This window comes from Lathyrus oleraceus, chromosome 3, assembly GCF_024323335.1.
Source record: "Lathyrus oleraceus cultivar Zhongwan6 chromosome 3, CAAS_Psat_ZW6_1.0, whole genome shotgun sequence".
NCBI lineage: Eukaryota > Viridiplantae > Streptophyta > Magnoliopsida > Fabales > Fabaceae > Lathyrus > Lathyrus oleraceus.
In genome coordinates, this window is record NC_066581.1 from 80,445,967 (window position 1) to 80,518,055 (window position 72,089).

Genomic DNA, 72,089 nt, shown 5'->3' on the forward strand with positions numbered 1-72,089 from the left:
TATATTATAATAATAATTCTATTCTTCTTTCGGCATTTGGCCAAATCCTGACTTAAACTCATGTTTTCTTTTCTCTAGTTAACACTAACCAGATGGGACATTTTGACCGTATGGGTATCAAGTTCAGAGGAATGGCTCAGAAACGAAGGTTTGAAGAACTAGCCACTAGAGAGATGCTACCTAGTTTATATGCTGATGATTGGGCTATGACTGCCCTTGGACTGAGACAGAGTGTCCTGTTTTTGCTGAATCAGATAGGATGGGAGACCTCCCCTATTCTGAGACCTTTCACCACCTACCGGAGACTCACATTAGAATTCCTTAGTTCATTAATCTATCTACCTAGCCATGGAAAAGGAATTACCAGAGGTTTTATCCAGTTCAGAATGTTCAATATGGAGTACCAATTTAATACTAGAGACTTCACCAACCTTTTGGGTTTTCCTACCTCCTTTGATACATTCACTATAAGCCAGGAAGAACTTCTTGAATATAGAGAGCTTGAACACTTTTGGGGTAAGCTGACTGGAAATGATGAGCCCGAAGAACATGAGTTTCTCTCTGGAAACATACATAACCCGGCTTTTCGCTATTTCCATAAGATCCTGACCCACACTTTATTTGGGAAGAAGCCAAATAGTACTTCAGTTTCACGTGATGAACTCTTCATCATATTTTGTGCTTCCCAGAACCGTCCAGTAAACGGTGCTACTTTTATGTTAGCTAATTTGGACCACCTTATCCAGGATGAGAGAGCACCCATTAGAATAGGCGGCCTGATAACTATGATAGGTAATGCTATTGGACTACGTCAGCCTATGCTCGACCCGAACCCTTTTTGTGGCATTACCACTATGAGTATACCTTTCCTCTTCAACACTATGTTTATAGCAAACATAGGGTCTGATGAGTTTGAGCTCGTTATTGATAACCAGGTTCTCTGCCTATTCACCCTGCCCGATCCTAGGACTAGTGTTCATAACCAAAGGAACTGGCTCTATAACCTGAATGAAACCCCAACTCCTGCTGGATCCACTGAATCCATCCAGGATTATGAGATTTGTGATGACTATGAGCATTATGTTGACCATATCTCTCTTGCTGAATCTGACCCTCAGACTCCATCCGGCTACCATGATATTGATCCTCCTCCTCAGCCTGTCCTGACCGAAGAATCAGCCATGCCTGATCTCCGACATCATATGCCAGGAACAGATATTAAAACCGTCATTGAAGCCTTGATGTCAGAACAAAACGCCCTCAGGGAAGATTTCCACAGCTTGAGACTTGCAGTCCTAGAACACATGAGCAGCACGGCAAGTCAGTTACGTAGGTTACGGCATCATGTTAACTCTTTTACTCCTCCGGCCAGAGATCCGAAGATAGATGGAATTTAGTTATTTTTCTTTCTAAGTTATTTAGTTTTAGGCTAGATTTTTTCATTAATGTTATTTGAATTCATGTTTATTTCTATTTCATTTTATTATTTGCCCTTCCTGTAATACATTATGATCAATTTTTATTTGAATCTGTTTAGTTAATTTATTTTGCAATGCCTATTATGCTCTACTGTTATTACTTATTATTATTATTATACAAAGCAATTAAGCATGCATACTAAATTAAGCTACAGACTAAAACGTTCCTAAGCAGAATAAAATATTAAATTACGCTACCAAGTGATTCTGTGAAGCGCTACTAAGCCTTTCCAAAAAGGAAGTGTGACGAGCGTCACACCACCCATGACGGGCGGCACACTTAGTACTTGTTACGAGCGTCACAGCTTTGTGACGAGCGTAACGCCTCTCAGATATGTGAACGTTAGGGAGCCGTTGGAGACGAACGTTACACCCCCCACCTTTTTACATTCCCCATTCATTTTTCATTTACCACAATTAATTACTTTTCAACCACTCTTTCTTTTCACCTCCCACATTTTACCTATAAATAACCTCCAAACTTCCTTCTTTCACCACAAACAACTCTCTCATATCAAATATACAATTCTTTTCTCTTCCAAATCACTCATTCAAAAATTCATCACAATGGCGGGAAATCAAAACTTCGGAAATATCATCTTCCGATCCGGAGATGACAACTATCAGCAAGAGCAATTCGAGCGCTTCCAACAGCGAGGCGTCGCTCCCACCAGGTACCCCGATTTAACTTGTTTACAACAATTGGGCTTACACCAAGGTATCGAGTGGATGCTCCGTAGAGCCGATTTAACCTTCCTTTGCACCCATAACCAACCCACCTATCCTTCCCTAACCTTAGAATTCCTAAGTTCTTACGACTACACCACTCCCGCCGGTGAAGGTGAATTTCTAACCGGTACAGCAACCTTCCGTATGTTTAACACCGAGTATTCTCTAACCCAACGCCAATTGAGTGCCATGCTGCAATTTCCCACAGAAGGTCTGCTCCATGCCAGAATTCCCCCAACCTCAAACTGGAACACAGTTCTAGTTTTCGACCTATTTAAGAAAATTTCCGGTATCAATACCTACAACTGGGAAGAACTCCTTCTCTCCCACATCCATAACCCCACCATCCGCTATTTTCTCCGTATCCTACAAAACACACTCTTTGGAAGACCAAACAACAGTAAGGTCAACTCAAAAGAACTCTTTTTCCTCCAGTGCGTTTTCGAATCGGATACTACGGTAAACGCCGCCTCTTTTCTCCTTCATCATATCCGCACCTTATGTGCTAGAGGCCGGCAACCATTCATAATTGGTGGATTAATAACCTCCATAGCACTTGGCCTGAACCTAGGGGATAAACTCCAAACTTTAGAATCCCTACCACCCCTGTCTATGGATATCAGCTATTGTCGCTCCAGCCGCCTGATTAAAAACAGAGTAGGCGGAGGCTATTATCTGATGGTGAACAACCAAGCAGTCCCAAGTGTTGTGCTACCCAATACCACCCTAACCGATGTCACAAACCCGAACCGCCACCTCTACGATCTTAGCGCTCCTGAAACCACCGAGCCTTCACAAACAAACCAGCAAACAGACGAGTTTGAAGAAATGGAACAAGGTGATCATCCGCCAACACAACCGTCAGTCCCGCTCAACCCTTCCAGTAATGCAGCCGGCCCATCCTCCCAACGTCGTCGACGACGAAGGCCTGCGACCAACGATGACATTATGGATGCTATCGATGGAATGCAGGCACAGAATACAGAGATGATGCAGATGATGCGTCAAATGCAACAGCAACAGGATGCTCGGAATGCCATAACCGACCAGCGGCTTACTGAGTTGTTTAGCAGATTCGACAGCTTAGACATACGTCAAAGATCACCAGGACCAAGAACCAGAGGTGGAAGGCAGCCTTAGTTGTATTTTTCTTTTTCCTTTCCATTTTGTATTCCTTTCCCTTCAAACATCGAGGACAATGTTTAGTTCAAGTATGGGGGGGAAATTATTCTTTCCATTCCCATCTTTGTTTCAAGTTTGTACTCTCCCTTTTCATTGTTATTTCCTTATAAAAACAAAATATTTTTTTTAAGTTAAGTCCTGAATGTGAAAGTTTCTATTATCTATTTCCCTCAACTTTCTTGAGCCATAACAAAAATTTTAACACACCCAATAAGTATAAAGGTCGCCTACTTTATAAAATTTGAGCGAAATCAAAACAAAATCATTACCATAACAACGCTCTGAGAACCTCAATATGTTAGATCAGGATAAGTACCTATTATACCGATTCCTTGAACTTTTAGTTCTATGGCAACCCCAAGTAGTTTATACAGAAGTCAGCACCATCTTAATAGCAAACTACGTGGAGAACCGATGAATATAAGTGAATGATCCCCAAAGTAACCTAAGAAAATTAAACTAGGTGATCCTTACCAGATCATTTAACCGAAAGGTTGCAGATCATGCAAAAGCACAATACGAAAGATCCATTATGAATTGGTTCAGTAGGAATCTGGTACTGAACTTGGTAGGGCGGACTACGGTTCGATCCCCCGCAATTTGCAATGGACTGAATAATGAAGTTATCCGACTTATGTACCAGAACTTCTAGCTAAAAGCGGATCATAGTCACTAACCGGTTACTCCACTATGTGCGCGAAAGGATAAAGGGCTTAATGTGATTTCGCTAGAATGAAAACGGGCAAAATAAGACTAAAGGAACCAGGATAGCTATCATAGGGTACTTGAACCGATCGGCATAAGGTAGGGTTATCTAAGTTGTAACGGTAGTTGTTGATGTCAAGATTAAACTCAAGTCCTCCTAAACAAAAATCCATTGGCAACCTAGTACGAATTGATGTGTGCTTTAAAATTTCATCCGGCTAAAACTTTTAACAAGTTCTATACTGAATTTTGCTTGAGGACAAGCAAAGATTTAAGTATGGGGGAGTTTGATAACACGAAATTATATCGCTTTTTAAGACTTAATTCAATTAAATTATTTTATCATTTACGCTAATTTATCCCATTTTATCAGATATTATGCAGTATTTCTCTTCTGTTTATATCAGGTACCCATTTTGAAGCAAAAGTGAAAAAGGGAAGAAAAGGAGGGGTAAAAAGCAACAAAAAGGAGAGAAAAGGAACCAAAGGCCAAAGCCCAGCCCAAAGCGCACAAGTCACCAATGCTGTGCCTGTGACGGACGTCACAGGACGCGTGACGAGCGTCACGCGAAGCAGCCTTGTGACGGACGTCACACATGGTGTGACGAACGTCACACCAGTCCTCTATATTTTTGGCGCAAGGAACTCAACTGACCACGTTGAAGCCCACTTCCACTCACGCTTAACCCTCGGAAGCCTACTACCATGCACGCGGAAACCCTTGAAAAGTGGTTACACCAGCAGCTTATAAATAGCAGCAAATTGGGAACTTCCAGAGACACAGTTTTTGCACGCTCAGTTTTGCGGAAGCTCTGCCAAATTTATTTTTCACGCCTTTGCCTATTTTTCTTCCTTTCCAGCATCGTTCACTTTATTTATTTTATTTTGCAAGCTTTGTTTTCTTTTTCCCTTGCAATTTATTTTCCCCGTTCTTAGCTTTTAGATATTTTTCGCGTAGTAGTTTCTACACCGGAAACTACTGGGCAACTTTATACCGGATTTAACCTTACGTTATTTTCGAGTTTTTTTTATTTCCTTGATTTAAATTACTGTTTAATTGAAGAATCGAAGAACAAATCCTACCGGCTTGTGGTGGAGTGTTCAAGACCATTGTATTACGCATTCAGGTTCTTTAATTGTTATTTAATTTTATGCTTTATTCTATTGTTTATTTGCATTGCCTGCCTGAAATGAGTCTGTGTATGCATGATAATAATTATTATTTAGTAAGCATGTCTGGCTAATTTGCCTAGGTATCGGTATGTAAAGTAAGCAGAAAGAGGGATCAAAACTAAGTCGGTCTATTCAAACTTAAAATTAGAATCAATCTTTTTATGGTCTTAACTTACAGGTTTAATAACAAGATTTTTTACAAAAGTAAAAGACATAAAGAAGTTGAAACCAACAGAGCGAGAGTTTGAGGTTTTAACTGGACAGTGTAAGTTAGTCATTAAATCTATCTCAGGGCGAGAGCAAGTTTTAGAATTAATTAAATTCTGACCTTTTTCCAAAAAGTATTTTTAAAGATTGAATGTGAGGACGAGAGTTAAGCATTTAGATTTAATTGTATAACCTAAGTCAACAGAGCGAAAGTTTGAGATAAGGGTGTTTAAAACGGTCAGTATTTTCTTAAAAAGAGTTTCTGCAACTTTATTGTTTTCAAAATATGATTTTTGACTTAATTATAAGTGACAACAACATTAACATAAGATCATGGTTTCTTCAACAGAGCGAGAGTTTGAGATAAAACCTTTAACCAATAAAGTTAGTCGAAACGATTTATTTTAAAACCGAGAGACCGACAAGGAATTGATTCCCTAGTTTTGACGAACTACATACCGATATCCGTTTTATTGATATTTAATCTAGATATTAGTTTAGCTCTTAGCTCCCTTCCCCAAACAATCAAACATTTTCACCTTAGATTTACGTAGTAACCTTAGATAACGGTACATCGATTCATAAGTCCCTGTGGGATCGATATCTTTTAAAACTACGCGATAGAACTGTGCACTTGCAGTTTGTATCCCATTCTCGACTCACACAGTCGAGCGATCAAGTTTTTGGCGCCGTTGCCGGGGACTAGTGTTAAATTACGCTACCACTGAATCCATCCAGGATTATGAGATTTGTGATGACTATGAGCATTATGTTGACCATATCTCTCTTGCTGAATCTGACCCTCAGACTCCATCCGGCTACCATGATATTGATCCTCCTCCTCAGCCTGTCCTGACCGAAGAATCAGCCATGCCTGATCTCCGACATCATATGCCAGGAACAGATATTAAAACCGTCATTGAAGCCTTGATGTCAGAACAAAACGCCCTCAGGGAAGATTTCCACAGCTTGAGACTTGCAGTCCTAGAACACATGAGCAGCACGGCAAGTCAGTTACGTATGTTACGGCATCATGTTAACTCTTTTACTCCTCCGGCCAGAGATCCGAAGATAGATGGAATTTAGTTATTTTTCTTTCTAAGTTATTTAGTTTTAGGCTAGATTTTTTCATTAATGTTATTTGAATTCATGTTTATTTCTATTTCATTTTATTATTTTCCCTTCCTGTAATACATTATGATCAATTTTTATTTGAATCTGTTTAGTTAATTTATTTTGCAATGCCTATTATGCTCTTCTGTTATTACTTATTATTATTATTATACAAAGCAATTAAGCATGCATACTAAATTAAGCTACAGACTAAAACGTTCATAAGCAGAATAAAATATTAAATTACGCTACCAAGTGATTCTGTGAAGCGCTACTAAGCCTTTCCAAAAGGAAGTGTGACGAGCGTCACACCACCCATGACGGGCGGCACACTTAGTACTTGTTACGAGCGTCACAGCTTTGTGACGAGCGTAACGCCTCTCAGATATGTGAACGTTAGGGAGCCGTTGGAGACGAACGTTACACCCCTCACCTTTTTACATTCCCCATTCATTTTTCATTTACCACAATTAATTACTTTTCAACCACTCTTTCTTTTCACCTCCCACATTTTACCTATAAATAACCTCCAAACTTCCTTCTTTCACCACAAACAACTCTCTCATATCAAATATACAATTCTTTTCTCTTCCAAATCACTCATTCAAAAATTCATCACAATGGCGGGAAATCAAAACTTCGGAAATATCATCTTCCGATCCGGAGATGACAACTATCAGCAAGAGCAATTCGAGCGCTTCCAACAGCGAGGCGTCGCTCCCACCAGGTACCCCGATTTAACTTGTTTACAACAATTGGGCTTACACCAAGGTATCGAGTGGATGCTCCGTAGAGCCGATTTAACCTTCCTTTGCACCCATAACCAACCCACCTATCCTTCCCTAACCTTAGAATTCCTAAGTTCTTACGACTACACCACTCCCGCCGGTGAAGGTGAATTTCTAACCGGTACAGCAACCTTCCGTATGTTTAACACCGAGTACTCTCTAACCCAACGCCAATTGAGTGCCATGCTGCAATTTCCCACAGAAGGTCTGCTCCATGCCAGAATTCCCCCAACCTCAAACTGGAACACAGTTCTGGTTTTCGACCTATTTAAGAAAATTTCCGGTATCAATACCTACAACTGGGAAGAACTCCTTCTCTCCCACATCCATAACCCCACCATCCGCTATTTTCTCCGTATCCTACAAAACACACTCTTTGGAAGACCAAACAACAGTAAGGTCAACTCAAAAGAACTCTTTTTCCTCCAGTGCGTTTTCGAATCGGATACTACGGTAAACGCCGCCTCTTTTCTCCTTCATCATATCCGCACCTTATGTGCTAGAGGCCGGCAACCATTCATAATTGGTGGATTAATAACCTCCATAGCACTTGGCCTGAACCTAGGGGATAAACTCCAAACTTTAGAATCCCTACCACCCCTGTCTATGGATATCAGCTATTGTCGCTCCAGCCGCCTGATTAAAAACAGAGTAGGTGGAGGCTATTATCTGATGGTGAACAACCAAGCAGTCCCAAGTGTTGTGCTACCCAATACCACCCTAACCGATGTCACAAACCCGAACCGCCACCTCTACGATCTTAGCGCTCCTGAAACCACCGAGCCTTCACAAACAAACCAGCAAACAGACGAGTTTGAAGAAATGGAACAAGGTGATCATCCGCCAACACAACCGTCAGTCCCGCTCAACCCTTCCAGTAATGCAGCCGGCCCATCCTCCCAACGTCGTCGACGACGAAGGCCTGCGACCAACGATGACATTATGGATGCTATCGATGGAATGCAGGCACAGAATACAGAGATGATGCAGATGATGCGTCAAATGCAACAGCAACAGGATGCTCGGAATGCCATAACCGACCAGCGGTTTACTGAGTTGTTTAGCAGATTCGACAGCTTAGACATACGTCAAAGATCACCAGGACCAAGAACCAGAGGTGGAAGGCAGCCTTAGTTGTATTTTTCTTTTTCCTTTCCATTTTGTATTCCTTTCCCTTCAAACATCGAGGACAATGTTTAGTTCAAGTATGGGGGGGAAATTATTCTTTCCATTCTCATCTTTGTTTCAAGTTTGTACTCTCCCTTTTCATTGTTATTTCCTTATAAAAACAAAATATTTTTTAAGTTAAGTCCTGAATGTGAAAAAGTTTCTATTATCTATTTCCCTCAACTTTCTTGAGCCATAACAAAAATTTTAACACACCCAATAAGTATAAAGGTCGCCTACTTTATAAAATTTGAGTGAAATCAAAACAAAATCATTACCATAACAACGCTCTGAGAACCTCAATATGTTAGATCAGGATAAGTACCTATTATACCGATTCCTTGAACTTTTAGTTCTATGGCAACCCCAAGTAGTTTATACAGAAGTCAGCACCATCTTAATAGCAAACTACGTGGAGAGCCGATGAATATAAGTGAATGATCCCCAAAGTAACCTAAGGAAATTAAACTAGGTGATCCTTACCAGATCATTTAACCTAAAGGTTGCAGATCATGCAAAAGCACAATACGAAAGATCCATTATGAATTGGTTCAGTAGGAATCTGGTACTGAACTTGGTAGGGCGGACTACGGTTCGATCCCCCGCAATTTGCAATGGACTGAATAATGAAGTTATCCGACTTATGTACCAGAACTTCTAGCTAAAAGCGGATCATAGTCACTAACCGGTTACTCCACTATGTGCGCGAAAGGATAAAGGGCTTAATGTGATTTCGCTAGAATGAAAACGGGCAAAATAAGACTAAAGGAACCAGGATAGCTATCATAGGGTACTTGAACCGATCGGCATAAGGTAGGGTTATCTAAGTTGTAACGGTAGTTGTTGATGTCAAGATTAAACTCAAGTCCTCCTAAACAAAAATCCATTGGCAACCTAGTACGAATTGATGTGTGCTTAAAAATTTCATCCGGCTAAAACTTTTAACAAGTTCTATACTGAATTTTGCTTGAGGACAAGCAAAGATTTAAGTATGGGGGAGTTTGATAACACGAAATTATATCGCTTTTTAAGACTTAATTCAATTAAATTATTTTATCATTTACGCTAATTTATCCCATTTTATCAGATATTATGCAGTATTTCTTTTCTATTTATATCAGGTACCCATTTTGAAGCAAAAGTGAAAAAGGGAAGAAAAGGAGGGGTAAAAAGCAACAAAAAGGAGAGAAAAGGAACCAAAGGCCAAAGCCCAGCCCAAAGCGCACAAGTCACCAATGCTGTGCCTGTGACGGACGTCACAGGACGCGTGACGAGCGTCACGCGAAGCAGCCCTGTGACGGACGTCACACATGGTGTGACGAACGTCACACCAGTCCTCTATATTTTTGGCGCAAGGAACTCAACTGACCACGTTGAAGCCCACTTCCACTCACGCTTAACCCTCGGAAGCCTACTACCATGCACGCGGAAACCCTTGAAAAGTGGTTACACCAGCAGCTTATAAATAGCAGCAAATTGGGAACTTCCAGACACACAGTTTTTGCACGCTCAGTCTTGCGGAAGCTCTGCCAAATTTATTTTTTCACGCCTTTGCCTATTTTTCTTCCTTTCCAGCATCGTTCACTTTATTTATTTTATTTTGCAAGCTTTGTTTTCTTTTTCCCTTGCAATTTATTTTCCCGTTCTTAGCTTTTAGATATTTTTCGCGTAGTAGTTTCTACACCGGAAACTACTGGGCAACTTTATACCGGATTTAACCTTACGTTATTTTCGAGTTTTTTTATTTCCTTGATTTAATTTACTGTTTAATTGAAGAATCGAAGAACAAATCCTACCGGCTTGTGGTGGAGTGTTCAAGACCATTGTATTACACATTCAGGTTCTTTAATTGTTATTTAATTTTTATGCTTTATTCTACTGTTTATTTACATTGCATGCCTGGAATGAGTCTGTTTATGCATGATATAGATTCTTATTTATTTAGCATGTCTGGCTAATTTGCCTAGGTATCGGTATGTAAAGTAAGCAGAAAGAGGGATCAAAACTAAGTCGGTCTATTCAAACTTAAAATTAGAATCAATCTTTTTATGGTCTTAACTTACAGGTTTAATAACAAGATTTTTTACAAAAGTAAAAGACATAAAGAAGTTGAAACCAACAGAGCGAGAGTTTGAGGTTTTAACTGGACAGTGTAAGTTAGTCATTAAATCTATCTCAGGGCGAGAGCAAGTTTTAGAATTAATTAAATTCTAACCTTTTTCCAAAAAGTATTTTTAAAGATTGAATGTGAGGACGAGAGTTAAGCATTTAGATTTAATTGTATAACCTAAGTCAACAGAGCGAAAGTTTGAGATAAGGGTGTTTAAAACGGTCAGTATTTTCTTAAAAAGAGTTTCTGCAACTTTATTGTTTTCAAAATATGATTTTTGACTTAATTATAAGTGACAGCAACATTAACATAAGATCATGGTTTCTTCAACAGAGCGAGAGTTTGAGATAAAACCTTTAACCAATAAAGTTAGTCGAAACGATTTATTTTAAAACCGAGAGACCGACAAGGAGTTGATTCCCTAGTTTTGACGAACTACATACCGATATCCGTTTTATTATATTTAATCTAGATATTAGTTTAGCTCTTAGCTCCCTTCCCCAAACAATCAAACATTTTCACCTTAGATTTACGTAGTAACCTTAGATAACGGTACATCGATTCATAAGTCCCTGTGGGATCGATATCTTTTAAAACTACGCGATAGAACTGTGCACTTGCAGTTTGTATCCCATTCTCGACTCACACAGTCGAGCGATCAAGTTAAAACTTGATCGCTCGACTGTGTGAGTCGAGAATGGGATACAAACTGCAAGTGCACAGTTCTATCGCGTAGTTTTAAAAGATATCGATCCCACAGGGACTTATGAATCGATGTACCGTTATCTAAGGTTACTACGTAAATCTAAGGTGAAAATGTTTGATTGTTTGGGGAAGGGAGCTAAGAGCTAAACTAATATCTAGATTAAATATCAATAAAACGGATATCGGTATGTAGTTCGTCAAAACTAGGGAATCAATTCCTTGTCGGTCTCTCGGTTTTAAAATAAATCGTTTCGACTAACTTTATTGGTTAAAGGTTTTATCTCAAACTCTCGCTCTGTTGAAGAAACCATGATCTTATGTTAATGTTGCTGTCACTTATAATTAAGTCAAAAATCATATTTTGAAAACAATAAAGTTGCAGAAACTCTTTTTAAGAAAATACTGACCGTTTTAAACACCCTTATCTCAAACTTTCGCTCTGTTGACTTAGGTTATACAATTAAATCTAAATGCTTAACTCTCGTCCTCACATTCAATCTTTAAAAATACTTTTTGGAAAAAGGTCAGAATTTAATTAATTCTAAAACTTGCTCTCGCCCTGAGATAGATTTAATGACTAACTTACACTGTCCAGTTAAAACCTCAAACTCTCGCTCTGTTGGTTTCAACTTCTTTATGTCTTTTACTTTTGTAAAAATCTTGTTATTAAACCTGTAAGTTAAGACCATAAAAAGATTGATTCTAATTTTAAGTTTGAATAGACCGACTTAGTTTTGATCCCTCTTTCTGCTTACTTTACATACCGATACCTAGGCAAATTAGCCAGACATGCTTACTAAATAATAATTATTATCATGCATACACAGACTCATTTCAGGCAGGCAATGCAAATAAACAATAGAATAAAGCATAAAATTAAATAACAATTAAAGAACCTGAATGCGTAATACAATGGTCTTGAACACTCCACCACAAGCCGGTAGGATTTGTTCTTCGATTCTTCAATTAAACAGTAATTTAAATCAAGGAAATAAAAAAAACTCGAAAATAACGTAAGGTTAAATCCGGTATAAAGTTGCCCAGTAGTTTCCGGTGTAGAAACTACTACGCGAAAAATATCTAAAAGCTAAGAACGGGGAAAATAAATTGCAAGGGAAAAAGAAAACAAAGCTTGCAAAATAAAATAAATAAAGTGAACGATGCTGGAAAGGAAGAAAAATAGGCAAAGGCGTGAAAAATAAATTTGGCAGAGCTTCCAGGACTCATAGACAATATTTAACAGTTTCTCTGTCGAGCTTGCGACATTTAAACAAAGCGCTTAGTGGGAGACAACCCACAAATTAATTTGTTATTTTATTATTTTATTATTATTATCATTTCTCTATTTTTCTCTTAATTATTCTTTTAATTTCTATTTAGTATTCATTATTGATTTATTCAAAAAAAAAAAAAAAAATATCTATATATTATAATAATAATTCTATTCTTCTTTCGGCATTTGGCCAAATCCTGACTTAAACTCATGTTTTCTTTTCTCTAGTTAACACTAACCAGATGGGACATTTTGACCGTATGGGTATCAAGTTCAGAGGAATGGCTCAGAAACGAAGGTTTGAAGAACTAGCCACTAGAGAGATGCTACCTAGTTTATATGCTGATGATTGGGCTATGACTGCCCTTGGACTGAGACAGAGTGTCCTGTTTTTGCTGAATCAGATAGGATGGGAGACCTCCCCTATTCTGAGACCTTTCACCACCTACCGGAGACTCACATTAGAATTCCTTAGTTCATTAATCTATCTACCTAGCCATGGAAAAGGAATTACCAGAGGTTTTATCCAGTTCAGAATGTTCAATATGGAGTACCAATTTAATACTAGAGACTTCACCAACCTTTTGGGTTTTCCTACCTCCTTTAATACATTCACTATAAGCCAGGAAGAACTTCTTGAATATAGAGAGCTTGAACACTTTTGGGGTAAGCTGACTGGAAATGATGAGCCCGAAGAACATGAGTTTCTCTCTGGAAACATACATAACCCGGCTTTTCGCTATTTCCATAAGATCCTGACCCACACTTTATTTGGGAAGAAGCCAAATAGTACTTCAGTTTCACGTGATGAACTCTTCATCATATTTTGTGCTTCCCAGAACCGTCCAGTAAACGGTGCTACTTTTATGTTAGCTAATTTGGACCACCTTATCCAGGATGAGAGAGCACCCATTAGAATAGGCGGCCTGATAACTATGATAGGTAATGCTATTGGACTACGTCAGCCTATGCTTGACCTGAACCCTTTTTGTGGCATTACCACTATGAGTATACCTTTCCTCTTCAACACTATGTTTATAGCAAACATAGGGTCTGATGAGTTTGAGCTCGTTATTGATAACCAGGTTCTCTGCCTATTCACCCTGCCCGATCCTAGGACTAGTGTTCATAACCAAAGGAACTGGCTCTATAACCTGAATGAAACCCCAACTCCTGCTGGATCCACTGAATCCATCCAGGATTATGAGATTTGTGATGACTATGAGCATTATGTTGACCATATCTCTCTTGCTGTGAGTCGAGAATGGGATACAAACTGCAAGTGCACAGTTCTATCGCGTAGTTTTAAAAGATATCGATCCCACAGGGACTTATGAATCGATGTACCGTTATCTAAGGTTACTACGTAAATCTAAGGTGAAAATGTTTGATTGTTTGGGGAAGGGAGCTAAGAACTAAACTAATATCTAGATTAAATATCAATAAAACGGATATCGGTATGTAGTTCGTCAAAACTAGGGAATCAATTCCTTGTCGGTCTCTCGGTTTTAAAATAAATCGTTTCGACTAACTTTATTGGTTAAAGGTTTTATCTCAAACTCTCGCTCTGTTGAAGAAACCATGATCTTATGTTAATGTTGCTGTCACTTATAATTAAGTCAAAAATCATATTTTGAAAACAATAAAGTTGCAGAAACTCTTTTTAAGAAAATACTGACCGTTTTAAACACCCTTATCTCAAACTTTCGCTCTGTTGACTTAGGTTATACAATTAAATCTAAATGCTTAACTCTCGTCCTCACATTCAATCTTTAAAAATACTTTTTGGAAAAAGGTCAGAATTTAATTAATTCTAAAACTTGCTCTCGCCCTGAGATAGATTTAATGACTAACTTACACTGTCCAGTTAAAACCTCAAACTCTCGCTCTGTTGGTTTCAACTTCTTTATGTCTTTTACTTTTGTAAAAAATCTTGTTATTAAACCTGTAAGTTAAGACCATAAAAAGATTGATTCTAATTTTAAGTTTGAATAGACCGACTTAGTTTTGATCCCTCTTTCTGCTTACTTTACATACCGATACCTAGGCAAATTAGCCAGACATGCTTACTAAATAATAATTATTATCATGCATACACAGACTCATTTCAGGCAGGCAATGCAAATAAACAATAGAATAAAGCATAAAAATTAAATAACAATTAAAGAACCTGAATGCGTAATACAATGGTCTTGAACACTCCACCACAAGCCGGTAGGATTTGTTCTTCGATTCTTCAATTAAACAGTAATTTAAATCAAGGAAATAAAAAAACTCGAAAATAACGTAAGGTTAAATCCGGTATAAAGTTGCCCAGTAGTTTCCGGTGTAGAAACTACTACGCGAAAAATATCTAAAAGCTAAGAACGGGGAAAATAAATTGCAAGGAAAAAAAAAAAAAACAAAACTTGCAAAATAAAATAAATAAAGTGAACGATGCTGGAAAGGAAGAAAAATAGGCAAAGGCGTGAAAAAATAAATTTGGCAGAGCTTCCGCAAGACTGAGCGTGCAAAAACTGTGTGTCTGGAAGTTCCCAATTTGCTGCTATTTATAAGCTGCTGGTGTAACCACTTTTCAAGGGTTTCCGCGTGCATGGTAGTAGGCTTCCGAGGGTTAAGCGTGAGTGGAAGTGGGCTTCAACGTGGTCAGTTGAGTTCCTTGCGCCAAAAATATAGAGGACTGGTGTGACGTTCGTCACACCATGTGTGACGTCCGTCACAGGGCTGCTTCGCGTGACGCTCGTCACGCGTTCTGTGACGTCCGTCACAGGCACAGCATTGGTGACTTGTGCGCTTTGGGCTGGGCTTTGGCCTTTGGTTCCTTTTCTCTCCTTTTTGTTGCTTTTTACCCCTCCTTTTCTTCCCTTTTTCACTTTTGCTTCAAAATGGGTACCTGATATAAATAGAAAAGAAATACTGCATAATATCTGATAAAATGGGATAAATTAGCGTAAATGATAAAATAATTTAATTGAATTAAGTCTTAAAAAGCGATATAATTTCGTGTTATCAAACTCCCCCATACTTAAATCTTTGCTTGTCCTCAAGCAAAATTCAGTATAGAACTTGTTAAAAGTTTTAGCCGGATGAAATTTTAAAGCACACATCAATTCGTACTAGGTTGCCAATGGATTTTTGTTTAGGAGGACTTGAGTTTAATCTTGACATCAACAACTACCGTTACAACTTAGATAACCCTACCTTATGCCGATCAGTTCAAGTACCCTATGATAGCTATCCTGGTTCCTTTAGTCTTATTTTGCCCGTTTTCATTCTAGCGAAATCACATTAAGCCCTTTATCCTTTCGCGCACATAGTGGAGTAACCGGTTAGTGACTATGATCCGCTTTTAGCTAGAAGTTCTGGTACATAAGTCGGATAACTTCATTATTCAGTCCATTGCAAATTGCGGGGGATCGAACCGTAGTCCGCCCTACCAAGTTCAGTACCAGATTCCTACTGAACCAATTCATAATGGATCTTTCGTATTGTGCTTTTGCATGATCTGCAACCTTTCGGTTAAATGATCTGGTAAGGATCACCTAGTTTAATTTTCTTAGGTTACTTTGGGGATCATTCACTTATATTCATCGGTTCTCCACGTAGTTTGCTATTAAGATGGTGCTGACTTCTGTATAAACTACTTGGGGTTGCCATAGAACTAAAAGTTCAAGGAATCGGTATAATAGGTACTTATCCTGATCTAACATATTGAGGTTCTCAGAGCGTTGTTATGGTAATGATTTTGTTTTGATTTCACTCAAATTTTATAAAGTAGGCGACCTTTATACTTATTGGGTGTGTTAAAATTTTTGTTATGGCTCAAGAAAGTTGAGGGAAATAGATAATAGAAACTTTCACATTCAGGACTTAACTTAAAAAATATTTTGTTTTTATAAGGAAATAACAATGAAAAGGGAGAGTACAAACTTGAAACAAAGATGGGAATGGAAAGAATAATTTCCCCCCCATACTTGAACTAAACATTGTCCTCGATGTTTGAAGGGAAAGGAATACAAAATGGAAAGGAAAAAGAAAAATACAACTAAGGCTGCCTTCCACCTCTGGTTCTTGGTCCTGGTGATCTTTGACGCATGTCTAAGCTGTCGAATCTGCTAAACAACTCAGTAAACCGCTGGTCGGTTATGGCATTCCGAGCATCCTGTTGCTGTTGCATTTGACGCATCATCTGCATCATCTCTGTATTCTGTGCCTGCATTCCATCGATAGCATCCATAATGTCATCGTTGGTCGCAGGCCTTCGTCGTCGACGACGTTGGGAGGATGGGCCGGCTGCATTACTGGAAGGGTTGAGCGGGACTGACGGTTGTGTTGGCGGATGATCACCTTGTTCCATTTCTTCAAACTCGTCTGTTTGCTGGTTTGTTTGTGAAGGCTCGGTGGTTTCAGGAGCGCTAAGATCGTAGAGGTGGCGGTTCGGGTTTGTGACATCGGTTAGGGTGGTATTGGGTAGCACAACACTTGGGACAGCTTGGTTGTTCACCATCAGATAATAGCCTCCGCCTACTCTGTTTTTAATCAGGCGGCTGGAGCGACAATAGCTGATATCCATAGACAGGGGTGGTAGGGATTCTAAAGTTTGGAGTTTATCCCCTAGGTTCAGGCCAAGTGCTATGGAGGTTATTAATCCACCAATTATGAATGGTTGCCGGCCTCTAGCACATAAGGTGCGGATATGATGAAGGAGAAAAGAGGCGGCGTTTACCGTAGTATCCGATTCGAAAACGCACTGGAGGAAAAAGAGTTCTTTTGAGTTGACCTTACTGTTGTTTGGTCTTCCAAAGAGTGTGTTTTGTAGGATACGGAGAAAATAGCGGATGGTGGGGTTATGGATGTGGGAGAGAAGGAGTTCTTCCCAGTTGTAGGTATTGATACCGGAAATTTTCTTAAATAGGTCGAAAACCAGAACTGTGTTCCAGTTTGAGGTTGGGGGAATTCTGGCATGGAGCAGACCTTCTGTGGGAAATTGCAGCATGGCACTCAATTGGCGTTGGGTTAGAGAGTACTCGGTGTTAAACATACGGAAGGTTGCTGTACCGGTTAGAAATTCACCTTCACCGGCGGGAGTGGTGTAGTCGTAAGAACTTAGGAATTCTAAGGTTAGGGAAGGATAGGTGGGTTGGTTATGGGTGCAAAGGAAGGTTAAATCGGCTCTACGGAGCATCCACTCGATACCTTGGTGTAAGCCCAATTGTTGTAAACAAGTTAAATCGGGGTACCTGGTGGGAGCGACGCCTCGCTGTTGGAAGCGCTCGAATTGCTCTTGCTGATAGTTGTCATCTCCGGATCGGAAGATGATATTTCCGAAGTTTTGATTTCCCGCCATTGTGATGAATTTTTGAATGAGTGATTTGGAAGAGAAAAGAATTGTATATTTGATATGAGAGAGTTGTTTGTGGTGAAAGAAGGAAGTTTGGAGGTTATTTATAGGTAAAATGTGGGAGGTGAAAAGAAAGAGTGGTTGAAAAGTAATTAATTGTGGTAAATGAAAAATGAATGGGGAATGTAAAAAGGTGAGGGGTGTAACGTTCGTCTCCAACGGCTCCCTAACGTTCACATATCTGAGAGGCGTTACGCTCGTCACAAAGCTGTGACGCTCGTAACAAGTACTAAGTGTGCCGCCCGTCATGGGTGGTGTGACGCTCGTCACACTTCCTTTTTGGAAAGGCTTAGTAGCGCTTCACAGAATCACTTGGTAGCGTAATTTAATATTTTATTCTGCTTATGAACGTTTTAGTCTGTAGCTTAATTTAGTATGCATGCTTAATTGCTTTGTATAATAATAATAATAAGTAATAACAGAAGAGCATAATAGGCATTGCAAAATAAATTAACTAAACAGATTCAAATAAAAATTGATCATAATGTATTACAGGAAGGGAAAATAATAAAATGAAATAGAAATAAACATGAATTCAAATAACATTAATGAAAAAATCTAGCCTAAAACTAAATAACTTAGAAAGAAAAATAACTAAATTCCATCTATCTTCGGATCTCTGGCCGGAGGAGTAAAAGAGTTAACATGATGCCGTAACCTACGTAACTGACTTGCCGTGCTGCTCATGTGTTCTAGGACTGCAAGTCTCAAGCTGTGGAAATCTTCCCTGAGGGCGTTTTGTTCTGACATCAAGGCTTCAATGACGGTTTTAATATCTGTTCCTGGCATATGATGTCGGAGATCAGGCATGGCTGATTCTTCGGTCAGGACAGGCTGAGGAGGAGGATCAATATCATGGTAGCCGGATGGAGTCTGAGGGTCAGATTCAGCAAGAGAGATATGGTCAACATAATGCTCATAGTCATCACAAATCTCATAATCCTGGATGGATTCAGTGGATCCAGCAGGAGTTGGGGTTTCATTCAGGTTATAGAGCCAGTTCCTTTGGTTATGAACACTAGTCCTAGGATCGGGCAGGGTGAATAGGCAGAGAACCTGGTTATCAATAACGAGCTCAAACTCATCAGACCCTATGTTTGCTATAAACATAGTGTTGAAGAGGAAAGGTATACTCATAGTGGTAATGCCACAAAAAGGGTTCGGGTCAAGCATAGGCTGACGTAGTCCAATAGCATTACCTATCATAGTTATCAGGCCGCCTATTCTAATGGGTGCTCTCTCATCCTGGATAAGGTGGTCCAAATTAGCTAACATAAAAGTAGCACCGTTTACTGGACGGTTCTGGGAAGCACAAAATATGATGAAGAGTTCATCACGTGAAACTGAAGTACTATTTGGCTTCTTCCCAAATAAAGTGTGGGTCAGGATCTTATGGAAATAGCGAAAAGCCGGGTTATGTATGTTTCCAGAGAGAAACTCATGTTCTTCGGGCTCATCATTTCCAGTCAGCTTACCCCAAAAGTGTTCAAGCTCTCTATATTCAAGAAGTTCTTCCTGGCTTATAGTGAATGTATCAAAGGAGGTAGGAAAACCCAAAAGGTTGGTGAAGTCTCTAGTATTAAATTGGTACTCCATATTGAACATTCTGAACTGGATAAAACCTCTGGTAATTCCTTTTCCATGGCTAGGTAGATAGATTAATGAACTAAGGAATTCTAATGTGAGTCTCCGGTAGGTGGTGAAAGGTCTCAGAATAGGGGAGGTCTCCCATCCTATCTGATTCAGCAAAAACAGGACACTCTGTCTCAGTCCAAGGGCAGTCATAGCCCAATCATCAGCATATAAACTAGGTAGCATCTCTCTAGTGGCTAGTTCTTCAAACCTTCGTTTCTGAGCCATTCCTCTGAACTTGATACCCATACGGTCAAAATGTCCCATCTGGTTAGTGTTAACTAGAGAAAAGAAAACATGAGTTTAAGTCAGGATTTGGCCAAATGCCGAAAGAAGAATAGAATTATTATTATAATATATAGATATTTTTTTTTTTTTTGAATAAATCAATAATGAATACTAAATAGAAATTAAAAGAATAATTAAGAGAAAAATAGAGAAATGATAATACTAATAAAATAATAAAATAACAAATTAATTTGTGGGTTGTCTCCCACTAAGCGCTTTGTTTAAATGTCGCAAGCTCGACAGAGAAACTGTTAAATATTGTCTATGAGTCCTGGGGGCGTTTCGTCTAAGTGTAGAATTTGCGAATCCTCGTTGGTTTCCGCATAGTGATAATGTTTCAGACGTTGCCCGTTTACGGTGAACGGTTCTGTAGATTGTCCTTTAATTTCTACCGCTCCACTGGGAAAGATTTTAGTGATATGGAAAGGTCCTGACCATCTGGATCGTAGTTTTCCCGGGAATAATTTTAGTCTGGAGTTAAATAAGAGTACTGCGTCGCCTTGCTTGAAGATTTTCCTTGATATACGCTTATCATGCCATTGTTTTGTTCTTTCTTTATAGATTTTGGCATTTTCATAGGCGTCTCTTCTGAGTTCCTCTAATTCGTTTATGTCAAGGATTCTCTTTTCACCGGCGGCTTTATAATTCAAATTTAAATTTCTAATAGCCCAATAGGCTTTGTGTTCTAATTCTACCGGGAGGTGACAGGATTTTCCATAAATGAGCTTAAATGGGGTCGTCCCTATGGGAGTTTTATAAGCAGTTCGGTATGCCCATAAAGCTTCTGGTAATTTCAATGACCAATCTTTCCTTGAAGTGGCGACCGTTTTTTCTAGTATTTGCTTGATTTCTCTGTTAGATACTTCCACTTGTCCACTGGTTTGAGGGTGGTAAGGTGTTGCTATCCTATGTCTCACTCCATATTTAAGTAGTAGTTTTTCGAGTACCTTGGATATAAAGTGCGATCCACCATCACTGACTACTATCCTTGGGATGCCAAATCTCGGAAAAATTATATTTTTAAAGAGTCTAGTTACTACTCGGGTGTCATTAGTTGGAGAAGCTATAGCTTCGATCCACTTTGATACGTAGTCAACCGCCACGAGTATGTACTTGTTACCGAAAGAGGATGGAAACGGTCCCATGAAGTCTATTCCCCACACGTCAAAAATCTCTACTTCCAAAATACCTTTTTGTGGCATCTCGTCACGTCTAGATATGTTTCCCGTGCGTTGACATCTGTCACACTCCTTAATAGCCGCATGTACGTCCTTCCATATAGTTGGCCAATAAAAGCCAGCTTGTAGGATTTTTGAGCAGGTCTTGGATGTACTTGTGTGTCCACCATAAGGCGCGGAGTGACAGTGTTGGATTATATTTTCTACCTCTTCTTCGGGTACACATCGACGGAAAATACCATCGGGACCTCTTTTGAAAAGTAAGGGATCATCCCAGTAATAGTGTTTTATGTCATGGAAGAATCTTTTCTTCTGCTGGTAAGATAAAGTAGGTGGAACTATTCCGGCAGCTAAATAATTTACTAGATCAGCGTACCATGGTATGACAGATATAGCTAAGGTGGTTTCTACTTGCATGTCGGAGTTGTTCTCTTCCAAAGTAGCTATGAGTTTGTCATACGAGAAATCATCATTAATGGATGTTCTTTCTGGTTCAAGGTTCTCAAGTCTAGAGAGGTGGTCTGCTACTACGTTCTCAGTTCCTTTCTTGTCCTTGATTTCTAAGTCGAATTCTTGTAGTAACAAGATCCATCTTAGGAGTCTAGGTTTAGCATCCTTTTTTGTTAGAAGGTACCTGATAGCAGCATGATCAGTGTAAACTATTATTTTGGCTCCTACCAAATAAGAACGAAATTTATCTAGCGCAAATACTACTGCTAGGAGTTCTTTCTCGGTTGTGGCATAATTCATCTGTGCTTCATCCAGGGTTCTGCTAGCGTAATATATAACATGGAGCTTTTTATCCTTTCTTTGTCCTAAAACAGCACCTACAGCATAATCACTGGCATCGCACATTATTTCGAATGGTTCATTCCAGTCTGGTGTCTGCATAATGGGTGCGGAGATCAATGCTTGTTTAAGAGTTTGAAATGCTTTTAAACAGTTATCGTCGAATATGAATTCAGCATCTTTCATTAATAGTCCGGTTAAGGGTTTAGTTATCTTAGAGAAGTCTTTGATGAATCGTCGGTAGAAACCGGCGTGTCCTAAAAAGCTTCGTACTTCTCTCACGGTTCTTGGGGGTTGAAGATTTTCGATTACCTCTATTTTGGCTTTGTCTACTTCAATTCCTCTGTTCGAGATGATGTGTCCTAAAACAATTCCTTCTTGTACCATAAAGTGGCACTTTTCCCAATTAAGTACTAAGTTTACTTTTACACATCGTTCAAGAACTCTTTCCAGGTTTTCAAGGCATTCTTCGAAACTTTGTCCGTACACAGAAAAGTCATCCATGAATACTTCCATGATGTTTTCGAGAAAGTCGGCGAAAATTGCCATCATGCATCTTTGAAAAGTTGCAGGGGCATTACACAGACCAAACGGCATTCGTCTATACGCGAAGGTACCAAAAGGGCATGTGAATGTTGTCTTTTCTTGGTCATCAGGGTGAATTGGTATTTGAAAGAAGCCTGAATAACCGTCTAAATAACAGAAATGTGAATGTTTTGCTAATCGTTCTAACATTTGGTCAATGAATGGTAAAGGGAAATGATCTTTTCGGGTTGCTTTGTTTAGTTTCCTATAATCAATGCACATTCTCCATCCCGATTCGATTCGTTTAGTTATAGTTTCTCCTTTTTCGTTTTCAATAACGGTTATGCCTCCTTTCTTTGGTACAACGTGTACAGGACTGACCCATTTGCTATCAGATATAGGATATATAATACCTGCTTCTAATAACTTGGTTATTTCTTTTTTCACTACCTCACTTAGGATCGGATTTAGTCTTCTCTGGTGTTCCCTAGAGGTTTTACCGTCTTCTTCTAACATGATGCGATGCATACAAATAGAAGGGCTTATTCCTTTAAGATCGGTTATGTGATATCCTAGTGCGGTTGGATATTTTCTTAAGATATGTAGGAGTTTTTCTGTTTCGAGTCTTCCTAGATCTGCATTGACTATCACAGGTCGTTCAAGTTCTAAGTCTAGGAATTCATATCTCAGATTTTTGGGAAGTGTTTTCAAATCAGGGGTTGGTTTGTTAAGACACTGCGTAGGATCTGGTGTTATTGCTAAGCATTGTTTAGATTTGTCTTCTAAAAGATAGTCTGATGATTTGTCTTCTCCTGACTCTGCTTCTTTTATGCATTCATCGATGATATCCATGAAGTAACATGTATCTTCTATTGCAGGTGCTTTCAAGAATTTGGAAAGAATGAATTCAATTTTCTCTTCACCTACTTCGAAGGTGAGTCTTCCTCGTTTTACGTCTATGATTGCACCGGCAGTTGCTAAGAATGGTCTTCCTAGTATAATAGGTGTAGTATCATCTTCTCTAATGTCCATAATTGTGAAGTCAGTGGGAATGTAAAACTGACCTATGCGTACGGGAACGTTTTCAAGGATTCCTACAGGATATTTGATGGAACGATCTGCTAGTTGTACAGACATCTTGGTCGGTCTTAATTCTCCCATTTCCAGTCTCTTACATATGGATAAAGGCATAACGCTAATTCCGGCTCCTAAATCGCATAAGGCTTTGTCGATGACAAATTTTCCTATGTGACAGGGTATAGTGAAACTACCTGGATCCTTGAGTTTAGGGGGCATGTTTTGGATTATAGCGCTACATTCGGCAGGGAGTGTAACGGTTTCACTATCCTCAAGTTTCCTTTTATTAGAAAGAATTTCTTTTAAGAATTTAGCATATGAGGGCATCTGCGTAATAGCTTCGGTAAATGGAATTGTAACGTTTAATTGCTTAAGGAGATCAACAAATTTTCTGAATTGGCCTACATCTTTGGTTTTAACAAGCCTTTGAGGGTAAGGTATAGGTGGTTTGTAAGGTGGTGGAGGTACATAAGGTTCCTTCTTTTCTAGGGTTTCCTTATTACTCTCTTCCTTTTCCTTAGGTTCACTTTCCTCAGTAGATTTCTTAGGGTTTTGGTTTTCTATCCTTGGATTAGACGGTCCTTCCACTTCCGTTCCACTTCTTAATATAATTGCATGAGCTTGGCTTCTCGGATTAGGTTGGGGCTGTCCAGGGAATGTACCAGTTGGTGCAGCAGTAGGTGCTTGTTGTTGAGCTACTTGAGATATTTGGGTTTCTAACATTTTGTTATGGGTAGCCAAGGCATCTACTTTGCTTGCTAGTTGTTTAAGTTGTTCGCCAGTGTGTATGTTCTGGTTTAAGAAATCTTTATTGGTTTGTTGTTGGGAAGCTATAAAGTTTTCCATCATGATTTCCAAGTTGGATTTTCTAGGGGTATTATTGTTAGGATTTGGTTTCTGATATCCCGGAGGTATAGATGGGGTTTGATTTGGAGACTGTCCAGGTGCGTATAAAGCATTATTACTCTTATATGAAAAGTTTGGATGATTCTTCCAATTTGGGTTATAGGTATTCGAATAGGGGCTTCCTTGAGCATAGTTTACTTGCTCTGTTTGGATTCCAGTCAAGAGTTGACATTCCGCAGGAGTGTGGCCTTGGATTCCACAGACCTCGCAATTCTGAGTTATAGCAACCACGGCGGTTGGTGGTGATACGTTTAAACTTTCAATTTTCTGGACCAAAGCATCCACTTTTGCATTGACGTGATCAAGGTTACTTATCTCGTACATGCCAGTTTTCGGTTGAGGTTTTTCCACTGTTGTTCGTTCGGTTCCCCACTGATAGTGGTTTTGGGCCATGCTCTCGATAAGCTGGTAAGCATCAGCATAAGGTTTGTTCATTAGTGCACCACCTGCAGCGGCGTCTATTGTCAACCTTGTATTGTATAAGAGACCATTATAAAATGTGTGAATTACTAACCAGTCTTCCAAACCATGGTGTGGGCAAAGTCTCATCATGTCTTTGTATCTTTCCCATGCTTCGAAAAGAGACTCGTTGTCTTTCTGTTTAAATCCGTTTATCTGGGCTCTTAACATAGCTGTTTTGCTTGGCGGAAAATATCGGGCAAGAAAAACTTTCTTCAACTCGTTCCATGTGGTGACTGAGTTGGAAGGAAGAGATTGAAGCCATCTTCTAGCGCTATCTCTTAATGAGAAAGGAAAAAGACGAAGTCGAATTGCCTCTGAAGTGACACCATTAGCTTTAACAGTATCAGCGTATTGAATAAATACGGATAAATGAAGGTTTGGATCTTCGGTAAGATTTCCAGAGAATTGGTTCTGTTGCACAGCCTGCAACAGTGAAGGTTTAAGTTCAAAGTTGTTTGCTTCGATTGCGGGCGGAGCAATACTTGAATGCGGTTCATCTTGCGATGGAGCGGCGTAATCTCTAAGAGCACGAGCTGGTTCTGCCATCTCGGTTAAAGAAGGAAAAATGTTTTTGATATCAGGAAGGTTTATAGGAGGGAGATTGTTTTCAGCACGATATTCCCGAATTCGTCGTAAGACTCGGAAATATAATTCGATATCGTTGATTCGTAAATAGAGCGGTTCGCCTTGAGAGCGAGTGCGTGGCATACAAATCAACGAAAGAAAGAATAGAAGGAAAAAGAAACCTTAGTCTCTACAGCGTAACGGAAGAGTTACGATATCGATTGAATAAAAGTCCCCGGCAACGGCGCCAAAAACTTGATCGCTCGACTGTGAATGTCGAGAATGGGATACAAACTGCAAGTGCACAGTTCTATCGCGTAGTTTTAAAAGATATCGATCCCACAGGGACTTATGAATCGATGTACCGTTATCTAAGGTTACTACGTAAATCTAAGGTGAAAATGTTTGATTGTTTGGGGAAGGGAGCTAAGAGCTAAACTAATATCTAGATTAAATATAATAAAACGGATATCGGTATGTAGTTCGTCAAAACTAGGGAATCAATTCCTTGTCGGTCTCTCGGTTTTAAAATAAATCGTTTCGACTAACTTTATTGGTTAAAAGTTTTATCTCAAACTCTCGCTCTGTTGAAGAAACCATGATCTTATGTTAATGTTGCTGTCACTTATAATTAAGTCAAAAATCATATTTTGAAAACAATAAAGTTGCAGAAACTCTTTTTAAGAAAATACTGACCGTTTTAAACACCCTTATCTCAAACTTTCGCTCTGTTGACTTAGGTTATACAATTAAATCTAAATGCTTAACTCTCGTCCTCACATTCAATCTTTAAAAATACTTTTTGGAAAAAGGTCAGAATTTAATTAATTCTAAAACTTGCTCTCGCCCTGAGATAGATTTAATGACTAACTTACACTGTCCAGTTAAAACCTCAAACTCTCGCTCTGTTGGTTTCAACTTCTTTATGTCTTTTACTTTTGTAAAAAATCTTGTTATTAAACCTGTAAGTTAAGACCATAAAAAGATTGATTCTAATTTTAAGTTTGAATAGACCGACTTAGTTTTGATCCCTCTTTCTGCTTACTTTACATACCGATACCTAGGCAAATTAGCCAGACATGCTAAATAAATAAGAATCTATATCATGCATAAACAGACTCATTCCAGGCATGCAATGTAAATAAACAGTAGAATAAAGCATAAAAATTAAATAACAATTAAAGAACCTGAATGCGTAATACAATGGTCTTGAACACTCCACCACAAGCCGGTAGGATTTGTTCTTCGATTCTTCAATTAAACAGTAATTTAAATCAAGGAAATAAAAAAACTCGAAAATAACGTAAGGTTAAATCCGGTATAAAGTTGCCCAGTAGTTTCCGGTGTAGAAACTACTACGCGAAAAATATCTAAAAGCTAAGAACGGGGAAAATAAATTGCAAGGGAAAAAGAAAACAAAGCTTGCAAAATAAAATAAATAAAGTGAACGATGCTGGAAAGGAAGAAAAATAGGCAAAGGCGTGAAAAAATAAATTTGGCAGAGCTTCCGCAAGACTGAGCGTGCAAAAACTGTGTGTCTGGAAGTTCCCAATTTGCTGCTATTTATAAGCTGCTGGTGTAACCACTTTTCAAGGGTTTCCGCGTGCATGGTAGTAGGCTTCCGAGGGTTAAGCGTGAGTGGAAGTGGGCTTCAACGTGGTCAGTTGAGTTCCTTGCGCCAAAAATATAGAGGACTGGTGTGACGTTCGTCACACCATGTGTGACGTCCGTCACAGGGCTGCTTCGCGTGACGCTCGTCACGCGTCCTGTGACGTCCGTCACAGGCACAGCATTGGTGACTTGTGCGCTTTGGGCTGGGCTTTGGCCTTTGGTTCCTTTTCTCTCCTTTTTGTTGCTTTTTACCCCTCCTTTTCTTCCCTTTTTCACTTTTGCTTCAAAATGGGTACCTGATATAAATAGAAAAGAAATACTGCATAATATCTGATAAAATGGGATAAATTAGCGTAAATGATAAAATAATTTAATTGAATTAAGTCTTAAAAAGCGATATAATTTCGTGTTATCAGTCAACATCACAGTAACCAGTCAGCATAGATCCAGATCCATGAGTATATAACATCCCATAGTCACTGGTGCCATTGACATATTTCAGTATTCTCTTTACTTGGTTTATGTGACTGACTTTTGGTTCAACTTGATATCTAGCACACACACCAACAACAAATGCAATGTCAGGTCTGCTTGCTGTGAGATATAGCAGACTACCTATCATGCTTCTGTAAAAAGAATTTGATCTACACTGACACCATTTTCATCTTTGGAGATTTTCACATGTGTAGGAGCAGGTGTCATTTTATGGCTTGCATTCTCCATGCCAAACTTCTTAACAATGTTCTTGGCATACTTGCTTTGAGATAGAAAGATAGAGTCTTCCATTTGCTTGACTTGTAGCCCAAGAAAGTAGGTCAGTTCTCCAACAAGGCTCATCTCAAACTCAGACTGTGTATGACTATCAACATGTTCAACCATCTGATCCAACTTCCTATCTATTTGAGCCATCATGAGCTTTTCTCCTTTGGAAGTGATGTTAAGTTTGAGTTTCTGGTGTGACATCCTTGTCTGACATTTCCCACAGGCTTGTCTTTCATCACTCTTGAGTGTTCCTCTAGCAGCTATACTCATCTTCATACCTTTTTATTTTGACATAGGTACACTTTGAGGAATAATCAAATTGAGAGCTCCACATGTAACAGTTGTCTATGGTCCTGATTCCTTTCATAATCACTTCACTGTCTTTGTTAGTAATCAGACATTCAGTTTTGGTGAAGTTAATATTTAGACCTTGATCACATAATTGACTGATGCTTATTAGATTTGCAGTCAAGCCCTTAACCAGTAGGACCTTGTCAAGTTCAGGAACTCCAAGACAATCAAGCTTACCTATTCCCTTTATTTCACCCTTTGCTCCATCACCAAAGGTTACATAGCTTATGGCATGATGATGAATGCCAGTTAGCAGGTCTTTGTTTCTAGTCATGTGTCTGGAACATCCACTATCAAAATACCACTCTTCTTTGGCCGAGACTCTGAGGGGAATGTGAGCTAATAGGCCTGTGCTGTTTGGGTCTGGGTTATAATGAGTCTGATGATGAACAGGGCTAGGATAACCATACAGCTTATAGCAGAAGGGCTTCAGGTGACCAAATTTCCCACAGTAATGGCATCTCCATCTTTGGTGTTTCCCTTTCTGCTGTCTTCTCCTCTGATCTTGTGACATCGGATGTGACATCATATGTTTACTTTTACTATGGATGCACTTAGGTTTGGTTTGAGGTTTGCAACCAGTGTAACTGCTCTCATGCTTAGAATCATTATACCCAATGCCAGATTTGTCTCCTGTTATTTGTCCAGTTTGGAGAATCTTGTCTAAGGAGTCAGATCCATTGCTTAACATCCTTATATACTTGGTCATCTCTTCTAGTTTAGAATTTAAGAACATAGCTTCAGTTTTTAACTTGGAGATGGTTTCCACATGGTCTGCCTTCTTATTCTTCAGATGTATTATCTTCTGGCTTTCAACTTGTTGACTTTCATCTAGCTTGGCATTCAGAACCACTGCTTCTTTTTTTAATTTGGAGATGGTTTCCAAGTGTTCTACTTTCTCATTCTCAAGTTGAATTATTTCCTTCTTCTGGCTTTCAACCTGTTTACATAACTCTACACTTTTGTGACACAGCTTTTTGTAGGTAGAGGCCAACTCTTCAAAGGTTACTTCATCATCACTTGAGTCTTCATCAGAACCCCATCTTTCTATCAAGGTAGTTACCAGATTTGCAGCTTCTTCTGTTTCACTCTCATCAGACCAAGTGGCAGCAAGACTCATCTTTTGCTTCTTGAGGTAGGTTCCACATTCAGTTCTAATGTGTCCATACCCATCACATTCATAGCACTGTACTTCTTTTCCTTCTTTGGGCTTATCATCTGACCTTGCTCTTCTTTCAGCATTGTTGGATCTACTGATGTCAGGTGAGATGTTCTTGACATTAGCCTTGGATCTTACATCCATCTTTTTCAACAGTCTGTTGAACTGTCTTCCCAACATTGCTACTTCATTTGACAAATATTCATCAACATCCTGACTGTTTTCCTCTTCTGTGTTTGATATGAAGGCCATGCTTTTGGTTTTCTTTTCAGAACCATCATTCAATCCCATCTCAAATGTTTGGAGGGAACCTATTAGCTCATCAACTCTCATGTTGGAGATGTCGTGGGACTCTTCTATGGCTGTCACTTTCATAGCAAATCTCTTAGGGAGTGACCTGAGTATATTCCTTACCAGCTTCTCATCTGACATCTTCTCTCCCAGGGCTCCTGAGGCATTAGCAATTTCAAGAATGCTCATATGAAATTCATGTATATTTTCATCTTCTTTCATCCTTAAATTTTCAAACTTGGAGGTGAGCAGTTGTAGTCTAGACATTTTAACCCTAGATGTGCCTTCATAAGTGGTTTTGAGAATGTCCCAAGCATCTTTAGCCACTTCACAATTGTTTATCAACCTGAAGATGTTCTTGTCTACTCCATTGAATATGGCATTCAATGCTTTAGAATTTCCAAGGGCTAGATCATCCTCCTCCTTGGACCATTGTTCTTCAGGCTTCTTGTCAGTTGTGGCTGCTCCTTCCTTAGTAGTTACTGGATGTACCCAGCCTGTTAACACAGCCTTCCAAGCCTTATTATCCAGAGATTTTAAGAAAGCTACCATTCGAGGATTCCAATAGTCATAGTTAGGTCCAACTCACCTACATCTGGGGGTACCAAGCCAGGAAGGAAATTCACTAAAATAGAATCAGTTCAAAGACTCTCCGTACACTTCAACAAGTTACAGTCTTTCTCACCTAATATCTACCCGTGCAATTTCTACCTAAGCACTCTTAGATATGAGAACCCACTCACTTCCCTACAATCACACTTGTGATTTTAAACAACAATCCCTTGAGAAAAGAAAACACTTTTCAATAATACACACTTGATTTTACTTCACAGTTTCAATCAAGTAGACACACTCTTGATCTTGCTTAACAGCTTTGATCAAGAAGACACACACTTGATCTTGCTTAACAGCTTTGATCAAGTAGACACACACTCTTGCTTAAAAGCTTTGAGTGACAAATTACAACCACAAATCAGACCAATTCAATCATCTACGGATGACTTGAATGGCTTACAAGTCTCACGACTAAACAAGACACAAACCCTAGCTCTCTCTCAGTATTTCGCTCAGTATTGGGTGTGTACAAATCAGGTTTTCCAGGTCCCTTTTTATAGAAGCTTTCAGCTGGGCTTGGACATCTTGAAAACCCTAAACTATTTTCCAATTAAATCTTCTCATGACAGCTGGTTAGATCTCCTTGGAAAATAAGTAAATCAGGTTGTAATCAATGATTGAATGCGCCTGCAAATCAGATCTTCAATCATACACATATTGCCATTAAATGTGCAATCATAAAACACCATACATTCATACTGAATGTTCTGTGTACAGGATGTCATGACATCGGGTCTGACATCCTGGAACAATCATGCATAATTCCATAATTCCTTTTATAATTTCCAGCAGGTACATACATATCAGATGTCATGACATCGTGTATGACATCCTGAAACAATCCTGCATGATCATGTTTTCCATTTGAACTCCAGCAGGTACACATCATCAGATGCCATGTCATTATGACATTCTGAAACAATCCTACATGATCATGTTCTTGAACTCCAGCAGGTACATATGATATCTCATGTTAAGACATCACACATAACATCTTGTGAACATTCTTTGTTTTACCAAAATTGCTGCCAACACTTAGAACCAACAAACTCTCCCTTTGGCAAATTTTGGATAAAACATATATCTGTCCTTTTTGTTCACAAGAAAACTATCAGCAGTTAAACAACAGTTTAAACAGCAGTAGAAGCAAACACAATTACTAGCTAAGTTACTAGTAATACACATGCACAAGGGTACTTCTCCTCCCCCTAAATCTGTGCAACACAAACAAAATTACTAGTTATGGATGCAACTAGTAAGACACACAAACACACAAGGGTACTACTTCTCCCCCTAAATTTGTGCACTACATACAACTCCTTTAATAATAACAGCACTTGTAACCACAACACCTGTAACAGTCAGAACATCATTCTGACATCTGCTTCAACATCAACACTTGTGCACCACCACATCAGACATTCCCTTTGACATCTGTAAACAGAACAGCACTCTGTTATACAACAAGCACATCTCCTTCAATAATAGTTGTCCATCTGTTCAGCTATACCAGCACATACATCTCCACACAACTCCAGCTCCACATATCCACATCTCCCCCTTTTTAGTCAAAATTCTGACCAAAGGTGACCAATTAGACAAAATAAATGTCAATTAGCCTATCAGAGAATGTCACCACAGATGTCATAACATATAACATGTTAAAACATAATTGTTAGGAGATACAACCTAACATTATACACAACTGTGACAGCTGAGATAATGACAAATCCATGGAACTCATAAAGAGCCCAAAATATTACATAAAGGCATCAATAAGGACTGCCACAAATTACACACAAAAAAACAATAATTTCTTCAGCATCCAAAAAGCAGGGAGGAACAGCTTCCAAAACAGCACACACATCACAGTCTTCACCACAGCACACACCACACACAGTCTTCATACCAGGGGAAACTTCACTCCCCAGTCTGAGGAAGTAACATCTCCTTTTCATAACCACTTTGCAAAAACTCCATGCTATTTTTGTCAGAACTATCCTCTGGGATACTGACCACAACCTCCTTTGATTGCTATAGATTCTCTGAACACAAATTCCCAATTTCCCTCTTAAACATTCAAATTGATTGGCATCCAAAGCTTTTGTGAATATGTCAGCTAATTATTTTTCAGTAGTAACATGCTCCAGTGCTATGATCTTCTCTTCCACAAGTTCCCTAATGAAGTGATGACGAATATCAATGTGCTTTGTCCTGCTGTGCTGAATAGGATTTTTGGAGATATTTATAGCACTCAAGTCATCACAGTATAATGTCATGACTTCTTGTGTGACATTGTATTCAGACAACATTTGTTTCATCCAGACCAGTTGAGAACAACTACTCCCAACTGCTATGTATTCAGCTTCAGTAGTGGATAGAGATACACAGTTCTGTTTCTTGCTAAACCATGATATCAGATTGTTCCCCAAGAAGAAACATCCTCCTGACGTGCTCTTCCTATCATCAGCACTTCCAGCCCAGTCAACATCACAGTAACCAGTCAGCATAGATCCAGATCCATGAGTATATAACATCCCATAGTCACTGGTGTCATTGACATATTTCAGTATTCTCTTTACTTGGTTTATGTGACTGACTTTTGGTTCAGCTTGATATCTAGCACACACACTAACAGCAAATGCAATGTCAGGTCTGCTTGCTGTGAGATATAGCAGACTACCTATCATGCTTCTGTATAGACTTTGATCTACACTGACACCATTTTCATCTTTGGATATTTTCACATGTGTAGGAGCAGGTGTCCTTTTATGGCTTGCATTCTCCATGCCAAACTTCTTAACAATGTTCTTGGCATACTTGCTTTGAGATAGAAAGATAGAGTCTTCCATTTGCTTGACTTGTAGCCCAAGAAAGTAGGTCAGTTCTCCAACAAGGCTCATCTCAAACTCAGACTGTGTATGACTATCAACATGTTCAACCATCTGATCCAACTTCCTATCTATTTGAGCCATCATGAGCTTTTCTCCTTTGGAAGTGATGTTAAGTCTGAGTTTCTGGTGTGACATCCTTGTCTGACATTTCCCACAGGCTTGTCTTTCATCACTCTTGAGAGTTCCTCTAGCAGCTATACTCATCTTCATACCTTTTTATTTTGACATAGGTACACTTTGAGGAATAATCAAATTGAGAGCTCCACATGTAACAGTTGTCTTTGGTCCTGATTCCTTTCATAATCACTTCACTGTCTTTGTTAGTAATCAGACATTCAGTTTTGGTGAAGTTAATATTTAGACCTTGATCACATAATTGACTGATGCTTATTAGATTTGCAGTCAAGCCCTTAACCAGTAGGACTTTGTCAAGTTCAGGAACTCCAAGACAATCAAGCTTACCTATTCCCTTTATTTCACCCTTTGCTCCATCACCAAAGGTTACATAGCTTATGGCATGATGATGAATGCCAGTTAGCAGGTCTTTGTTTCTAGTCATGTGTCTGGAACATCCACTATCAAAATACCACTCTTCTTTGGCCGAGACTCTGAGGGGAATGTGAGCTAATAGGCCTGTGCTGTTTGGGTCTGGGTTGATAATGAGTCTGATGATGAACAGGGCTAGGATAACCATACAGCTTATAGCAGAAGGGCTTCAGGTGACCAAATTTCCCACAGTAATGGCATCTCCATCTTTGGTGTTTCCCTTTTTGCTGTCTTCTCCTCTGATCTTGTGACATCGGATGTGACATCACATGTTTACTTTTACTATGGATGCACTTAGGTTTGGTTTGAGGTTTGCAACCAGTGTAACTGCTCTCAGGCTTAGAATCATTATACCCAATGCCAGATTTGTCTCCTGTTATTTGTCCAGTTTGGAGAATCTTGTCTAAGGAGTCAGATCCATTGCTTAACATCCTTACATACTTGGTCATCTCTTCTAGTTTAGAATTTAAGAACATAGCTTCAGTTTTTAACTTGGAGATGGTTTCCACATGGTCTGCCTTCTTATTCTTCAGATGTATTATCTTCTGGCTTTCAACTTGTTGACTTTCATCTAGCTTGGCATTCAGAACCACTGCTTCTTTTTTTAATTTGGAGATGGTTTCCAAGTGTTCTACTTTCTCATTCTCAAGTTGAATTATTTCCTTCTTCTGGCTTTCAACCTGTTTACATAACTCTACATTTTTGTGACACAGCTTTCTGTAGGTAGAGGCCAACTCTTCAAAGGTTACTTCATCATCACTTGATTCTTCATCAGAACCCCATCTTTCTGTCAAGGCAGTTACCAGATTTGCAGCTTCTTCTGTTTCACTCTCATCAGACCAAGTGGCAGCAAGACTCATCTTTTGCTTCTTGAGGTAGGTTCCACATTCAGTTCTAATGTGTCCATACCCATCACATTCATAGCATTGTACTTCTTTTCCTTCTTTGGGCTTATCATCTGACCTTGCTCTTCTTTCAGCATTGTTGGATCTACTGATGTCAGGTGAGATGTTCTTGACATTAGCCTTGGATCTTACATCCATCTTTTTCAACAGTCTGTTGAACTGTCTTCCCAACATTGCTACTTCATTTGACAAATCTTCATCAACATCCTGACTGTTTTCCTCTTCTGTGTTTGACATGAAGGCCATGCTTTTGGTTTTCTTTTCAGAACCATCATTCAATCCCATCTCAAATGTTTGGAGGGAACCTATTAGCTCATCAACTCTCATGTTGGAGATGTCGTGGGACTCTTCTATGGCTGTCACTTTCATAGCAAATCTCTTAGGGAGTGACCTGAGTATATTCCTTACCAGCTTCTCATCTGACATCTTCTCTCCCAGGGCTCTTGAGGCATTAGCAATTTCAAGAATGCTCATATGAAATTCATGTATATTTTCATCTTCTTTCATCCTTAAATTTTCAAACTTGGAGGTGAGCAGTTGTAGTCTAGACATTTTAACCCTAGATGTGCCTTCATAAGTGGTTTTGAGAATGTCCCAAGCATCTTTAGCCACTTCACAATTGTTTATCAACCTGAAGATGTTCTTGTCTACTCCATTGAATATGGCATTCAATGCTTTAGAATTTCCAAGGGCTAGATCATCCTCCTCCTTGGACCATTGTTCTTCAGGCTTCTTGTCAGTTGTGGCTGCTCCTTCCTTAGTAGTTACTGGATGTACCCAGCCTGTTAACACAGCCTTCCAAGCCTTATTATCCATAGATTTTAAGAAAGCTACCATTCAAGGTTTCCAATAGTCATAGTTAGATCCATCCAAAATTGGTGGCCTGTGAACAGATCCTCCATCTCTCTCCATTGTACCAGAAAGTATTGCCCCTAGATCTCACCCAGAACTAGAGCAGGATGCCTGCTCTGGTACCAATTGAAATTCTGGTATCAGATATGAGATGTCGAAGGTAATGTCACGACACTAATATCTGAGTAATGCAAACAGGATAAAGATAGAGAATAGTAATGCAAGAGACACAAGCAATTGTTAACCCAGTTCGGTCCAACTCACCTACATCTGGGGGCTACCAAGCCAGGAAGGAAATTCACTAAAATAGAATCAGTTCAAAGACTCTCCGTACACTTTAACAAGTTACAGTCTTTCTCACCTAATCTCTACCTGTGCAATTTCTACCTAAGCACTCTTAGATATGAGAACCCACTCACTTCCCTACAATCACACCTGTGATTTTAAACAACAATCCCTTGAGAAAAGAAAACACTTTTCAATAACACACACTTGATTTTACTTCACAGTTTCAATCAAGTAGACACACTCTTGATCTTGCTTAACAACTTTGATCAAGAAGACACACACTTGATCTTGCTTAATAGCTTTGATCAAGTAGACACACACTCTTGCTTAAAAGCTTTGAGTGACAAATTACAACCACAAATCAGACCAATTCAATCATCTATGGATGACTTGAATGGCTTACAAGTCTCACGACTAAACAAGACACAAACCCTAGCTCTCTCTCAGTATTTCGCTCAGTATTGGTTGTGTACAAATCAGGTTTTCGAGGTCCCTTTTTATAGAAGCTTTCAGCTGGGCTTGGACATCTTGAAAACTCTAAACTATTTTCCAATTAAATCTTCTCATGACAGCTGGTTAGATCTCCTTGGAAAATAAGTAAATCAGGTTGTAATAAATGATTGAATGCGCCTGCAAATCAGATCTTCAATCATACACAGATTGCCATTAAATGTGCAATCACAAAACACCAGACATTCATACTGAATGTTCTGTGTACAGGATGTCATGACATCAGGTCTGACATCCTGGAACAATCATGCATAATTCCATAATTCCTTTTATAATTTCCAGCAGGTACATACATATCAGATGTCATGACATCGTGTATGACATCCTGAAACAATCCTGCATGATCATGTTTTCCATTTGAACTCCAGCAGGTACAGATCATCAGATGCCATGTCATTATGACATTCTGAAACAATCCTGCATGATCATGTTCTTGAACTCCAGCAGGTACATAGGATATCTCATGTTAAGACATCACACATAACATCTTGTGAACACTCTTTGTTTTACCAAAATTGCTGCCAACACTTAGAACCAACAAATATGAGAGGAGGAACAAGTCTCCCATTCATAACGTACCTCCACCTCATGCATCAGCTGCACACACACCATCTTCTACTTACCATTTTACAGGTACATCCATTTGTCACTACTTTAATGAAGAAATGCTGAGAGAGCAAAGGGCGCGTGAAGAAGAACACGATGGTCTGTTGTATGCCATGTATGAGCATTAACGGGATGCGATGGACTTCTTGCGAGAGTCCCAGAGATAGACTGAGAGATCTATATAGACCATCCTAGAATCTCAGCACACCATTGCTTCTCAACAGCAGCGCCATCAAGCTTACATGGCCAATCACTTCAACCTTATGGAGATGAATCATGCTTCTATACTAGGGAACATCAGAAGACTTCAAGAGTCGAACACCGCACTGACAATGTGGGTTGAGCAACACGAGATTTCATAGAGTGTCCGTCACCACAGTAGGATCTGTCATCCTCGATGTTCAAATTAAGAAGGAGAGGGTACCAGTGGTCAACAATAGTGTTGTCTAGGTTTTACCTATCACTTCTCACCTTTTATCGAAACATTGGGGATAATGTTCGGTTTAAGTGTGGGAGGAGATATTTACTGTTTTCATTTTATTTATGTTTTCTGATTTTGTCGCTTGGTAGCTAGTTTTAATTATGCTTCTAGTTTGTTTTTTTAATAATTACATGTGTTTGACGAGTCATATGTGTAGTTTGTCTATTTTCCCCCATTTCTTGAGCCATAACAAAAATTTTGAATAAGAAAACAACAGTTATTTTGAAAATTTGGGTTGTTAGACAAGTTTAGGATAGGTTGTAGAGACTTGGGAAAACTTTAGAAAAATCGATATCATTCTGACACCGTAAGTTTCTTAATTATAGGAACTGATCTTGACATTTATTATGTTGTGGCCTTGAAATCTCACCCTTGAATTAATCATTAAGTAGTTTATTTTAGCAATCAACACCATCTTAGTTACCACTACGTGAACAAGCCGATGCAAATAGGTGAATGATCCCGTAAAAAGAAAGAAAAAGAAAAAAATACATGTAGAAAAAACTAAGAATTTAAAAAAGGATCTGCCCTCTAAGTTAGGTAGCCCTCACCCGATTATTTAACCCAACGATAGAGAAACTTCTGAAACTTATGCTTATATTTCTGTGCTAAATAGCAAAAATTATTGAATGTTGACACAAATTTGGATTAGGGTCACCAACAGATTCGTTCATCATGTGAGTAGAAGATAACAGGCTTAATGTGATTGTGCCTGAATGAAAAAGGATGAAAAATGGATAAGTAAGTTAGGCCTAAGTATAATAACATAACATGGATTGATTTGTATAGGAAGGAATCTTATGACCGCTAACCGCGAAAAGTGTTACTATGATATCCTTGGTTCACGAGTTAGTACCTATCTACGTAACCTTGATCGAACTAAAAGTCTTTAGCCTAAATTTGATACTTGTGTGTTGCTGTTTTTCTTCTTCTTTTGTGCTCATAAGAGTTTGCTTGAGGACAAGCCGAGGTTTAAGTGTGGGAGAATTTGATAACACTGAAACACACTGCATATTTGGCTCGGATTGCACATGATTATTATAGTTTTATTGTTATTTTCTTGCGTTATGCTTGTCTTTTGTCTTGTTTTCAGGTGCATTGACTAAATAAAGCCTTTCACGGAAAAAGGAAGCAAAAAAAGAAAGAATCAGAGATTTTCAGTGGAAAATACATATATGGCGTTCCACATGGGGTTGGCCATGGGGGTAGCCATGATGTGTAAGCACTTACCCACGTTCCAACAGTTACAAGACCACGTCTTCCACACCTTAAATACTTGACAGACGCCATGCCTAGATGGCGGGCGCCATCTTCCTATTTCGTGCCTAGTCAAGGGCGGTTGTAGGAAGTGGCCACGACTAGAGATTTTTCCTCCACACAAATTTTGAAGATGCTACGTAACTTCCAAGGCATTGTTACACTATAAATAGGACTTAGATCTTTAGTTGTAGGTACCCATGTCTAGTTGCAACATATGCCATATAATCACACTGTTAAAGCAATAATTCTTCACATCGGAGGATTATTGCACCATTGTTGTAATCAGGTTTGGAGCAACGTAGAGTAGAAGTTAATCTTGCCATCATTTTACTTTCAAGTCAGATTTATTTCAAGTTTGTACCAGATTCAATCTCCGATTTGAAGCAGATTTTTAATACAATTCGAATTATTATTATTTATTTCTCGCTTCGCTTTTAAATTGTTTATTTTCTCGCACTGCCTTTAATTTGTTTATTTCTCGCTCCGCTTTAATTTGTTTATTTCATTGCACTGCTTTATCTTGTTTATTTTCCTTGCACGATTACTTGTCAGATTTATTTTATCATCGCAAAAGATTCGTTTCTAAACCATACTTTGGACGTATCATTCTCGTGGTTCACTTTTAAAATCATTTGCAGACTTAGCACTTTATTTTCCTAAATGACTTATTCCATGAATCAATTATATGCTATGTCTTTTAATGTAACCATGTCCAGCTAAATCCTTAGTGCTAGAATGTGAGGACCGTCGTTTCGATAGTACTCCGCATGTTGTATCTGTAGGAATACTTTAGGGGCTGTTTTGATTTTAATACAAGTTTTTTGTGTTTAATTTGATCGGTTACTATGAAAGCAGATCTGTGATGAAGTCGGGTAAGATCGAAAGACGTCCGACATTTAAGATCAAACTTGGTTAGTTTTAATTGATAAGAACATTGAAGGCGCTTTGTTAAATTAATTAGGAGATTTTAATATTATTAGAAAGTGATTTTAAAACTATTTTCGGATGCGTTTATAGGTTTAGGATCCGGTTGGTCGAGCATATGCCGGAAACCTTTTTATGTTAAAAGTTTCCAATCAAAATCACTTTTCAACTGAGTCTTAGAGGTAATTATATAAAAAAATGATTTTTTCACTTTAACGTAATACGCTACCGGTGCAGCGTGAGTGGCTGGTATAGATTAGAGGTTAGGTCTGATTCCGATTACGCTAACGCGACGGTTCATTTTTAATTAACTCTTTTTCAAGGAAGAAAATATTGTCCCATAAGTAATTCTATTTAGAAACAATAGAAGTACTATTTAGTCGATGTGAATTACATTCCAATATCATTTTCTCTGAATTTATCTTCACTATTTTTAATTCCTGTGCACTCTATACACCTGTTTGATTAGCCTTAGATAAACACCATAATGATAATAATCGATAGATTGGCATTGATCTCGGTGGGATCGATAATCTTTTATATTACTCTTACGTATTCTGTATACTTGCGGAAAGAACGCATCAAGTCACAACAATGTAAATCTCAGCCAACTTCTGCAATGGAAAAATGATCTTAATCGGAATGAAGTGTGCTTATTTAGTCATCCTATCCACGATCTTCCAAATCAAACTGAATCCTCTAGGATTATTTTGCAATCTAGCTACAACATCGACTGATATACTGTCTCATTTCCATTCGGGAATATCCAATGGCTACATTAGTTCGGGTGGTTTCTGGTGCTCAATCTTTGACTTCCGACAAGTCAGATATGAATAAACAAACTGAGCAACGTCTCCTTTCATTCCTGGCCACCAAAATATTTTCTTGAGGTCTTGGTACATTTTAGTAGCCCCTGGATGAATATTTAAACCACTTTAGTGACTTTCCTCCAAAAGGGTCTTCTTAAGTTCTGGCACATCAGGTGCATAAAATCTATTCTGAAACTTTAGGATCCCATTCTCGTCAACTCTAAAATATTCGTCTTCATTAGCTGATGAAAAATGATCAACCAAGGCCGCATTATCCTCTGACCCTCTTCGATCTTATCAAAAAACTACTAGTCAGTTTTAACATGCCCAATTTCACACTATCCGCAGTCACCTCGCAAACCAAACTCAAATCTCTGAATTGTTTAATTAGGTCAAACTCTCTAACCATCAATGTCTTCATGTGAAAGGACTTTCGACTCAATGCATCTTCTATAACATTGGGTTTATCGGGATTGTAATATACCATATTCCCTTAAATGCTCCATTGGTTATCAGTTGAGATCAATTGAGTTCCTATGTACTCTATCTCTTGTCAATTAGAACAATTTGAGCTCCTATGAGCTCTAAATGTTGTCAGTTGGGACAAATAGAGTAATTGGTAAGCTCATAAGAGAACAATTATTATTAAAGGAGACTGACCATTATTAATAAGTATAGAAATAAGCATTTTGGGTAATGTTAATAATTGGTCAATTGGTAATAGAAGACAAAATATCAATTTAGATATTTGTATCTCATTACATAATATTATATATTATATTTATATGTTATATATATTGTGTGGTGGTAAAATAAGAAGTGGATAAGAAGAAAAGAATAGATATATCAGAAAGAGAAGAAAAGGAAAGAAGAGAAGAATAAGAGCTCAAGGGAGAAGAAGAGGAACGTTCATAGAATTCATCATCATCATCACCAATTTCATCTTATATTCTTCACCAATCTTCATCACCTTCATCATCTTAAGGTGAGTTCTTAGTTTAGTTATAGCTTTGGGCAGAAATTTCATGAAATTGGGAGTGAGGGATTTATGATGTTTTACTATGTTTGTGAAATTGATGTTTGATACATGAACTTATTGGTGTGTTGCAACTCTATGATTATTAATCTATGATATATGATGTTGGTTGTTATGTTGTTTTTGGATTGGTATTAATATCATATTGAAATATCATATGGTGAAACCATGTTGACGTTGTTGCATGTATAATGATATGTCATGTTGATAAAGTTGAGGTTGTGTTGATGTTATGAGAATATATGAAGGAACAAAGTTGTTGTTGTTGTATCTTATTGTTATGGCATGTTGATTCCATGGGTTGTGTTGGATTGTCAAATATTAATGAGGTTGAGAAGTGAGGAAAACAAAGTTATCTATACATCCTTGTATGATGTTATTTTCATGGTAGGAAATGCTTAAATATGTTAGTCTATGGTTTGGAATGGTAAAGGATGGAAGAAGACATATTTAGAAGTGTGATATTTGGAAAAATTACAGGTGTCAATCGATTGACACCATGGAACAATCGATTGGTCCATTAAAATTTAGTGAAAATTCTGGCAGAACCTCCATCCAATCGATTGGGCCATGACAATAATAAATTGGTTTCCCTGTTTTCACTCTAACATGAGTTTCGTAACTCGAAATAAGGCCCGATCGGATGCGTTGGAAATCTAGTTCAATGTTGTATTGCTTGGTAAGCTAGAATCATGATTATAAGTAAATTATCACTTGATTGTTGCTATTATACTATTATGTGTGTTTACAAATTGTTTCCATGTTTCCACCATAAAACGGAAACGGTAACTGCGATAAACGTGAGGTCAGACACATTGGAAAGGTAGTCCAATGCTTCATTAATTGATGAGAAGAAAAACATATTTGTACTACAATTTTTGTCTGTGTTTTGGTAATGAATTGTTATGTGTATTTATGAACTATGTTGGGAATTTTTTTTTGTGTTGATTGTGTAAGTATCAAATTAAAAACTTATAAATGAGGTAAACCTAGGTGAATACTAGGTAAATGACTTAGAAAGATAACTTATGTCATGAAATGATTTAGATAGTGATGCTTGGATGTAATTGTACCACGGTGTACAACGGACAAGTAGTCACAGGAATGATTCATTATCGAGCTTTGTATGGAACAAGTGTGATTTATGTAATCAGAATGGATCATGTTATGATATCATGAGAATTGAGTTGATATTTTTGGTTAGGAACCTTTGTTCCTAAAGTCCTATTTTTTGCGAGGAACCTTTGTTCCAAAAGTCCTATTTGTTATTGAGAACTAATCACATATTCAGAATTATTTGTGATTGTGCCCATACCATTTGAGAGGCTTATGTAAGCAGAAAATGGGGATGTGGCACCAATGATTCGTGCCTCAATTGGATTTGAGTCCCAACCATGGCGAACATGGGGGAAAGGTGGACACCTAAGTGGGTTAGAGTCCTATACGGTGAAAGATACCCTAAGTGGGTTAGAGGCCCATACGGGTGACAGTCACTTGAACTGAGGATTAAGCCTCATAGAGGACCCAATATCCATCGTGAAAGTCGAATCATACGAGCACGCATGAACCGAGCCTGGCTTAGACGTAGGTCCGTTCGAGGATTGATGTTTCGTGAATCCGAATAGTGATTTATTGAGTTATGTGAACTCAAGTGACATGGTTCCATACATTGCGAATATTCCTTAGACACTTAAGTCTTAGTTATCTTGTGTGAATGATACACAAGTAACGATAGATGAAGACTTGAGTTAGGATCCCTGTAGAGCCGAGTGGACCCATAAGATAGGAGAACTCACTGAGATTATTATCTCACCCCAATATTGTTGTTTCTTTTCAGGTATTGTTTTCCAGGTTATATTGCAAGAGGAGATGTGCATTGATGTTTTAAGGGATGTTGATAATTGTGATCTCCTGCTGCGGATTTTATACAATTGCAGAGATTATACATAGTTCTTAGGTTTTTAATTAGGCATTATTGTATGACATGTGTTATATGTTGTATTTTATTTTATGGACATGTATATAAAGATGTCGTTAGGAACTTATGTTATGACAATACCAATAATTAACACTTGTATGATATTATTCTAGATATATCTTATATGGGTTATTACAAGGATGGAAGTTGAAACCAAAGTCATAATCCTTCAAAAATTTCAACCATCGTATCTGCTTCATATTCAACTCCTTCAAACTCTTGTGATCGCTGAACACCTCTAATACAGAACCATACAAATAATGTATCCACAACTTCAACACGAATACCACAATTGCCAACTATAAATAATGAGTCAGGTAGTTCCTTTCATGAACCTTCAACTGTCTCGAAGTATAAGCTACGACCTGCCCATTCAGCATAAGCACGCTGCCCAATCCCATCTTGGATGCATCACAATATACTACAAAAGATTTATTCGGATATGGTAATATCAACATTGGCGTTTTCGTCAACTTCTTTTTTAATTCTCGGAAATTCTCCTCACACTGCATATCCCATGCAAAGGCTTAACCCTTTCGAGTCAACCGAGTCAAAATTGAACTAACTTATAAAAGCCTTCGATAAATCTTCTATAGTAACCAACCAACCCTAAGAAACTTTTGATATCAATAACTGATTTTGAAGCCTACCATTGTAGCATTGCATCTACCTTAGAAGGGTCCATCTCTATACCGCCACTGAAAATCACATGACCGAGAAAACTCACTTCTCGCAACCAGGACTCACATTTGGATAACTTGACATACAACTTCTTCTCTTTCAAAACTTGTAGTACAATATGAAGATGTCCAACATGGTCTTCATCTGATTTAGAGTACACTAGAATATCATCAATAAACATCACTACGAACTGATCCAAATAGGGATGGAGGATCCTACTCAAATAATCCATAAATACATCAAGAGAATTAGACACACCAAACGACATCATCGAGTACTCATAGTGACAGTATCGTGTTCTGAAGGCAGTCTTTGGGATATCCTCATCTTTCACTCGAATATGATTATAACCCAACCTCAAGTCGATCTTACTGAAAACACATGCACCCACTAACTAATCCATAAGGTCGTTGATCCTAGGAAGAGGATAATTATTCTTGATGGTGACCTTATTCAGCTGACGATAATCAACACACAATCTCATATTGTCGTCTTTCTTCTTCACTAATAACACTAGAACTCCCCAAGGTGACACACTTAGTCTGACGAATTTCTTATCAAATTATAGTTGACCCTTATGCTCACTCAATTCTGCTGGAGATATTCTATAAGGTGCCATCGACACAGGTCTAGAACCAGGTACTAAATCTATGGCAAACTCAACCTCTCTCTGGCGGTAAATTACTAATATCATCAGGAAACACATCTGGAAATTCACACATTATAGGCCAATCATCCAACACCGCTTTACCCTCAATTTGTAAGGAAGAAAACATCATAAACACTTGAGCCTCATCTCTTATGAATTCTTCAACCTGTCTAGTAGAAATAAACTGCAAACCCCTTTCTCTTATACAAACTCAGGAAACAATATTGTCTTGTTATAACAGTTGATATAGAAACAGTTGAACTCTAATAAGTTCATACCCAAGATAACATCAAGTTTATTCAATGTTATGCAAACTATGTTGACGCCAAAGTCCCTACCATATATTGTCAATGGAAAATTCAAACAAACTAAAGAAGTAGTTATTGACCCATTCGCTAGAGTATCGATAACCATGTTGTCGTTCATAGAAGACACCATAAGGCCCAATCTCTTCACACAATCAGTAGATTTAGAGGAATACGCCGTACCATTATCAATGATAATAATTAAAGGAATGTCATTAATGAAACAAGTAACTCGAACCAGATTATCAAATTTGGAGGCCTATGTACCACTGGGAGAAAATACTTTTCCACCAGCTTTCACATCTTGAGTCTTTTTAGGCTTATGGCATTGTGTGCCAATATGACCATTCTCCCCACAGTTAAAATAAGTTACATCAGCACTTTTGCATTCAGCATCTCTATGCCATGCCTTTCCACATTTGAAACATATCAAAGTAGTACACTTTGAAGCATGATGACCATTAACCCCACATTTGAAACATTTGAGAGGAGCATGAACACCTCCCCCACTTTGACTCTTCCCTCCATTATTCCTCTGCTGAAACTTCTATTTCCTTTACCATCAGGAACGACATATGGCTTCTCGTGATTCTGATTAACACTTCTCTTATCATTAACACTCTTGTAATAAGAGGATCTAGCACAGTTGTCTTCATAATAGATACAACACTTGTTAACCAACACATAAAACTATCGCATTTCTTGATACCCGATAAACTGCTTAATCTCTGGGAGAAGTCCATTCTCAAACTTAGTGCATTTGGACATTTCGGCTTCTACCCCATTATAGCAAGGGCAGAACATAGACAATTCCTCAAACTTGACAGCATAATCTGCACCAGTCATATTCCATTGCTTAAGTTCAAGGAATTCAATCTCCTTTTTGCTACGCACATCAGCCGAAAAATATTTTTCCAAGAATGTTCTCCTGAAAATAGCCCAAGTAATCACAGTACCATTAGCCTCAAATCTCTGTCGAGAATTAACCAACCAGTACTTTGCTTCTTCAGACAACATGTAAGCACCATAAAGAATCTTCTGTGCGTCCGTACAAGCCATCACTCGGAAGATTCTCTAGATCTCCTATAACCAAACTCGTGCGCCCTCTGGATCATACCTTCCATTGAAGGTTGGTGGCTTATTTCTCAAAAACCTGTCCAATCCACGAAATTCAGCATTTTCAACCTGTGGATTCTGCTAAGCTTGCAAAACTTGAGCCAAAGCTGCCAAGACATCAAGAATAGTGCAATAGTTTCTTCCAGCCATTTCTATGTTACAACAACAAACAACTAATAGAAGAAACATTGCATCGACATCTTCACACACTTGTCCTACACCAGGAAATAAACAAAATGACAAAACTTGGTCGGACAAACCGTCCGACTCTGATACCAATACGTAACACCCTAAATCTCGATTCTTAAAAAATAGAAAATAGTACATGTTTAGGAGTGTTACTTCACACAATTCATTTATTTCATGAAAATAGTTTCAAACTCGCAGTAGAAAACAAATAATCCTCATAAACATAACTAATATAATAAATCACTAAATAATGAAAATAAAACTTCAACAAAACTCCTAAAATAAATAACTAGCCTGTTCCCAGTGTTACAAACTAGAGCTGATGACAAGCAACTAAAATCGATAAAATAAAGAAGGGAGAAAGCTCCAAAGCAGTCTCCTACTCACGGGTGACTACTCCTACTAAGTATTTGTACATCAAATTGCACACAACCAAAAAATAAACAAAAAGGGAGTGATAATACACCTTACAAATGTTACGGTGAAATTCAGCAACAAGATAGTAATAACGAGTTCATAAAATACGTCATTCACACCCAAAAGCACAATGAAATATATAACAATGAAAATGCAAATGACACCAAATCCTCCTCAAAATGCATGTGGTACCAAGTCTCTGGGATCAGAGGTATGTTACTGATTTTCCCATGTCTCTGGTTCCTCTCTGGAACGTGTCCCTCTCTAGACTCGAGACCGCCATAGTTCTTCTCTGAACTAGACCATCACTGGACCGAAGTCCTACTCCGAAATAAATGGATGTATGGTCATGAATAATATAAACATGCAACATCATCAACATCATAAAATTATAACATCACAAACATTAAAACATCATAAAAAAGGTTCCACCCGTCAACCTATATGTCGGCAATCACAAGCCATCACTATAATCCCTCTGAATTACTATACTTAAAATCGCCAATTACGACCATCACTATAATCGTTCTAGATTACTATACTCAAAAATATGTTTTAAAAATAATTTTAATCATTTTTCATCAAAAAGGGCAAAGTTATGTTATTACCCCAAACCCTAACTCATCAAAATCTTTCAGGGATCTCAAAATGCCTAAAAACTCATAATTCTCAAAAATAACCTTGAAGTACCCAAAAAGTAGCCTAAAATACCCAATTACTCTAAAGGTACAATGTTCATATGTGATAACTATAGTAAGGAAACAACCAGATAGTTTTTTCTTAAATTACTCAAAGTGACCCTAAGGTCACCAAAAATGCTCTAACATCAAAAGTTGCTCAAAAATATCAACAAAAGACTCCCGAACTCGAAAAACTTCTGGAAAATGCCAGAAATCAGAAAACGCCCGAATACCAGAAAATCATCATCGAACAGTCGAACGCCCGCCGCCGAACCACTGTTTAAGGCCACCCGCTGCTTCCTACAGGACCGCAGCCAACCGCCGCCCGTCATTGCCACCATGGCACCCTCCTTGCGGCTCTGTTCGCGAAAATCCATGCTCACCGTGACTCTCCGTCTCGCAACCCAAATTCCTTCGCTGACGCGGCATCCTCCTTGCTCGACTCCGCCGCCTGTTGTCACGACGCGATCAAACATTTTTGATGCCACCGCGCGGTCGCCGCTTTCCCCCTGAACCAATTTCCAATTTTTCCAAAGTTCTAATTTTTCAAAAAGGTTTTGATTATTAAGTTCCTGTCTAAAAACTGCTTTTTCTTTTAAAAAGAATTTAAATTAAGGTTTTTTCTGCATTTGAGAAAATTTTCAGAATCTAATCGATTCAGAAAAATATTAGAGGAAAACAGGGAAAGGTTATATACATCACAATTTGGGAAATCAAACTGCCCAAACCGAGTCGTTTAAATTTCAGGGGCAAAATCCCAACCCTACAACAACAATCAACCAGACAAGTAAAAGAATCTATATGATGTCATCATCATCAATGACAAGTTTATAAACCTACAAACAATATCACTTTTAGAGACCTTAGGAGATTTACCCCAAATTCGCTTTTCGAGTCTCAAAGAAATCATATAGAAAAACATTTCTATTAGTCGCACCAATAAGGTTTTTCCTAAACCTTATTTGGTCAATTTACATAGATCGTAAGAAAAAATAAAAATTAGGGAAAATAGTATAAACCCTAAGACGCTGATAGGAGGGTAAGGAATCCTCACTATCCTACATGCTTAAATCACCCATAAGAAGATAATTTCCCATTACCTTAGATTTCCAACAACGACGATGATTCTAGATACTTTTATGGACTCCTATTCTCAAACCTAGCTCTCCTTCCCAAAAGCCATTTGTTCTTCTTGCCTCTTCTTTTCACGTACTGTAAATGTTTTATAAAATCCTAGCTTCTCCCAACTTTTAGAATTTATATGGGTTCTAACTATTTCTCAAAATTACAGTTTTTGCCCAACTTATTTCCAACTTCTCTTCTCTCACCTCATACTTTACTCAATTCACACAAATGACCAAATTCTCCTATTTATTTATTTATTTAAATTATTATTTAAATTAAATAAATATTTAATTCAAATAATTATTTAATCAGGGTTTCTATATTACTACTATTTTAATTTATTACAAAATAATTAATATGTATAATCATCTGCAATAATCCCAATAATATTTTATTTTATACTCTCCAATTCTATCACTCAAATAATGATTAAATTACCAAAATACCCCTATACACTGAAAAACATTGAAGTTCAAGTATAATGAATAAAATACCCAATAATTAAATAACATATTCTATTTAAAAGTTAGGGTGTTACATATGTTGTGAGATCCGATTAAGAGGAATGTGGTTGTCAGCAGAAATGTTATAATTTATGAGCAATCGATGTTGAAACAGTCAGATGTGAAAATTGTGCCAGATACTGAGGTACATGAGATGATTTGGGTGGACATTGAGGAGCCACCTTGAGTCCAAGACAGATTGTAGCCCAACAACAGGATGAACTAGGCTCAGATTCAGGTGGAGTGCAAGATTCAAATGGAGTACAATACTATACACTAGTGTGTGATAGGGACCCTTGTCGTATTACACCTCTAGTGATATATTTGGTTTGAAGACTTAACATCATATGTTTTTATTCCCAGTTCAGGAGACTCTTCTACTTTTTTAGAGCCTATGGATAGCTAGGAGAAAGATAAGTGGATGGGTGCTATGGTGATGGAGATGGAGTCCTTGAAAATGAATGAGACATGAGATCTTGTTCACCTTCAACAAGAAAGAGAGTTATTGGTTGCAAGTGGGTGTACATGAAAAAACAAACAGTAAGAGAAAAAGAAAGAGAAAAGTTCAAGCCTCACCTAATTGCAAAGGTCTATTCATAACAAAGTGGGATTGATTATGATGATATTTTCACTCCGGTCGTTAGACATACTTCTATAAGAGCAACATTGGCCTTGGTAGCCAGCAGGAATATGCATTTAGAGCAGATGGATGTGAAAACAACTTTTCTCCGTGGTAATTTAGAGGATCAAATCTAAATGGGGCATCAAAAGGGACTCAGTGATACTGGACATGACATAATTATTTGTAAATTGAATAGGTCTTTGTATGGCTTGAAGCATTCTACAAGGCAATGCTACAAGAACTTTGATTCATACATGCTCCAGATTGGCTATAGAAGGTGTGATTTATGATTGTTGTGTTTATGTGAGGAGCCTTGATGATGGTTCTTTTATTTTCCTGTTACTTTATGTTGATGATATGTTGATTGTTGCCAACCATTTACATGATGTAAATGAGTTGAAGACCATGTTTTGGGTAAGGAGTTTGATATGAAGGATCTGGGTGTTGCAAAGAAGATTCTTAGAATGGAAATTCATAAGGACAGATGAGCTAATAAATTATGGTTTGAAACAATATCCAAAGACAGACTTAGAGATTGAAGGTATGTATAAGATTCCTTATGCCAGTGCAGTTGGTTGTTTGATGTATGTTATGGTTTGCGCTAGATCTAGTTTGGCACGGGTAGTTAGTCAAGTGTGCAAGTTCATGTTCAAGCCAGGGAAACAACATTGAGAAGTAGTCAAATGGATCCTAAGGTACTTGAAGGGTACAACATATCGTTGTATCATGTTCAGCATGGAGCTTGGTGTTCCATCAGTTCTGGGATATGTGGATTATGACTATTCAAGATATCTAGATGATAAGAGGTCTACAATATGGTATGTCTTTACTCTTGAGGAGGAACCTATATATTGGAAATCACCAGTTCAATTCATAATAGCTATGTATACAATTGAGGTAGAATATACGGTAGTAGCTAAAGTCGCCATGGAAGTGTTGCGGCTTACATAGTTAGTGAAAGAGTTGGTGTTGAGCAAGGTGAAGTTCAGTTGTATTGTGATAGTCATAGTGCTAATTATTTGGAGAACAATTAGGTGTATCATGCTAGGACCAATCATATTGATGTGAGGTTCAACCAAATCAAGGAGTTGTTAGCGTCCAAACATATATGAGTTCAGAAGATTCACACTTTAGAGAATGCAACTGATAAGTTGACCAAGCCGGCCATCAATGACAAGTTCAAACACTTTTTGGACTTGTTACATGTTTCTCTGTGTTAAGTAGAAGGTGTACCTCCACAGTTTTCATAATGAATCGTTATGCAAGACATTTTCATAGGGGGTTTGATATTCACCAAGGTGGAGATTATTGAGTATGACTTATATTGTTAAGATAATTATGAGTTGTTGAGATAACTATGGAATGGTGAGAGTATATCTCATATTGTTGAGATAATTATAAGTAGAGATCATTGTTTGGTGAAGAAAAGTAGAAATTAGGGTTTTAGATAAACTAAACCCTAATATATATATATATATATATATATATATATATATATATATATATATATATATATATATATATATATATATATATATATATATATATATATATATATATATATATATATATATATATATATATATATATATATATATATATATATATATATATATATATATATATATATATATATATATATATATATACACACCCTTGTAACATTATAATCCAATCAATTTATAAGACATAAATAAATAAAAAACTATATCTACTCTATAGTCATAAACGTATGCAATTTGGTCGAATTGCGTGAAAAAACTTTTGTATATTTTTCTCTACTCTGATTTATATTCGCATTTGTTCTCTCTCTATCCATATATATATATATATATATATATATATATATATATATATATATATATATTATATTGAGAGAGAGGAGAGAGAGAGAAAAGAAAGATATTGCAGTTTATATGTGAGAATGATAATACTTATCAACATTTTGATTAAGAATAGATGGTTGTGATTAAAAATGTTCATTCTAACAATAAATGTAATTCAATCTACTCAGTTATTTTTCATTTATTTTTAGAATGAACATTTTTAATCACATTTATATGAAAAGGTAAAAGAGTTAATAAAAAATAATTGACTTTTCAAAAGAATTATATACTATTCAATAAGGATATATAAAAGAATTACTTTCTTTATTACTCCACTTTTCAAAAGAATTACTATTATAAAAGGATGATGGATCACATGAGCAAAGTTAATTTATGTCACTTTCACCGCAAAATGATTGCAATTTGAGGTAATTAAGTGTATTTGATTGAAACCAACTCCAATAAGGATATGTTTGGCGGAAAGATAAAAGACAATACTCCTATATAATAATGATCTCATATCATTTATGAATCTAATATTTAATGAGATATTATAATATTAATCTGAAAATTTATTTATTATCTTTTTTTTGTTAAAAGTTTAGAATAAAAAATATATTATTGTTTTTATCTTTATAACATATATTTTAAATTTCTAAAAAATTAATTCTAATAAAGTATAAATAAATAAAATGTAATAATTAATTTATTAAAAATAAAAAAATATGAATAACAATTTAGTTTTTATTTTTATTTATATTTTGTAAATGTAGTTTTGTCATTTGTTATAATTGTAAGTGTTAGGACCACATACAATACAAGTAGGTGACTCTCAAATCTAGCTCCCCTCTTCTACCACTATCACCCATACCATACCCCCACACTAAAATTCAATATGAAAATGAAGGATGTTATAAATTACAAGCTTTAGCTTCCACCTATCAATTTCATCTATGGATTTTATTGTCAAATTTTTCTCTTCATTGAAGGCTAATGTGGTCCTAAGGTCCAGACTTGATGGTTATGGTTCATGGACTAAGCTACTTTTGGTTTTTTATGGACCACTCCATTCTTTGAAGGACCATATTCTAAACGTTATGATCTTATTTTGGGACCAATCTCTTCTTCTGACACTGACTACCTTTTGTAAGCCCTTCAAAATTAATTTCTTTTTAGATGTATGTAGGTTATTGCATGGTCTATGAATATTGAATGATCATTTCTATTTTATTTGGTCCACTCCTTACGCATCCTTTTCTATATCCATAAATAAACAAATACGTTTCTATGTAGTTGTTTCGCACATGAAGAGGTGAGAATGACGCGAGGTTTATTAAAGGTCTAAGAAGCTTCAACAAAATTAACATTAAAGGACTATTATATTTCATAAACATCTAAATAAGAAGGCATAGATAGTTTCTAGAGCAACTATATGAGGAGTAATTACAAACATGAAATTGCGAGTTTGTATGACGACTCTTTCAAGAAAATAATTACTAACATGAAATTGCAAGAGTTTGTAACACGACTCTTTCAAGAAGACAGTGAGTTTAGTCCGTAGAATTAATAGTTCATCATTTTTGTAAGATATTGTAACTAGAGAGATATGTGTAGATCGAATATATTTGAGCTTCGATGTCGTAGAGTGAACATCTGATACGATAAAACAAAAATGGATTTATAAAGTTAGCACTCCAACGTCTAAATTGGTGTGTGAATGAGAGAATATCTGAAATGATACACATTATGCTTTATATAAGATGGACGGTTAAAACCATCTCCATGAGACCTGACATCTTTCATGGGAGTCGTTCAATCAGATCTAACAATGGGAAGTGTGTTGGAGGCTGAAATCTCGTGCTCTCATCTTAGGTGAAATCTCATTTGTTTTGTGCACCTTTCTGCGCGGTGATTGCTATTAGACATTTCGGCGTAGGCCTTGCAAATGTCCTAGAATAGTTACCCCAAGCTCTTGTTAATACTTTTATAATGAGGATTTTTCTTACATGTTATTAGCCCGACTTCGGGCAAAAAAAAATGGAGGAGTTTCGACGGGACATTTGTAACATTGGGAACATGCACATTTAATGAATTCCTTGTAATTAGCAACATTTAACAGGAGAGTCTCGACGCTTGGCCCTATGATTGGAAGCAATGATGCCTACTTATACTAGGGTGTCCGAGTATTCTGATCTATTTAAAAGAAGATCTCGAATGTTGGTGGTGCTTTTGCGTTTCCCAATATTATTTTGGATCGTACAATTGCTTTTGTTGTAAGATATATGGAGATTTCTGGACTTACCTCCCCCTTTTTGTTGCTTGTGGATCTTGAGAACTTTTCTTTTATGGTTTATAACTTATTTTATCTTCGTTAAGATCTTTTGACTGCTTATTATTTTAACCCATTTGCACCACCTCTTATGGGAGAGCGTTAAACGAGCAAGATTTCAAGTTCATATCTTTCAAGGTAGTGCCTCACAACCTTTTTCTCCTTCTGCATTTGATTATTTCGCTAGGGTTTCTAAAGAAGGATATTTTGAAGGAGAAACTCACCATCAATGGTGGATCATTGGATGACGATATCTACTCTGGGAATATGTTTAGGGTTTATAGCCTTTACAAAATTAATTGTTATAAATGACTTTGATAGGAATGCGAAACTTATTTTTATATCAGCCTCATGCTTCTATATATATCAGTTTCTCTTTATTTGTTGGTAGGATTTTTAAATGGATAACTCTTGTCTAGAAACTTGGGATAGGATAAAAGACAATTAAATTGTGTAGGTCTATCAAGAGACGTTGGATACTATCTCCACCTTTACCGGCAAGAGTGGTCTAAATCATGCCTTCACTGAGGTGGCTTTGACCTAACAATAGCTCCTTGACAATTGCACCCGGTGAGCTGAGCTTATGTCAAAGTATTTCAAGATTGGTGTGAGAATAAGAAGAGTGTTCTAACCTTGGCACTGTTTTTTCATCTCTTTAAATCCTAACGTAGTTACTCTGATTTGGTGTGAGGTTAAGGTTTATTTCTCTTCGACATAATAATAATAATATGTTCGAACTTTACTCCAAGAGCATAAATAACTTTAAGGACTTATATTACATGGTCATGCCCCTTACTGAGGTGCCTCTTACTTGAATATACAACATGGAGTTTCAGCCGCCTTTCTGGTGTTCAGGTACAATTTCAAAATTATGGCTTAAGAGTCGTATAATGGCGAACATTGGTTCTTATGTTTACAATTTAGACAACTTGTCCTAGAGAAGAAACCTATATGAAAATGAATTGATATCCGACAGAAGATTGCTAGACAATAGAGTAGCGAGGCACCCACCATGACAAGGTGACTCACTCTCAATTTAGAAAGTCGTTTAGCCGTGTCAAAAACACGTCTAGATGCATATGCCACGAAAGTACGAAAGTGGGTGACACACATATTTATCTACTTTTCTATAAATTACTTGGACATTCTTGTGTTCAAATACATATAATCAATAGGGTGAGTTTAGATATATGATCACAACCCCGTGTCTTGTTTTTATTATCTGTTAATTTTATTTTGATTTGCACTAGATCAACCAACATTGTAATTTCTTTAGCTAAACACCGTTAGGATGAAATTTGTCGGTCACCACGACCTTCGATATGGAGAACTTGTGAGCATGTTTCTATTGAAGAAACGAAATATGTTATGGTCGATTATTTTTGCTAAGGGTTCGACATCTATCCATTTTCTAAAGTAGTATATGACAACAATTATATATTTTAACTAACTAGGAGATATTGGTAAATGACCTTTGTATCCATCTCTCACTAGGAAAATATCCAAGGTAAGGTTAAAACACCCATCTCCTTCAGAGGAAAACATGTACATCCCCGTGCCTTTGGAATTTTTAGGACTTAAGAACGTATTCTTTGGCGCTCCGATTCATCATCAACCATAAATACCCGCCCTCAAGCAAACTTTCTCGAAAACATTCTTTTCTTATTCTTTTATTAAACACTTTAACACAGAACTGGTGAAACACCACGTGTAGAGGATACCTTCAATAAATAAATAGGAGGACTCCCGACTATGGAACTTTGAGATTTCCTCCCCATCCTTAGGAAGTTCCCTTATTAAGAAGTATCTAGAAACTAGTGTCTTCCAAGTGATGGGATGTGTTTTTTCACTTACCCCTGGTTGTTAGTAAAACGGTGCTTCAAGGAAGGGAAGTGTTGAGTTACTTGTAGGTCGTATAATAGGTCACAAAATATCCTACTACCGAACTATGTTCTTTTGTCGGTCACCACGGCCTTCGGGATGAAGAACCTGTGAGCACGTTTCTTTTGAAGAAACGAAAGATGTTATGGCCGATTATTTTTGCTATGGGTTCGACATCTATCCATTTTCTGAAGTAGTATATATAATTAGATATTCTAACTAACTAGGAAATGTTTGTAAATGACCTACGTATCCATCTCTCACTAGGAAAATATCCAAGGTAAGAATAAAGCACCCATCTCCTTCGGAGGATAATATGTACATCCCCGTGCCTTTGGAATTTCTGGCACTTCTGAACGTATTCTTTGACACATTGATTCATCATCAACCATAAATACCTGGCCCTCATGCAAACTTTCTCAAAAACATTATTTCCTTATTATTTTATTAAATATTTTAACAAAGGACTGGTGAAACACCACATGTAGAGGATACCTTCAACAAAGAAATAGGAGCACTCCTGACTATGGAGCTTTGAGACTTCCTTCTCATACTCAAGAAGTTTTCTTATTAAGATTTATCTAGAAATTAGTGTCTTCCAAGTAATAGGCATTGCATAATTGAATTGTTTGCTAAATATGGTGAAAATAGATAAAAATAACTAAAAGTGTAAGAAATTAAATAGAGAAAAACGATTAAGCCCTCTTTCAAATTATTTTCCCATCTTTGTGTGGTTAATCCTTCCTTAAACCTATAATGACTCCTAAAATATCACGACTATTTTAACAAAATAGTTGCACATAATATCTTGGTTTGTAACTCGCTTTGTTATATTACAATCCCCAAATATTTTAGGCGAACTTGCAACCGATGAAGATTTGAACAGACATTAAAATACACATGTCACAACTGAGTATACTATATGTCTAACAATATAAACAACCTCCCAATAACCTTAGATCCAATTGTGTTATCTAGAGTTAGTTTGCAAATAAGATCTAAATCAATTCACTCAAATTTACAAAGGGGAAAAACATTATACCCAAATAGTTATTTAATAACTAAAGCGATTTATTATTACAATGAGTAGATCTAAGTTGATCACATGTTCATACAATTAGGAACAATTCATGCAAAGAAGTTTAATCTAAAGAAATTAGTCACTCTCTATAAGGGGATTCATGGAAAATTAAAAGAAAATAATGCAAAACAAAATTACAATTGGAGAGGGAACAATTCCTGGAAGATTTCTTATATTTCCCCTCTAAACTCTCAAAATATGTGTGAAATGTGAAGAAATTAGGAACCATTGCAATTGGACATATTTCCCCTTTTATATAAAAATTATGTTATTTAAAAAACACACCACACTTCCTTAAGTGTACGCCATGTTTTTGCAATGTGGATGACGTGTCATCTAGAGATTGCCAAAATGCGTCACTCTTCTTGGTGTCGCGCAATGCATTTTTCCAGGAAGTTTCCTAAAACTTTAGCTTCATGGAATCTGCGAATTTTGTATTATTATTATTATTATTATTATTATTATTATTACTATTATTATTATTATTATTATTATTATTATTATTATTATTATTATTATTACTATTATTATTATTATTATTATTATTATTATTTTCTTCCAATTATTGTGTCTAAGTCTTCTCCAATTATAGTGAAAATACAACATCAATTTTCTAGTTAGGGTGATTTTGACACTTATCGAATTTTCACCGTTATTCATAATCTTTATTAAAACCTACAAAAACATACGCAATTAAAAGTAAATGCACTCAAACCTTAAGTGATATAAGCTAAAAAAATATGGAATGATTAACTGTCATCACAATCCCAAACTTGAACATATTCTCGTCCTTAAGGAAAAAGTTTTAAAATTGAGACTCTGCGAAAAATATAACAATTTACATGCTTCGATGATAACTTTTAAGTTTGACGCTACTTACCATAATGTTTTCATGATCATGCCCAAGTTCAACTTCCGTTTGTTAAATATGTAATTCTTTGTGTTAAGCATGTTTGCAAAGTTTAGGATTCGACTGAGTCGAAGTTGAATATGTTCGATAGAGTAGTAGTTGAATATGCATGCATTCAATAGAAGGTCAAATACAACTTATAGGAGAAGGAGGTGCACGTATTTGACAGAGAGTCAAATACAACTAGTTAAAGTCGGAGTAGTCAGTATTTGACAGAGTTGGTTAACAACTTGTTGAAGTTAGTTAGTAGTTTTGAGATTGCTTGATATGTAAGCAATATCATTATAAATAGGGAGGTACCCTACATTTGTTACTGTACCATTTTTCATTCAATTATATACATTCTTTTCCCTTCTCCAAAACTCTTATTTTCTCTCTCTTCTCTTTTCTCTCTAACATTATCTCATCTCTTTAATTCTTTGTGTTGCAGTATCGTCTTACGACCAAGGTATGATTGAAACACTCGAGTGAAGAGTGAGGAACGAGAATCTTGAATCAATCGAGAAAGGAATTGAATCTTGTTATATAGAGATTAGTTCCAACATCTGTATCTAGATCACTGGCTATGATTCTTGGAAAGCATAGAACAATGACTTCTCATCCGAATGAGAATTTTCCAACAAATCTTCCCATCTTGAATGGCAAGAATTATGATAATTGGTGTAAGCATATGAAGGTTGTCTTCTGCTATCAAGACACTTAGGATCTTGTAAAGAGTGGACAAAACGAATTGTCGAGAATGCCACGGATGAACAAAAGGTTGCACATAAAGATTTGAAGAAGAAAGATTATAAATATCTTCTTATAATCCATGAATGCGTTGATTCAAAAAACTTTGAGAAACTTGGTGATGTAGACCCATCGAAGGAAGCATGGGACATCCTGGAGAAATATTTTGGAGGTGCTGAGAAGGTGAAATATGTGAGGTTACAAACTCATAAAAGAATGTATGAGTTGCTTCAGATGGATGAAAGTGAAAGTGTAGCTGTTTTTTTCATCAGGGTTACAAGATTGGTGAATCAAATCAAGATGTATGGAGAAGTGTTGACATCAAGATCGATAGTTACAAAAATCTTGAGGTCATTACTTCCAAAATTCGATCATGTGGTAGTATCCATAGAAGATTCGAAGGACCTGTTAAGCATGACAAAAGAAGAGCTTCAATGGACGCTTGAGTCTCATGATTATAGAATTTATAAAAGATATACAAGCAAGAAGAAATTTGATATAGCTATGAAGTAACAATCAACAAAAGAAAAATAAAGTCAAAGGAAGTTGGAACGACAACAAAGGTAGAGGAGGCTACAATAATTTAGTTGGTAGAAATCACCAACAAATGACAAATTCGTTGAACTAGAGACAATCCTCAAACCAAAGCAATCACATAGGTCATGTTGTAGGTAGAGTAAGAGGTGGTGGAAGGAAATATGATAATAGTCATATTTAGTTCTTTAATTGTCAGAAACATGGTCATTATGCTAGGGATTATCCATAAAACAAAAGAAATAACCGAGAAGGTTATGCAAGACTTGCAAAAATGAAGAAGAATAATTACTACTGATGCTAACAACAAAAGAAGAATAAAGATTCAAGGATCAATGGTACTTAGACTCAAGATTCTCATCACATATGACTGGAAGGAAATATTGGTTTATCAATATCATTCCCTCGATAAAGAACAAAGTGAAATTTCAAATGACAATACCCTAGATACCGAAGGTACTGAAGATGTTTTGATCATGAGGAATGATTCTAAGCGATCAATAATTTCCAATATGTCATACATACCAGTCATGAAAAGAAATTTTCTTAGCATAGGGCAGTTGAACGAGAAGAATTACAAAATTTTGATCAAAGATAAGATGATGAGAGTACTCGACTCAGGTGGCAAGTTATTCTTGAAGGCACCTATGTCTCAAAACATAACCTTCAAGATTGAACTTGATATGATAAAGCACATGTGTCTGGAAACTGCATATAGCAGGGATGAATGACTATGGCACTATATACTTGTCCATCTCAACTACAAAATACATCATAAATATGAAAAGAAGAAATATGGTTCCAGGTTTACCAGAAATCGACATTCCAAATGAAGTATGCGAAGAATGTGTTCAGGAAAAGCAACAAAAGAACAACTTCAACAAAGATGCAGGAAATAAGTCAAAAGCAACCCTTGAGATCATATACTTAGATATGTGTGGTCTTATTCAAGTAGATTTGCTTGGAGGTAACAAGTACTTTGTTACATTCATCAATGATATTGGTAAAAAATTATGTACATACCTAATCAAGAAGAAAAGTGATGTGGTTAAGGTATTTTCCAAGTTTAAAGCTATGGTGGAGAGACAAAATGGCCAAAATAATAAGACTTTAAGAACTGATGGTGTTGGAGGATATGTGTCAAAAGACTTCAATAGATTATGTGAAAGAGAAGGGATTATGCATGAGGTGGTGTCACCTTACACTCCACAACAAAATGGTACTACTGAAAGGAAGAACATGATCATCTTGAATATGGTAATAAGTATGTTAAAAGACAAGCATTTACCAAATGAGTAATGGCGTGAAGTTGTGTCGACTGCAACATACATCTTAAACATATGTCCAACTAAGAGGCTAGATGGAATCACACCAGAAGAATGTTATTCGGATGTCAAGCTTAGATTGAGTCATTTGAAGGTGTTTGGATCTATAGCACATAGACATGTTCCTGGTCCTCTAAGGAAGAAACTCGATGACAAGTCAAGTGTAATTATCTTGATAGGATACTATTCAACTGTAGGTTAAAACTGTACGATCATGTGGGAGGATAAATAGTGATCAACAGAGATGTAATCATTGATGAGTTGAAGGAATATGACTGAAATGATAACATCAAGAAAGATTTAGTAATAATCCTATGTGATGAACCATCTAATGAAGTTGACAGTGGAATTTTACCATATGAAGGTGGAGTTCAAGCAGGCACAAGCATACCTCAAAGGACAAGAAACATGCCTGCAAGGCTGCATGAATGTGTGATCACATCAAATGATATGGTAAATGCTGAATGCGAGATGGTGCAATATGCTTTATATTCAAATACTGAGCTAATCAATGTAACTGAGGCATTAAAGGACTCTAAGTGAATGCAAGCCATGATGGAGGAACTGAAGTCCATAAAAGTAAACAAAACATGGCCACTAGTTGAATTTCTACAAAGTAAGAAGGCAATTAATGTGAAGCGGGTTTACAAAGTGAAGCTGAATCGAAAAGGAGAATTAACTAGACACAAAGCAAGACTTGTAGCCAAAGGATTTCTTCAGAGAGAAGGAATCAACTTCGATGAAGTCTTTGCACGAGTTCCTAGGATCGAAACAATCGGGTCGATTATTGACCTAACAAACATGAAAAGTGGTATACGTGTCATATGGATGTGAGATTAACATTTTTGAATGGCCCCTTAGATGAAGAATTTTATGTAGCATAACTAGTTGGTTTTTTGAAGCAAGGCCAAAAAAGCAAGTTTACAAGTTGCATAAATCCATGTATGGACTCAAACAAGCTCCGAGAGCTTGGAATAAGATGATAGATGAATATCTAAGAGGCAAAGAGTTTATAAAGTGCACAAATGAGCATGGAATATATGTTAGGAGAAGCAGGAGTGAATTGCTTATACTATGTCTCTATGTAGATGACATGTTGATAACAGATAACTATAATAAGGAGTTTAAAGACTTTAAATGTGACTTGAGCAAGGTATTCTAAATGTCTGACCTGGGTAGCATTTCATATTTCCTTGGTATCAAATTCTAAAAGAGTAGTAGATGATTGATGTATTACCATAGAAGATATGCAAGTGAGATGGAGGAATGCAATGCAACTTCAACACCAGCTGAAACAAGGTTGATGTTGACAAAGGATCCATACGAAGATGAAGTCGATCCAACTCAGTATAGAAGACTCATTGGATCATTAAGATGCCTTTGTCACACATGGCCTGATCTAGCATACAATGTAGGTATGGTGCATAGATTCATTCAAAGTCCAAAGGTATCACACCTTGTAGCCATGAATAGGATACTAAGATATCGCAAGGGAACTCTTGATTATAGAATTTTGTTTCCTGTAGTAGATGAAGGAATGAAATGCAAACTAGTGGAATACACTGGCTCGAGTTGGTATGTTGATGCTGATGATAGATAATCCAGAGCTGGTTAAGTGCTTGTGCTAGGTGGTGCACCAGTTACTTGGAGCTCAAGAAAAGAGACAATTGTAGAGCTGTCATCACGTGAGAATGAGTATATAGTTGTCTCTCTTTGTGCATGTTAAACAACATGAATGGTGAATTTGATCAAATATATTACATGTGAAATTCATGGAGCAATGATCATGAAAATCGACAACATGTATGCTATCAATTTGGCCAAGAATTCGATAGCACGTGGAAGAAGAAAACACAATGAGATGAGATTCCATTATCTTAGAGAGAAAGTCGCAATGGGAAGTTGAATTTCTAAAACTGCATAATTGAGAATCAGATCGCAGATATCATGACGAAGGCTATGTAGGTGGAATTGTTCAAGAGATTGAGAACTATGATGAATGTAGATAACTTAGACATAATGAACTAAGTGGTACTGTGTTAAATGTGTATTTCTTTGTGTTAAGCATGTTTGTAAAGTATAAGATTCGAATGAGTTGAAGTCGAATATGTTCGATAGAGTAGTAGTTGAATATGCATGTATTCGACAGCAGGTCGAATACAACTTATATGAGAAGAAGGTGAACGTATTCGACAGAGAGTAGAATACATCTAGTCGAAATTGGAGTATCCAGTATTCGATAGAGTTTGATAACAATTTGTTGAAGTTAGTTAGTCAGTTTGAGATTGCTTGATTTGTAAACAATCTCATTATAAATAAGGAGGTACCCTACATTTATAATTGTATAATTTTTTATTCAATTCAATACATTCTTCTTCCTTTCTCCAAACCCCTAATATTCTCTCTCTTATCTTTTCTATCTAAAATTATATTCTCTCTTCAAATCTTTATGCGGCGGAATCGTCTTGCAACCAAGGTGTGATTGAATACCTCGATTGAAGAATGAAGAGCGAGAATCTTGAATCAATTAAGAAAGCGATTGAATCTTTTCCTATCAAGATTGGTTCTAACACCATTCTCAAACCATAATATGAATAACCTCAAATTTATAATTTTTACACGGTTAAGATTTTGAATATAAAGATAATTACAAATATTTTAGGTCAAAAACATATAATTCAGTTTATAAAACAAAGAAAAGGATACAATTCAGAGGGGTTATCGAGAAATATATTATTAAAATACAATGAGTAATACCGAAGGGATATATGCACCAAAAAAAATTGTATCATAAAACTTAAAATTGCATCAATGCTCACATATTTACAACAATAATTAAAGAATGAATATATGGCCTAAAATTTACTTGTTTAGGAATCTAAAAGTTGAGCATAATTTGAATTAGACCTTAGTTGTTATCATTTCTTTAATTTTTTTTTTAATTTTCGTTGATCTTAAATAGTCACATTTGACATCTTATCTATTTTACAGTCAAACTCTTGTACTATCATTAGAAGAATGGAAAGAACTATGTAATTGTTAAATCTCAAACCTCAAATCCTAAACACAGAAACCCATAAATAATCAATTAATTAGGATAACGTTTTATAGTTATTTCCTAGTCTTAGAAAATGGCTTATATTTCCATTAGAAAGAAGGAAAAAGACTTCATACAATGTTTTGTTTGTTATAATTTTAAAATTTGTGGATGTGAAAATTGGCTTCAGTAAATGAGAAGGTTTGCCATATTTTATTTTATTTTTTAAAATAAATATTTCTAACATTTTTATATTTTGAGGCAAGTGTTATTGTTTTCCTTTAAGGGAATCTTCATTTCATTAAAAATAATTGTAAGAATATGTTTGTGGTAATGGAGGTTCGATCTTCTTCACTTAGGAGTTATCTGAATATACTTCACACTAGTAATTTGTAGATAAAAAAAATAATTCTAGAACATTCTAGATGATAGAAATAAATTTAATGGTATCATTTATCATAGGAGTGGTGATCATGCTTCGCCTAAACAATTCTAAAACACTTGTTGAAAATTTGCTATAATTTAGGATTAAGGACATAATTTTGGAATGTTATTAAATTATTTTATTTCAGACCAATGTACATAGAAATATGGATTGGGCTAAAGGTTCTTAATTGGAAGAGGGATTTTTTTTTTGAAAAATATTTGCATAAAAATGAATACAACACGTAATTTTATAAATAATTGATCACAATTTTTTTATTAATTAAAAAATTAAAAAATCTTTATTTTTCATTATCACCACCCATAATTTCAATTTTAAAAAATCAAATTTAAAATAAATTTAAAATTCTCTCTCTCCTTATTAATTATTTTAAAAAATATAGATATAATTGTGGTTTTATACAAGATTTCTCCTTTTTTTTCAAGCCTATTTTTATGTTTTTCTTCATTTTCCTTTGCAAACTTTTATTTATAACCGTTCTTAGGCGGAAGAGGGATGATAGGGATTTTGTAGAAAATTGTTGTTGACTTTTTTTCATCTATTTATGATTGAAATTTCAGACACATTACAAACCCACATTTTTTTAGTGGAAATGAATAAGTCACACCTTCTCTTTTCATTTCACATTTTTGGTTTGGATGATGATTCTTATTTGAATTTTTTAGGTTTGGAGAAGAAAATGAGAGCAATAATTAAAACCTAGAAAATATTTTAGTTTAAATCAGTCATAAAATTGGTCTAAATCATGTGGCGTTTCACATCGGTGTCAAATAGTTTTATGAATTAACTTTGAATAATATAATAGACGAATGTGACTAATTAAATCCAATTTATATAGTTAAGAGATCAAAATGATTTTTTTTAAAGTTAAAAGACCAAATTGGACCGCAAATCAAATATTAGGTTAGCTATAATAATTTGTATTAACAAAAATCATAAGTGGTACTCCCTCCGTTCCTTTTTAAGTGTCATTTTTTGACTTTTTACACATACCAAGGAACCTAATCATTATTGTTACTTTTCAAACAATAATTTTTCTTTTACCTATAATACCCTTAATTATTTATTACATTCACTTTACTTTTTTTCTCTCTGCAATCATTATCTAGGGGTAATTTTGACAAAATTGCAATTAATACTACCTTAAACTTTGTAAGTGACAATTAAAAAGAAATAATTTTTTTTCAAGAAAGTGACACTTATAAAGGAACGGAGGGAGTAGTAAAGTTTATATTGTATCCACATATATCATCATTAGGGTCAGGGTGAGATTACTTCTCATTAGGAAACAAATATAAAAATGTAACTGGGAGGCGCAAAGTGTGTGATTAAATTAGTTAAATGGTAATTATATAACTATTTAATTAAACAAACGATTAACAAAATAAGCCATACTGCCTTATCCTTTGCGGTAGGGGTGTACGCGAGTTGAGTTGGATCGGGTTTGATCTAATCCGTTATTCAACCCATTCAAACTTCAATGGATTTGGTTCGTCGTCAAACCCGTAATTTCATTGTCAAAATTGACACGAATCGACCAGTTTATTAATGGGTTGAGTTTTGGGTTCGCGGGTTATGTTTCAAATAAAAAATATATTTTTTATGATTCTTCTTGTCGGTTAAAAAAAATGCAACACAACTCATTACAATCATACTCATTTATAACACTCATATTTAATGAAACACATCATATAATATATAATAAAATTCATCAACACGACATAACAATTTATAATAGTATAAAATTCAACAAAACACGTTATTTCCATAAATTACATAAGTTAGAAATGATACAAACGAAAATAAGAAACAACATTTAATGTTAGAATTAGGTAAACTCATTGATCTAGTAGTATTATTGGTGGATAATAACTTTTTTGAAAAAATTATGGTTATTAGTGAGATATTAATTTGATATTTTTATTTAAAATAATAGTAAAAATAATAAGAAATTACTAAAGACACATCAATGGATTGGGTTAACGGGTCCGCGAGTTGCAAAACTCAAATCCGATACCCGAACCAAAACTATACAAATTGTTATGGGTTGGATTGAGTATAACCGTAAATGAATGAATTCGGGTAATTTATGTGTTGAGTTAGGTTGGATCATCGGATCCGTGGGTCAATCCACACCGATGAACACCCCTACTTTGCAGTGCGTTTTTTCCAATAAATTTTTTAAAATTTTAGTTTCATGAAATATGCTAATGTTCTTCTTTCTTCTTATTTTACTTCACTTCTTATGTCTAAATCTTCCATTCTTCGTCACCATAACTTCGATAGTAAAAACACTTTAGAATTTGTTTAGTTACTACATAGTTAATTTTTTATTTATACAATTTTTTAGAATTTCCATCAAAACCTACAAAACATAAATGATTAAAAATAAAAGCACTCAAAACTACAATAAAAATATACTAGAAGTCTTCACAATCATTAAATACTACTTCACGATCATATCTATTTATGATGAGACCAACTACGAGTCAGATTTGATCACTTTATTTTGAGAATAATGTATATTCTGATTAAAGAAGTCTAGTACTTCACCTTAATGATTTGAATGCAGGAAATTCAAATCTTATTACTGACCTCCATAATGAGTGAGTGTAATGTCACTTTCTAAAAGGCTCCCAACCTTACTACCCATGGTATTCATAGAGCCAAAATTGATGTGAATTTAATGGTTATGGTTCATAGACTAAGCTACTTTTCGTCTTTTATGGACCACTACATTTGATCAAGGACCATATTGTAAGAGTAATGTTATTTTAGGACCAGTTTCTAGTGACAATGACTACATTGTAAGCCTTTGAAAATTAATTCCTATGCAAAAGACACAACCTCTTTCCAGAATATCAATTTTGTTTATATCTCACTCAATTAGGGTAGCATTTTGTTCTTAATAGCTTGTTTTAATGAGAAGATCCATTAGACAAAAAAAGAAGACAAGGTCCAAACTACACGGGACATTGATAATAAGATCCTAATGTTTTGATCTTAGTTCTATTCTTGGGCCAAATCTAACAGCATGATGAGTTGGTAATAAATAGGAAACGGCAAGCATCACAATGGATAATATGATGTTTTTTTACCACCAGTATGTGAATTATTGGACCGACTAATCTAATTCGGAAGTCAGCTATAATATTAAATGGTTTCAGTCTCCTTCCGATCGCAGGCTGCGGTCCAATCCAGTTGCTGAGATGTATCTGTTTTCTTTTACACATTAAGAAGTGTCATTTTCCTATTTGCAACTTACTTTCACCAATTTTACTTTTAAATGAAAAGTGAGTTATTGCTTGGTCTAGGAATATTTAATGATCATTTCTATTTTATTTGGTCCTTATACATCCTTTTCTATATCCATAAATATTTTTTCGCACATGAAGAGGTGAGAATGACAAGTTCTTATCATCTACATTAAACACGTCTATGAAACTTCAACAAACATTGAAGGACCATTATATTTCCTAATCATTTAACAAAAAAGTCATATTCATTTTAATAGCAACAGGACTGATTATTAACATGGAATTGGAAGAGTTCCTATCAGAGTCTTTCAAAATATTAATACAACTTTATCTATAAAGTTGCTTATATCGATGGGAGTCTAACTCCATGTGAAAAAAAAAAGAATGTGTTGCTACATACTCTAGAATTAATCCTATAGAAAATTGTAGATAAAAAGTGTTGATTCAAAGTTAATTGGAAAAATAATAGTCTCCCATTTTAATATTGTTGATAGTAAGATGTAAGTGAGTACTTTTATTTTCTATTATGTTTTCTAATATGCGTTGCAAGTGAAAAAATTATAGAAAAATTATTGATTTAATGGTGATGAAAGTTACACTATCATTCAATAAGAATATATTATTTTATTATATCATTTTAAAATTTTCAATCTAATTTGAGAGAATGAATAATCGTCATTAATTGAAAGTATAAAATAAATTTACATCATTTTTTTTTTCTTCAAAATTATTGAAGATACAAAATAACCTACGAAGAGACAGGAGAACCTAAAGTTAAAGTAATGTAGGCAATGGATATTAAATTTTAGTTTGTAAAAAGTATGATATATATATATATATATATATATATATATATATATATATATATATATATATATATATATATATATATATATATATATATATATATATATATATATATATATATATATATATATAATGTTTTAGTGACTAAAATAAGGGAAAAGTTAAAGATGTTTGTTTTATACATTTTATATGTTAAAGATGATTTGTTGTTTTTAAAATGTATGCGAAAAGTTACAACATACTGCCTCAAATAAAACGTCACATTCATGTTATATATAAAATTTGAGAAATAATTAATTGAATCAATTTTAATGACGAAATTAATACTTTTTAAAAATATTTTTTAAAGTATAATTATTGAAACAATTTAGTGAGGAGAAATTCAATAGATAAATTAATTGAGTTAATTTAATGATAAGATTAATATTATTTAATTTTTAATTATAATCTTCAGAATTATTTAGTGACGAAAATTCTATAAATAAATATTTCTAGGAAAAAAATATTGTATTGGAGTTTAAAGTAACAGTTATTTTAAGACAAAAGATATTTATGTAAAAAATTATATAAAACAAAAATATAGATTTATATAAAAATCATTTATTATTTTTTTAATCATACAAATTTATATGTAATTTTGCTCCCACTGTATGATTTTTTTGGGTCCGTCCTTATGACACCTTGATCATTAAACAAGAAAAAAAATATATTAAAGTATCATATGGGCGTGTATCTAAAGATGTCGCTTTATTATCTTTTGGTTAATACTTTCATTGCTATCCTCTATAAAGAGCTATTCAAACAAGTCGTCCGATTTTTATGGTAAACTTAACGCTATTACATCCTGAGATTTTTATGTCTTTAGTTCGGGTTTATAGGTATTTAAACATTACATCAGTATAGGTTTCGTGTGCCAAGGGCTTTTTTCCTGATGACCTGAGGATGTTGGGTTGGGCTGGATAAACGAGACACTGAGAAGGTTCAAGTAACTGGGTTGGGTAAATTAGACGTTGGGATAAGCACTCATCTTTAACGACGAAGGGATATCTAAGGGTATGCATCAGTTACAATATTATGGCTTGGATCGTTAATTAATTGATTAAGGACGTTATACCATTAAATCCGACAACTAAAAACTTTATGGAATTAACTGGCTATTAAGGCAATCTAACTCCATAAAAAGAGAGTTATCCTAGCATAAAAGGGGAGGAACGAGGAATAACAAAAAGAGGAGAGGAGATGAAAAGACCTCGACAACCTAACAATGACTACCCGTTCTGGCCTCCCCTAAAAAGGTCGGAAACACCTAAAATCCTTAACTATTATGATCCCACCTGACCTGTTTTAGGGGATTAACCAAATGATGTTTTTAGCAAAAACATTTGACGCCCATCACAGGCCCCGATAAAGCTAACCCGAACCTCAAGTTTCAATCCTATGGAGAGATCACAATGGCAAAGATAAGTCAGTATCACTAATTCACGCACAAAAAGTTGGAATTAATGTTGTTGTTTGTTGTCCACCTCACCATTTTTACCTCGCATAAAGAAGACGTTATAGCCAAATGAAGTGATATCGGACAATCGTTCTCCATATACTAACACACAAGCAAGCAGAAGTGAAAGCAATAAGAAGCGAGAACAAGAAAGTGCTTTCAGTAAATGAAAAGAGTGAGAGTGTGTATCACGATTCTTCATCGGTGATAAAACGCAATTCTAACCATGTTGATCAGAAACGTCACCGTCAAAACTCCTCAAGAAGACACTCACCTAGACAACTTGAAATCCGATTTGGCTGAGTTCATCCCCACTTTCATCTTTGTCTTTGCTGGTTCAGGTTCTTACATCGCTTATAACAAGCTTAGCGACAACGGTGCCGCCACTCTTGCCGGTCTCATCTCGGTTTCCATAACACACGCTTCACTCTCGTTGTTCTTGTCTCATTCGGTGCTAACATTGCTGGTGGACACGCCATCCCCTCTATCTCCTTCATTGCTTTCGTCGGGGGAAATATCATCATCGCTCAACTCCTTGGATCCATCGTCGCCTGCACATTCCTCCTCTTTGTCACCGCATCGGTATGACTCATATTTTCTATAACTAGATATAAGTGTTATTTATTATTCTTATTGGTTTTGATCGATTGGCAATATCACTAATTATGTTGATAGCTTGGATGAGTAGTTTTTATCGGTAGCGATTAATTTCGTTTGATTATTTATTGTAAACCTATAACATGATTAGTGATGAGTGATGGTTGTCGTCGCCTAAAGCTTCCCTCACCTAAGCTGTTATCATCCTCACCGCCACGAACAAACATCATGAAATCAAAGTGGCGGTTGTTGGACGGCTAAGGCTAATATTTATGTTGCAGTCGGTCACACATTATGTTATCACCAATCCCCAATTTCATCCAATTAACCTTATCCATTATTAAAGAAACACAATCGGAAGTTACTGCGATGCCACATAAGCCACATAAAAAATACCTGTGCGCATCGCACGCTCGAAGATACAACAGAGTCGCCATCAAACTTTATTTATTCCCGAAGGAAAGGGAAAACATCGATAAAACCCGAGGGGAAGAGAAAAAGGGTAAGGAAGTCGGTTATGCAGGGGAAATGTATTAGCACCCCTCACATCCGTTGTACTCAACGGGAAACGTTTTGATTGTTCTATGCTCGGATGGGTGTTACTATCTAAAGATTACTCGTAAAAGGATAAGGAAAAAAGGAGAAGAATAAATAAATTTCTCGGTGAGGATTAGGGCCCTCATGCCTACGTATTCTTATAGTGCAATAAGGAATTCAGAGCTCCGTAGTTCATAGAACTAATAGTGGGATACGAAAGAAGTTGGGATTGAAGTATGGTTTGAACCAAATGATAATGTTTTTTGAACCCATAGGATAAGTATATCTGGACCAATGAGGAAAACTGACATATTCGCCGAAAAATAAAGGGTATTGCCTCTATAAGGCTGCAAAATAAGTAAACAAAGGAAATGTTATTGGTTCAGAGGGATGCATTGGTTATTGGCCCAAAAGGTATATATGGAGCTCAAATAAAGAGTGTGTTTAGTTCAAAGAGAATAATATTTCACTAGGGATGAATGATTGGAGATATTGAATGAAGGATGATGGAAGATCTGGATGGTGCCCTAAGTCAGAAGAAGAAATAATGATAAATATGCTCGCCAAGGGTTCTAACCTTTGTGCCTACGTATTCTCATCATTCAATGAGAAAGTCAGAGCTCCATTGTTTGTATAACTAAGATATAAGAAAATGAAAGAAGGTGTTTGTCTAAGCAACTAGGACTGACAAGACAAATAAGAAAGAAAAGGTATGACTGCATGATACAAAATATAACTGGTACCAAAAGACAATGGTATTATTGGAATCCACAAGGTAATGATATTTGGATCAAAGAGTAAATGTGACATGAACCAATATATGGTATGGCAAAAAACAAAGGGTTTTCCCTATATAAGGACTTACAAAGAACACAAAGGGATATTTGTATAAACAACTAGGATTAACAAGACAAACAAAAAGCTCTTGATTCAAAAGTGGGTATTAGTTATTGATCCAAAGGGTATATATGGAATTCAAAGGAAGATGGTATTTGGTTCAAAGAGAAAGTATATCACTGGGGTGAATGATGATGTATTGAATGATATATAAGATATTGGATGGGGAATGATGGAAAGTGAGTGAAAGGAATAATAATTAATATGCTCGCCAAGAATTTGAACCCTTGTGCCTACATATTCTCATAGTGCAATGAGAAATTCAGAGCTCCATAGTTCATAGAACTAAAACAGAAATGAAAGAAAGTAATGATTAGGTTGACAAAAGATGAAGAAAATTGCTTGAATAGAAAGAGTGTGACATTAACCAATAGATGGTAATTATCCAAAGAGAATAAAAGAAATGGGGAATGAACTAATAGATAGTGATTATAATAAAAAGAATAAAGAAGTGTGTATTTGAATCAAAGAGCGTATCGTTAACCAATAGATGGTATGACCAAAGAGACAAAAAAAGGGTGTTTTCCTAAGCACGAGGTATGACAAGACAAACAATGCATGAGAAAGAGGTTTTTCTAAGAACGAGGTCTGAAAAGGCAACCAAGAAAGAAAAAGATTTATCTAAGCACAAGGTCTGACAAAACAATTATACAAGAAGAAAACGTTTACCTAAGCACGAGGCCTGAAAAGGCAACTAATGCATGATAAGGAGGTTTGCCTAGGAAAACAATACATGAGAAGGATATTTTCCTAAGCGTGAGGTCTGACAAGGCAAACAATGTATG

General features: G+C 36.4%; 1 pseudogene; it reads left to right on the plus strand.

The window, feature by feature from the left end:
• The first annotated feature begins 24,949 nt into the window (after positions 1–24,949).
• LOC127133757 (uncharacterized) lies at positions 24,950–25,049 on the plus strand (annotated as a pseudogene).
• The last annotated feature ends 47,040 nt before the right edge of the window (positions 25,050–72,089 follow it).